Source organism: Acinonyx jubatus, chromosome B1, assembly GCF_027475565.1.
Source record: "Acinonyx jubatus isolate Ajub_Pintada_27869175 chromosome B1, VMU_Ajub_asm_v1.0, whole genome shotgun sequence".
NCBI lineage: Eukaryota > Metazoa > Chordata > Mammalia > Carnivora > Felidae > Acinonyx > Acinonyx jubatus.
In genome coordinates this window covers 52,804,676-52,876,764 of record NC_069382.1, presented here as the reverse complement: position 1 = coordinate 52,876,764, position 72,089 = coordinate 52,804,676, and the positions used below count along the sequence as shown (strand labels likewise).

General features: G+C 37.7%; 1 long non-coding RNA gene across 2 annotated transcripts; it reads left to right on the top strand.

Annotated features, from left to right (window-relative positions):
- Positions 1 to 46,930: 46,930 nt before the first annotated feature.
- Positions 46,931 to 61,187, top strand: LOC113602359 (uncharacterized). 2 transcript variants are annotated; one of them, XR_008296028.1, is made up of 3 exons: positions 46,931 to 47,882; positions 55,094 to 55,181; positions 60,694 to 61,187. It is a non-coding gene; the product is annotated as an uncharacterized LOC113602359 (long non-coding RNA). The 2 variants fall into 2 exon arrangements; XR_008296027.1 differs by lacking the exon at positions 46,931 to 47,882 and adding an exon at positions 50,347 to 50,420.
- Positions 61,188 to 72,089: the final 10,902 nt, after the last annotated feature.

The following is a 72,089-nucleotide window of genomic DNA, read 5'->3' as shown; positions in this document are numbered from 1 at the left end:
AACCATCACCTGTTTTTGTTAATAAAGTTTTATTGGAACACAGCTTCACTCATTTTTTTAATGTCTTGTCTGTGGCTGAGGCATAGTCTTGTGATAGACACTTTATGGACTGCAAAGCTGCAAATATTTATTATTTGGTCCCTTAGAGAAAAAGTTTACCAGTTTTTCAGTCTGGTGAGTGAGTTTAATTTAACAGTTCTTTCTTTCCATAGGTTTCTTGCTTTCATTCCACCTATGAAAATATGCTGAAGCAAAGAGTAAATGTAAAAGACTTAATTTGTAAATTTGTGTATATGGGACTAAAGGCTTAATTACCTCTCGGTCAGTCTTTGTTGATTTGAGTGGAAACTCATGGGAGGTCGTAGAAGAAAGGAAAGTGTATAGAAGTAAATAGTGACAGCAAAATTGCTAAGGAAACCTCAATTAGTGAAGTCAAATGCACTTGCAAAGAAAACATTTCCAATTTTAATATTTCAGTATCTTGTCAGATAACACAGAGTCCATTTTAAAATTTTTTTTTAACGTTTATTTATTTTTGAGACAGAGAGAGACACAGCATGAATGGGGGAGGGGCAGAGAGAAAGGGAGACACAGAATCGGAAGCAGGCTCCAGGCTCTGAGCCATCAGCCCAGAGCCCGACGCGGGGCTCCAACTCGAGGACCGCGAGATCGTGACCTGAGCTGAAGTCGGACGCTTAACCGACTGAGCCACCCAGGCGCCCCCAGAGTCCATTTTTAAAGGCCTTAAAAATAAAATAAGATGGGTTTCATTCTTCTATGTTCTCTTCTCCTCATAAAGTGTTCATTTCTTTATAAGGAAGGAAATAGAAGGCAGAGAAAGAAAATGTGGTATCTATTGAAGTGCCTTTTCTCTACTGGGTTGTGGTGAAATGAAATCTAAACTCTCCAAATAAACACTAGAATGCTCTTCTTATGATTTGCTCTGTTAAACTGGGGCTTCATTTCCACACTTCTCAAAAACTTTTTCTGTGGTAGGTTATCATAGAATTTTTTGGTAAGTGGAGTTTGAATAACTTCTATTACCTGTTCTTAGGCAAAAATAGATATCAAATTGCTTAAGAAATACATGCCCTCTGCCCAAGAAATTTATTTAATTCAAAATCATACTAAACACATTAAGACTGTAGCCAAATATTTATTATAGAATGTACAAGACAAAATTGTTTATAATAGATAAGCATAAAACATCTCTAAATGACCAATACTACAGGATTTGGTTAAACAGATTATGGTCTATACATTAAACGGTCTGCTTAGAGTCACTGAAGGATGCTGTAGGTAAATATTTCTTAATGAAAAATGTTCATGATCTCATCTACATGAAGGAAACAAGATACAATATGGTATGTGCATTTTGGTCTAGTTTTTATTTAAAGCTATGCCTTATACTTATATCCCGTTTCTTAATCTTAAAGTTTATGAGTTTTTATGTGGTTTAGTTTAGAAATACACACATTGAGATTTTAACTGTGATTATTTTAACAGTGGAATTATAGATATTTTAAACGTTAAAAATTATATATTCTCATTTTTTTCTAAACACATAAGTTTTCTTTTTATATCCCAGTATTATTTTGCATTTTATGAAAGGCTACTATCTAATAATTAAATGTAGAAATAAAGTTGCAGTATATTTCAACTTCAATTGAATAGTTTTTGTTCAGTATTTAAATTTTCCCCTGATGGGGCACCTGCGTGGCTCAGTTGGTTAAGTGTCCAACTCTTGATTTTGGCTCAGGTTGTGATCTCACGGGTTCGTAAGTTTGAAGCCCATGTGGGGCTACACACTGGCAGTGCAGAGCCTGCTTGGGATTCTCTCTCTCTCCCTCTCTCTGTCCCTCCCCTGCTCATACTCTCTCTCTCTCTCTCTTTCTCAAAATAAATACATAAAACTTAAAAAATTAAAAAAAATAATTATGGAGTTACTTTGAAAAGTTTCTGAAATGCAAATGACACTGTGTTTGAATTAGATTCACTTGGGTAAAAAGCTGAGAAAGATTTCTCTTGATCTTAACAGTCCTGACTGAGAAATGACCAAGGCTATTGAACTAGATGGACTTTGAAGTGGATTTCTAGTCTCATAATTTCTTAACATTGCCCAGAGATATGGACCTCAGGTCCTAATTTACTTCACATCAGAGACTCTGCATTTAGAAGTCTACAGGTGGTGGTAGGAGCTAACTTATGGTGGTTAAAAAATTCAATCTTAAGGGGCACCTGGGTGGCTCAGTTGGTTAAGCGTCAGACTTCGGCTCAGGTCATGATCTCACCATGGTTTGTGAGTTCGAGCCCCATTTTGGGCTCTGAGCTGTCAGCACAGCTGACAATCCAGAGCCTGCTTCGGATTCTGTGTCTCCCTCTGTTTCTGTCCCTCCCTTGCTTGCACTCCCTCTCATTCTCTCTCTCAAAAATAAATAAACATTAAAAAAATTCAATCTTCCAAATAAAGAGTCAAGTTTAGTGATGATCATTTTGCAAAAAAATGGTAAGATAAACTTAATAAAGGCTGTTGTCTGGTTCTTTAGTTCAGTGTGCTAGTAAAGTAGATGAACTTTCACGTCCTGCCATGGTTGGGGTCATGGTGATGAATCTAAGGCTTCCCTTGGAAAGGATCAAATCCATGTTTATGTAACTATGTGTTTTCTATTATAGGTGATCATTATTTGTTAGAATAACTAGCCAAGATTTCATTTCATTTCATTTCATTTTTTATATAATACAAATTTAATTGTATTTATTTTGAGAGAGAGAGAAATAGAGTGTGAGCAGGGGAGGGGCAGAGACAGAGGGAGACACAGAATCTGAAGTAGGCTCCAGGCTCTGGGCTGTCAGCACGGACCCCAAAACAGGGCTTGAACCCACAAAATATGAGATCATGACCTGAGCTGCAGTTGGATGCTTAACCAACTGAGCCACCCAGGTGCCCCTCCAAGATTTAAACTTTGATGTGCTTTTAATGAATAACTTGTAAAGCAACTTGAATTTGTTTTCTAATCAGATAGTCTGATTATGTAGTCCTTTTGATTGACTGAACATTGGATGATGTGAATGATGTGGTCTTCACTATTTTTGGTGCATGTTGGGGATATTGTACTTGTAAAATGTGAAGGGGAAAAAGATCTTCATCTCATCCTTTCCGTTGAAACCTACTTAAAAATGTTTTATTTTTCTTAAAACCACATACAGCAATTTTCTTTGGAAATTCTTGTAATGAAATATTTTAGTTATTCTGGGAATATAATTATTTTCAATGAGTATTTGCATTTTTAATTTCTTTTTTTTTAACATTTATTTATTTTTGAGACAGAGAGAGACACAGCATGAATGGGGGAGGGGCAGAGAGAGAGGGAGACACAGAATCGGAAGCAGGCTCCAGGCCCCGAGCCATCAGCCCAGAGCTCGATGCGGGGCTCGAACCCACGGACCGCGAGACCGTGACCCGAGCTGAAGTCGGACGCCCAACCAACCGAGCCACCCAGGCGTCCCTGCATTTTTAAATAAATTAGTATTTGCCAAAGATTAGTGGGTACTCTGAGCCACTGTCTGCGTCTTGTATGCCTTTCATGCTACTACTTCTGATAGAGCTGATCTGACTCATAATAAATTGTTGATAAAAAGAACATTGACCTATATGGGTTTAATTTTACATATTCTCATATATGAAAAGAACTTTATTATTTTAACAAAAGGCAAGTGAAGGGGCACCTGTGTGGCTCAGTCGGTTGGGCGTCCGACTTCGGCTTAGATCATGATCTCACGGCTCGTGAGTTTGAGCCCTGTGTGGGTCTCTGTGCTGACAGCTTGGAGCAGGGATCCTGCTTGGGATTCTGTGTCTCCCTCTCTCTCTGCCTCTTCCCCGCTTGTGCTCTGTCTTTCTCTGTCAAAAATGAAAAAATGTAAAAAAAAAAAAAAAATGTAAAAAAAATAAAAAAAAAAGGCAAGTGAAATGTCTGACTTGCTAGTTACATTTGAAAAACTTGGAAAGAAGAAATAAAAAAGTAAAATTGTAGAAGAAAGCATGAAGCACAAACGGATAGAACTGAAAAAAAATTAAAGAAATGCACAATTACAGTTTGAGACGTCAATATTTTTTCTCAGTAACTGATAGAGCAGGTAGATAGAAAATCAGTAAGGATATAGAAATCTTGAAAAACACAATCAACCAACATGACCTAATTTAGATTTATAGACTATTTGCCCACACACAGCAGAATATACCATCTTTGCAAATGAACAGGAGAGGATCACCAACATCCACCGTATTCTGGGCCATAATGTGAACCCTAACAAATTTAAAAAATTGAAATCATGTAAGCATATTCTCTGAGTAGAAAGAAAACAAAACAAAACAAAACAAAAACAAACCCAGAAGCTGTTGAGTAAACCCCAAACTTGAAAATGAGCAATTTGAAAATTGTCCATGGTTCAAATAGAAAGTCTCAAGGAAAATTAAAACTTTGAATGGGATGAAATGCGAACACATTAGGTGGAATGCCATTGTAGCAACATTTAAAGGGAATTTTTTTAAGATTGAACAGTGTCTTAGATAAGAGAAAATGTCTTAAATTAGTGATCTTTATTTTACCTTAAGAAAGTAGGTAAAGAAGAACTAATTAAATTTATGCCTAAAACGAATATAACATTGTGTGTTAATTACACTTGGATTAAAATTAAAAAATTAAAATTAAAACGCTTAAATAAATACTCTAAAAAACAAAAGAACTAATTAAACTCAAAGCAAACAGAAGAAAGTAAATAATAAAGACGAAAAAAGATAGAAGAAATTAAAATTACAAAAAAAAAAAAAACAAAAAGTGATATGTGAAACCCAAAACCAGTTCTTTGCAAAGATAAATGCAATTGAGAAATCTCTTAACAGACTGACTAAGGAAAAAGAGAGAAGTCAGCATTACTAATATCAGGAATGACACAAAGGACATCATGACAGATGCTGTATGTATTTTAAAAATGATAAAACAATGCTCACTCAAAAAGAAATAGATAACCTAAGTTGGTCCTTTTGCTACCAAAGAAATGGAATTTGAGATGAAAACATTGTAACAAAGCAAATTCAAGGCTCAGGTAGCTTCACTGGTAAATTCCACTTAACATTTAAGAAAGAAATAGTACTAATTCAATCCAAGCTTTTAGAGAAAACAGAAAAAGAAGACACTCTACAACTCATTTGATCAGGCTAGCATCTCCTTGATACCAAAACTAGACAAGAGCATTCCAAGAAAAGTGCATATCAAAATCTTATATGAACACAGACACTACTATGCTCCAACAAATATCAGCAGTTTGAGTCCATTAATATATGAAAAAAGAGGATATCATGACCAAGTGCAGTTTATTCTAGGAATACAAGTTTGGTTTAAAATTTGAAAACGAATTGATGCAGTTCATTATATTAAATGCTGAAAAAAATCATATGATTATCTCAATATGCAACAAAAATATTTGACAAAATTAAGTATGCATTCATGATATGAACTCTCAATAAGCTAAGAATAGGCAGGAACTTCCTCATTCCTTAATCCTTAATTAAGGGTATCTCTGAAAGACATTCAGTTACCATCATATTGAATGGTGAGAGGCTCTTCTTCTAAGATTAGAACCAAGGCAGGGGTGCCTGAGTGGCTGAGTCAGTTGTGCGGTTATGCATCCAACTCTTGATCTCAGCTCAGGTCTTAATCTCAGGGTCATGAGTTCAAGCCCTGCTTTGGGCTCCATGCTGGGCATGAAGCCTACCCCCCCCCCAAAAAAAAGGACCAAGGCAAAGATGTCTACTATCACCTCTGCTATCCATCATTGTTCTGCTCAGTGCAATAAGTAAAGAAATAAAATAAAAAGCATTCATGATCCGAAATGAACTGTCTTCATAGATTACACAATTATCTGTGTAGAAAATTCCAAAAAATCTATCCAAAACAAAGTGACCCAAAGTAAGTAAGTTTAGCAAGTTGGTAGGATATGAGGTTAACAGACAAAAAATCAACTGTATCTTTATACACCAGCAATGACCAATCAGAAATTGAAATAAATATGCGAGTAATCTGAATGTAAAAAACAAAATCATCACTGATGAAACATATCAAAGAAGACCTAACTAAATGGAGAAATATGTTGTGCTTATGTTAGAATATTCAATATTCAGATGTCAATTCTCCCTAAATGGGTTTATAGATTGTATGTGATCCCCCTAAAAATTTCAGCAGATTTATTTTAGTAGAAATTTACAAACAATTTAAAATTTATATGAATAGCCTTCTTAGCAGAGTGGGAAGCATGTCAGTCTCATAAAATACATATGAAAAGGCAAAAAAACCCTAGAATTGTCAAAATAATTTTGAAAAAGAACAAACTTAGAGAACTCATACTACCTGATCTCAGGACTTGCTATAAAGCCATGATAATCAAGTAAAAATAATTTTGGCCAAATGATAGACATATAGATCACTGGCATGGAATAGAATTTCCAAAAATATACCCAACTCTGTATTGCCAATTGATCTCTTATGGTCAATTATTTTTTGATAAAGATGCAAACCTAATTGAAGGAAGGAAGGCTATCATTTTATTAAACAATACTGGAAAAATGGCTAACCTTATGAAAAAGAACATTGGTTCATACCTTCACACCATACAGAAATGGTTCATTAACATCAATTTAAAATTAAAAACTAGTCAATTTGTTAAAAAAAAAAACAGAAAAAAAATCTTTGAGACCTTTGGGTAAACAAAGATTTCTTGGCTATCACAGCAAAATCATGGTGCATAAGAAAAATAAAAGACAAACTGGACTTTAGCAAAATGACAAACTTTTATTCCTCAAGATAAACTTTCAAAAAAATTAAAAGAAAAACATTTTCAAAACATATATATCATAAAGGATTTTCATTCAGAATATAGTAAGTACTCCTAAAACTCAGAAACAAGAAATCATCAGTCCTATTAAATTATGGGCAAAATATCTGAATAGATATTTCACTAAAGAAAATATGTGGATGGCAAACAAGCACATGAAAAGATATTCAACATTAGTTGTCATTGGTGAAATTTAAATTAAAGCTGCAATGAAATATCATTGTGTACCTATTAGAATGACTACATTTACAAAACATGAAACAAAAACCTGAGCACAGCAAGTGCTGTTGGGGATGTAGGGCAGGCAGCTGAAACTCTCACTCATTACTGGCGAAGTGCAGAATGGCGGAGATGTTTTGGAAAATAGTTTGACAGTTTCTTAAAAGTTTAAGCATGTGCTTACCATATGCCCCAGTAATCACACTCCTAGGGCTTCACCTAATTAAAATGAAAACCTATGCTCACAGACACATCTTTATGAGTTGGTTACAATGCTTGTATTTTGTGACAGGTAAAAACTGGAAACAACTCCGCTGGTGAATAGAGAGACTGAGGTAAATCCATGCAATGAAATATCAGTCAGCAGCAAAAAGGAACAGAACTACTGATGCATGCTACAGAATGGATGAATCTTGAATTAATACGCCAAGTGAAAGAAACCGATCACAAAAGGCTACATTATTGTATGACTTCATTTATAGGATATCCTGAAAAAATAACACTATAGGAGCAAAAAATAGATCATGGGTTGTTGCCAGTTTTTGTGGGATCAAGAGGGGTTAATTGCAGCGGCATGAAGGACTTTTTGGGGGTGATGGAACTGCTCCATCTACCCCTTGATTGTGGAGGTGGTTTACACAACTTTATGTGTTTGTCAAAACTCATAGACATTTACATCAAAAAACGTGAATATTATTGTATGCAAGCTTTGCCTCAGTTAAAAAAATACAGAAAAAACAAGAGGTGAGAAAATGTTTGAAGGAATGAAAAAATAGTTTCTTCAGAATAAAAGAAAGATATAAGACCTGAGATCAAAAGACTTCATGGATTGTAGCACAAACCAGATAAGAAAAAAGTAAAACTCAAAAACCCCTACACATTGACACATAATAGTGAAATTTAATAACTTCAAAGAAGAGAAGATTCTAAAGTCTTAAGGGAGAAAGAGATGATAATTTACAATGGAACAAGAATAAAACTGATATCATAGCAACACCAGGTAAAAGAATAAAAAGATAGTGATATTTCCCATGTTTTAGGTAAAGCACCTTCAAATCCAGTACCCTGTGGCTAAATAAATTAACAGTTACATGTGAGATTGTCACAAAGCTATTCCCCGGCATAATATTGGGTTTAAAAGAATCCTTTTAATGTTGTACAAAGAATTACTTCAGCGGGAAGAGAAACACATCTATTAGTAAATAAATGCACACACTTACATAAAATGGTGAATGAATAGCTTAGTGAAGTTCACTGTTTTTAAAAAAGAAAGAAGCAAAACCAATCTGTGATAATCAACCTAAAACACCAATAGGACACCAATAGGGCAAATGGGACAGGAGTGAGATGTGTGTAATGGCAGAATCAGAAGGGGGCAAAAGTCTGGTAATTTTTTCTAATTTTGGAGGTACATAAATAGTGAGAAATGTCAAACGTTATGTGTGGAAAAATTTTAAAAATGGGTATTAATAAATTAAAAGCAATAACTGGAGAATATACTTCCAAATGAGCAGAAAAAAGAGTTTGGTTTACGCAATATAAACATAGAAAGGGCAAAAAGGATTTTAAAAATGATAATATGGTAAGTAGAAAATATAAAATAAAAGACCATACATAAATCCCAAATGAATATACAAATGAATTAAGCCACTCAGTAAAATCAGATAAGGTAAAATTTGAGATAAAGCACATGTTGGGAGCAAAAGGGGATGCTATATAATAGTAGTAAGAATAGATCAAGAAGACCAAAAAAATCACAAATCTTATGAACTAATTTGCAGAGATTCCAAAAACAATAGGAAATATCTATCTATCTATCTATCTATCTATCATCTATCTATCTATCTATCTATCTATATTTAAATTCAAGTTAGTTAACATACAGTGTATATAGCCTTGGATCCAGGAGGGATTCATCACTTACATATAACATCCAGTGCTCATCCTGAAAAGTGCCTTCCTTAATGCCCATCACCCATTTACCCCATCCCTCACCCACTGCCCTTCCAGAAACCCTCAGTTTATTCTCTGTATTTAAGAGTCTCTTATGGCTTGCCTCCCTGTCTCTTTTTATCTTATTTTTCCTTCCATTCTCCTGTGTTCGTTCATCTGTTGAGTTTCTCAAATTCCACATATGAGTGAAAGCATATGATATCCGTCGTTCTCTGAGTGACTTATTTCACTTCGTATAATAGCCTCTAGTTCCATCCACATTGTTACAAATGGCAAGATTTCATTTTTTTTCATTTTGGAGTAGTATTTCATTATATATATTATATATATAATACAAATTTCATTATATATATATACATGTATATACACATATATACACATGTATATATACATATATATGTGTGTGTATATATATATGTATATATACAAACCACATCTTCTTTATCCTTTCATCACTCGATGCACATTAGGGCTGTTTTCATAATTTGGCTCTTGTCAATAGTGCTGCTATAAACATTGAGGTGCATGTGCCCCTTTGAGCATTTTTGTATCCTTCAGATACATTCCTAGTAGTATAATTGCTGGTTTGTAGGGTAGTTCTATTTTTAGTTTTTTGAGGAAACTCCATACTGTTTTCCAAAGTGGCTGTACCAGTTTGCATTCCCACCAGCAGTGCAGAAGGGATCCTCTTTCTCTGCCTCCTCGCCAACATCTATTGTTTCCTAAGTGGTTAATTATAGCCATTCTGACAGGTATGAGGTGGTAAGTGGTTTTGACTTGTATTTTCCCGATGATGAGTGATGTTGAGCATCTTTTCATGTGTCTGCTGGCCATCTGGATGTCTTCTTTGGAAAGGTGTCTGCTCATGTCTTCTGCCCATTTCCCCACTGGATTATTTGCTTTTTGGGTGTTGACCTTGGTAAGTTCTTTATAGATATTGGATATTAAACCTGTATCATTTGTCATTTGTAAATATCTTCACCCATTCCATCAGTTGCCTTTTACTTTTGTTGATTGTTTCTTTTGCTGTGCAGAAGCTTTTTATCTTGATGAGATCCCAATAGTTTATTTTTGCTTTTATTTCTCTTGCCTCTGGAGCCATGCCAAGTATAAAGTTACTGTGGCCGAGGTCAAAGTGGTTGCTGTCTGTTTTCTCCTGTAGGATTTTGATGGTTTCCTGTCTTGCATTTAGGTCTTTCATCTATTTTGAATTTATTTTTGTGTATAGTGTAAGAAAGTGGTCCAGTTTCATTCTTGTGCATGTTGCGTCCAGTTCTCCCAGCATCATTTGCTAAGAAGACTTTTTTTTTCCATTGAATACTTTTTCCTGCTTTGTCAAAGATAAGTTGGCCATATATTAGTGTGTCCATTTCTTGTCTTGTATTCTATGTGTCTATTCTATTGTCTTCTATTCTTGTCTTCTATTCATTGATCTATGTGTCTCTTTTTGTGCAATACCATGCTGCCTTGATGATTACAGCCTTGTAATACAGCTTGAAGTCTGGAATTGTGATGCCTCCAGCTTTGATCATCTTTTTCAACATTACTTTGTCTGTTTGAGGTCTTTTGTGGTTCCATACAAGTTTTAGGATTGTTTGCTCTAGCTTTGAGAAGAATGCTGACACAATTTTGATTGGGATTGCATTGAATGTGTACATTACTTAGAGCAGTATCAACATTTCAACGATATTTGTTCTTCCAACCCATGAGCATGGAATGTTTTTCCATTTCTTTGTGTCCTCTTTAATTTCTTTCCTAAGCTTTCTATAGTTTTCAGTGTACAGATCTTTTGCATCTTTGGTTATGTTTATTCCTAGGTATCCTATGGTTTTTTGTGCAATTGTAAATGGGATTGATTCCTTTATATCTCTTTCTGCTGTTTCATTATTGGTGTATAGAAATGCAACCGATTTCTGTACACTGATTTTATATCCTGAAGCTTTGCTGAATTCATGGATGAATTCATGTATAGTTTTTTGATGGAGTCTTTTGGGTTTTCCATGTAGAGTATTATGTTATTTGCAAAGAGTGAGAGTTTGACCTCTTTGCCAATTAGATGACTTTTATTTCTCTTTGTTGTCGGATTGCTAAGGCTAGGACTTCCAGTACTATGTTGAACAACAGTGCTGAGAGTGGACATCTTTGTCGTGTTCACAAAGCACGTGAGGGGGAAAGCTCTCAGTTTTTCCCTGTTCAGGATGATATTAGTTGTGGGTCTTTCAAATATGGTCTTCATATGTTAAGGTATGTTCCTTCTATCCCTACTTTGCTGAGGGTTCTTATCAAGAAAGGACACTGTATTTTATCAAATGTTTTTTCTGCACCTATTGAAAGGATCATATGATTCTTATTCTTTCTTTTATTAATGTGGTCTGTCATGTTGATTGATTTGCAAATACTGAACCAGCCCTGCAGCCCACGAATAAATCCTACTTGATCATGGCGAATAATTGTTTCACTGTAATGGTGAATTCAATTTGCTGGCAGCTTGTTGAGAATTTTTGTATCCAGGTTCATCAGGGAAATTGGTCTGTAATTCTCCTTTTTAGTGGGGGCTTTGCCTGGTTTTGGAACCAAGGTAATGCTGGCTTCATAGAATGAGTGTGGAAGCTTCCCTTCCATTTATATTTTTCAAAGATGTTTAATGATAATAGGTATTAACTCCTGTTTAAATGTCTGTTAGAATTCCCTGGGGGAGCCATCTATCTGGCCCAGGAATCCTATTTCCTGAGAGATTTCTGATAACTGATTCAATTTCTTTACTGGTTATGGGCCTATTCAAATTTTCTACTTCTTCCTGTTTGAGTTCTGATAGTATGTGAGTGTCTAGGAAAATGTCCATTTCTTCCAGATTGTCCAGTTTGTTGCCATAAATTTTTTCATAGTATTCTCTTATAATTTTTTTATTTCTGTAGTTTTGGTTGTGATTTTTCCTCTTTCATTTGTGATTTTATCTATTTGGGTTCTCTTTCTTTTCTTTTTGAGAAATGTAGCTAGGGGGTTATCAATTTTTTTAAAAAAGCAGCTCTTAATTGCATTGATCTGTTATGGTATTTTTTCTATATCATTTATTTCTGCTCTAATCTTTTTTCATTTTCTTTCTTCTGCTGATTTTGGGCCTTATTTGTTGCTCCTCTTCTAGCTCCTTTAGATGTAACGTTAGGTTCTATGTTTGGGACCTTTCTTGCTTCTTGAGATAGGGCTTAATTGCAATGTATTTTCCTCTTAGGACAACCTTTGCTGCATCCCTAAGGGTTTGAACTATTGTGTTCTCAATTTCATTTGCTTCTATGTATTTTTTTAAATTTCTTCTTTGATTTCCTAGTAAACCCATTCATTCTTTAGTAGGATGTTCTTTAACCTCCATGCATTTGAGGGCTTTCCAATTTTTTTCTTGTGGTTAATCTCAAGTTTCATAGCGCTACAATCTGAAAATATGCATGGTATGATCTCAATCTTTTTGTACATGTTAAGGGCTGATTTGTGACCCAATATGTAATACATTCTGGAGAATGTTCCGTGTGCACTCAAGAAGAATGTGTATTCTGCTTTTTTAGGCTGAAATGTTCTGAATATATCTGTGAAGTCCATCTGGTTCAATGTGTAATCAGAGGCATTGTTTCCTTCTTGTTTTTATGCTTAGATGATCTGTCCATTGCTGTAATTTTAATATTGAAGTCTCCTACAATTATGGCATTATTATCAATAAGTTTGCTTATGTTTGTGATTGATTGATTTACATATTTGGGTGTCATCAATTTGGGGGCATAAATATTTACAATTGTTAGCTCTTCTTGATGGACAGACCCCTTAATTATGATGTAATGCCATTTTTCAACTCTTATTACAGTCTTTGATTTACAACCAAGCTTGTCTGATATAAGCCTACTCCGGCTTTCTTTTGACATCCATGAACAGGATAAATGGTTCTCCATCCCCTCACTGTCAATCTGCAGGTGTCCTCAAGTCTAAAATGAGTCTTTTACAGGCAGTATATATATGGATCTTGTTGTTGTTGTTGTTGTTGTTGTTGTTTTGTCCTTTCTGATATCCTATGTCTTCTGATTGGGACATTTAGTCCATTTACATTCAAAGCGATTATTGAAAGATGTGAATTTAGTGCCATTGTGTTTTCTGTAGATTTTGTGTTGTGGTGATGTTTTCTGGTCCTTTGTAGTGTTTGCTGCTTTCCTCTCATACCACCCTCCTTAGGATTTTCTGCAGGGCTGGTTTGGTGGCACTAACTCCTTTAGTTTTTGTTTGTCTGGGAAAGGCTTTAACTCTCCTTCTGTTCTGAATGACAGCCTTACTGGATAAAGGATTCTTGGCTGCATATTTTTCCTATTCAGCATATTGAATATTTCCTGCCACTCCCTTCTTGCTTGCCAAGTTTCAGTGGACGGGTCTGCTACTAACCTTTTGTGTCTACCCTTGTAGGTCGAGGGCCTTTTGTCTCTAGCTGCTATCAGAATTCTCTCTTTATCTTTGTATTTTGCAAGTGTCACTATGATTTGTCATGGTGACCTGTTTTTGTTGATTTTGAGGGGAGTTCTCTGTGCCCCTGGGATTGGATGCCTGTTTCCTTCCCCAGATTAGGGGAGTTCTCAGCTATAATTTGTTGAAATAAACCTTCTTCCCTTTATTCTCATTTTTCTTCTTCTGGGACTCCTATGATACGAATATTTTTCATTTCATGGCATCACTTAGTTCTCTAATTCTCCCCTTCTTGTGATTTAGTAATTTCTTTCCCCTCTTTTTTATGCTTTATTATGTTCCATAATTTTATCTTCTATATCACTTATTCTCCCCTCTGCTTTTTCACTCTACCTAGTTTATTTTGCATCTCAGTTATAGCATTTTTTAATTCATTCTTACTCGTTCTTAGGCCTTTGATTTGTGAAACAAGGGTTTCTCTGGTGTCTTCTATGCTTTTTTCAAGCCCAGCTATTAGTGTTATTCTATTAGAACAGCTATTAGACTGTTATTCTAAACTCTTGTTAAGATATATTGTTATAACTGTTTTGAGCAGTTGCCTAGCTGTGATTTCTTCTTGACGTCTCTTTTGGGGAGAATTCCTCCATCTTGTTATGTGTCCTGCACCTGAGAGTTCTGCTATATTAAAAAGGGGTCATACACTGTCAAGGGCCTGGCACTCCAGAAAGTGTTTCTAGTGTATGTTGCATGCATTCTGTTGTTGCATTTTGGCTGCTTTATCCCAGAGGTCAGCCCTTTGCAGAGGTCCTCCTTTCTTTCTATGGCGGAGTGTTTGGATCTTTAACCAGGAGTGCTTTGATTTGTTTGTTTAAGAAACCCTGAAAAAAAGAGGGGGGAGCCTGATCCCATAAAGAGAGAAAAAGGAAAGGGGAGGAAAGAAAATGAAAACCAAACAGAGAATCAAAAAAACTATAAGGCTAATTCAGGAGAAAGAGAAAGGGGAAAAAACAAAAAAGAAAGAAAAGATGGAAAAAGAATAAAGTAAAAATGCTGGAGATATATATATAGATATAAAGAATTGACCAAAAAAAAAAAAAAAAAAATCAAACTAAGAGACTGATTCCAAAAGAAAAAAAGGAGGAAAGGGAAAAAAAAATTGTCTGTTGTTGCCTGGGGCTGGTGGCTGTGCTAGTCTGGAGGAGAGGCTGGCTACGTTGGATCGGTTAGTCTTACTTCAGTAAATAAGCAGTTGCCAGGCACAGAGGGGTGGGATACGTGTAAGCAGGTCCTGCCTCGACTGGGGGCTGCTGTGCTGCTCTCTGAAGTCCCACTGTTACTGGTGGAGGGGAGGCATTTCATCACCCCAATCTCTCACCCCTGGACTAGGGCTCTCAACCCACACTGTTCAGGCAGCCCTCACAGAATAGTGAGGGTGGTCAGCTTGCCCTGAGTCACAGTTCTTTTGAGCTTCTCCTTGTCTCTCAGCTGGAATTAAAAACCCAATGTAAATGACCCCACACTGTGCAGATCTTTTCCCCTGTTCCAGAGTAGAGCCTCTCCACCCTGCTGATGAAAGCCCTTTGGTGGCACCTGCAGGGTCTTTTGTCCTTGGGGAGGCAATAACCCCTCTTCCCAAAGTACTCCAGGAAGGGGACTGTTCTCTCCCAGTGCATTCTGGAGATCACTACACCATACTGTTCACTCCGGGGCCAGCTCCCTCCTCCCCAGGAGCACACAGCACAGCTCCCCTCCAGAGGAAGTTGCATACTTTCAAAACCTCTGAGTTTTAGCTCCAAAGGCTGTTTGCAAAAAAAGAACTAGCATTCTCCATACTTCTCATTCCCCAGTCCGAGTTCCAGAGAGGTTTTCCTCTTGTGGTAACTCAATGCCGCACTTTCACAACCCCTCTCTCTTTTGCTCCCTTTTGTCTCTCCACAGAAAAGGTTCTCTCCCCTCCATAGCTATGCCATTTTATCTCCACCAGTTCACGTACATACACCTCAATCCTGCCAAGATGTCTCCCTCCAACTGTGAAGATCCTCCTCCACTCCTGATGTATTTCCTGGGTGTTCCATGTAATCTGACCTCAATATAACTGTGTTTGAGGGATGAGGAAAATCCAGATCTCCTTACTTCTCCACCATCCTAACTTCTCTCCTGAATAGCAAATACTCTTTTTTTTAAGTCTTTTTTAAAAATTCTTATTTACTTGAGAGATAAAGAGAGAGAGAAAGGCAGGGAGCGAGCAAAAGCGGGAGGGGGGGGGTCAGGGGGGTAGGGGGTGGGGCGGGGTCATAGAGAGAGACACACAGAATCTGAAGCAGGCTCCAGGCTCTGAGTTGTCAGGGCAGAGCCCAATGCAGGGCTAGAATCCTTGAACTATGAGATCATGACCTGAGCTGAAGTCAGATGCTTAACCAACTGAGCCACCTATGTACCCCAGCAAATATTCTTAATGGAAGTTTCATTTTCAGATTAGGAAAAAAAACAAGGCTGCTTGTTATCACTACTCCTTTTTGGCATAATACTGAATATTTTGCCCGATGCAAAAAGACCAGAAAAAGAAATGTCTTATAAGCATAAGAAAAGAAGAGACAGACAATGGAGAAGACGTGATAACCACACAATAAATCTGTAAAATCAACTATAGGCAATCAAAGCTACATTGAAGATACATATTCTGTAATGGATTGTTGACAGAAAATACATTGAACATATACTTTAAATTAGACAAGTACAGATGTGACCTTTAATTTTATTATTGAAAATAGTTCTTTAAATAAAAATAAGAAGCAAAAACAAAGACTTGTACATATGAAGTGAAGAAAGGTAGCAAAAATTTAGAAAAACAAAGATTAGGAAAATATTTGACAAGAAACTATTAGGTTGTTATTAATTAAATCTTTTCCAATATATTGTAATGTTTAAATTACTGCATCTCTGACTAGTAAGATTTTGTGAATTTATTTCTCTTATTTTCATGCCATTTTCAAAGACATGAAAACAATCCACAAACTTTTGCCACTAGTGTTATTTTTCTTCCATTTAAGAGTTGCTGACTAATAACAAAATAAAATTTGATTTGTGTTTTCTGTATACTTCAAGCCATATTTGAGTAAGTGCACTCAAGCATGATAAAATATCATAAGAGAAGGTAGTAAGGAGTGTGTGGGTGGCTCAGTTAGCTAATCTGGCTCTTGATTTTGGCTCAAGTCATGATCTTACAGTTCATGAGATTAAGCCCTAACATAGAGCTCTGAGCTGGTAGCTCAGAGACTTCTTAGGATTCTTTCTCTCCCTCTCTCTTTTCCCCTCTCCCCAGTTCTCTGTCTGTCTGTCTGTCTTTCTCTCTCAAAATAAATAAATAAACATTAAAAAAGAAGGTAGCAAGACTGAGAAAAAGTTAAATTATATCATAAATCACAAACTATAAATTCTATAACCTATTAAGTAGAACTATCCTGATCTGAGAAAACAGAAGCTAAAGATTTGGGGTAAGAAAACTACCATATTGTCATTGCCCTGATGGGGATCATAGACTAATTCAAAAACATGTAAAAATCTCTATACCCATTGTTTTATCAGCCATGACCTTATCGTCAAAATCTGTGGATGCATTCAGTTAACCAAAACATTGTTTTTGGCTAAAGAAAACATCCAATTTCTGACATGGCATGTTTAAACCAAGCCTTTCTTTCTTGTCCATTTAAATGTAACAATGTCCAGGTATGTATTTCAAAATCTTACTTCTTCAAGAAACTGTACTCAGTTTACATACTGTAAACATCTGTCCTTTATAAGGTATTGTTCTCTGCCTTCTCTCTCTGATTCATTTCTCCTTTTTTCCACCCTTGACAGTGTTGCTCTTGGCATAGTGTACAGATTAAATATTATCCTTTTTTTTTCAGTCCATTTCCTTCTCTGAGGGAGAAAACTATATTAATAATTATACATTATGTTCTTATATTCATATAATATATTTGATATGTCAAGTTTATAAACAAGGTTTGCCTTACTTTATCACTTAGATTTATTGGGGAACCAAAATATCTTAATGATTACCAAAATTTTAAATATATGATTCAGCTCTCCCTCTTATTTTTTTAAATTTTTTTTTAAGATTTTGCATTTTTTTTTAAAGTAATCTCTGTAACCAGCATGGGGCTCACATTTACAACCCTGAGATCAAGAGTTGTATATTCCCCCCAACTGAGCCAGTCAGGTGCTCCTTACCTCTCCCTTTTGAGTTCCAAATCCACATTTCCTTATTTCTACTTACTTTTTTTAAGTTTATTTATTTATTTTTGAAAGAGAGAGAGATAGACAGAGAGAGAGAGAGAGCACAAGTGGAGGAGGGGCAGAGAGAGAGAGGGGGAGACACAGAATCTCCAGGCTCCAAGTTGTCAGTACAAAGCCTAAAGTGGAGCTGAAACTCATGAACCATGAGAACATGACCTGAGCCAAAGTCAGACGCTCAACCGACTGAGCCACCCAGGTGCCCCATTTCTAATTAATTTTGTTATTTTATGCCTCAGCAGCACTTGACCCTCAATGCATGGCTATTTATTATCTTTCTTTCTAGATATTGGCTCTTCATATTCTTTTTCTCAGTCTGGTTAATAAACTCATCACCAATGTTAAAATAATCAAAGAGAGCAATTTAGTTGATATAAACAAATTGTATGTCACACCTTATGAAGTGTGCAGTCTCTACTCTCAAGAGTCCAGAGAATTACAAAGCAAGGGGAAAGGGCTGCAAGCTTTATAGAAAAAAGGAAAGCTGGAAACAAGAGAGTCATACTCAGCTTAACTTGACTGGCTGGGGCTGCGTATCCGATCTTATTTAGAAAGATCAAGGAACACGAAAGCAAATGTAGTGCCCAAAGGTGTCTTGACTTTTGAGAATTGACCGGCTGGGTAGAGAGAATAGACCGACTGAGATCATGTTTCTGGTCGAGCAAAGCATTTATAGGAGTAGGAATTCTCTTAGTTTCAGTTTGCTGATGGGACACTCTGGGCAAGAACAGTTCCATCTTGGGCCTAGAAATTTATTCAATACCAAGATGTTCAAGTTAGGGAGGCATCATTTCAGAAGCTAGTGTAATACTGTGAGGCATGGGGGAAAGTGTAGTGTACTCAGGTGTGAAACAGCAATGGGTAGAATCCTTACAGTGTGACTTTCTAAATGTGTGCTTTAACCTGTTTTACAAACCTGGAAAATCAGAAGAATAAAACTCACTTTATGAGTCTGTTGTGAGATTTATATGAGCTAATGTGTGTAGGATGTTCTGTAAACAGCAGTAATTTTCAAGATCATTTTTCATCTTTCCTTTAGCAACAGCATATTCTTGGTTAAAGTACTTGTACTTTCTTACACTCTTTCAGATCTTTTTCTTTCTCCCTTCTTTCTAGCACTTCCTTGGCTCATCTCTCATCTAGATTACATCACGAATGACCCCGTCTCCCCGTCTATGTTCCACACCTGTGTACCTCCATCCATCCTCTACACTGAAAGAAGTGATCATAATCAAGTGCCATTCTGCTTTTATTGCCTGGCTCTTTAAAATCCTTCAACTGGTTCCAGAAATGAAAGAGAACACCCTGTGTTAGTAAGCATGCCAGCAAATGGCATCTCATGGTTAGTAATGGGAATGAAAATTGGTATTTTTCCAGAAAGCAATTTGTCTTATGTACCAAACACCTTTAAGCAGTACTTCCTGGCCCAGCAGTGCCACTTACGTTTTTTTTTTTTTCTGAACTAAAACAAGAAAACATGCTCTGGATTTCTGGCAAAGCTTCTTTTGTGGCCGAACTTTAAAAAAAAATTTTTTTTTCTAATTTATTTTTGAGAGAGAGATGGAGAGACAGAGCTCGAGCAGGGGAGGGAAAGAGAGAGGGAGACACAGAATGTAAAATAAAGCAGGTTCTAGGCTCTGAGTTGTCCACACAGAACCTGATGTGGGGCTCAAACTCATGAGCCATGAGATCATGACCTGAGCTGAAGTTGAACACTTACCCAACTGAGCCACCCAGGCACCCCTATGGCCAAACTTCTAAAACCCTTCTCAATGACTCAGCAATATGTTAGAAGAAAAACAAGACTAGGAAATATTAATAATGAAAAAGAAAACTACATTTATTAGTGCCAAGAGTACAAAATGGCAACAATATATCACAAAACCAAAGAAATGTGTGCAAGTCTAGAGAAAATTCAATCAGCTCGAAAGAGCCAAGACTGACGAAGAATTTATGGTTGTAGAAATGTGGAGAAAATTCTGGCGAGAAGTGGAATATATGGTTGATTTCAAGAGAAGTGGGGACACTATTTATCGCCCATTGCTCCAGGTTACTAACACTTCAAGCCTATTAAAAGCAGGACTGTGGTATAAGACCTGTGGTCAAGCCACATGATTACTTGCAGATAGAATTTAAAGCACATTTAATTTTCTTCTTTATGTTTTCCCCATTTAAAATTTTTCATTGATGGGGGCGCCTGGGTGGCGCAGTCGGTTAAGCGTCCGACTTCAGCCAGGTCACGATCTTGCGGTCCGTTAGTTGAGCCCCGCGTTGGGCTCTGGGCTGATGGCTCAGAGCCTGGAGCCTGTTTCCGATTGTGTGTCTCCCTCTCTCTCTGCCCCTCCACAGTTCATGCTCTGTCTCTCTCTGTCCCAAAAATAAATTAAAAAAAACGTTGAAAAAAAATTTTTTAATTTTTCATTGATGAATAGGAATTAATTTATGGAATGGAATAAAACAACAAAATAAACAAAAAAACAAAAAAAAAACAAAAAAAAAACAAAATTCAAGAGCCACCAAAATCAATAAAAATCAATAAATATATTTTGGTGGCTCTTGAATATCCTTCCTATAGAAAAAACAGTTATCTTCTCCCGGTTTTCTACTGTTGCTAGGCTGAAATATTTAGTTTTCCAGAAGATGATATTCTCTTTTTCTCTTCTATATCTTTGCAACTGCTTTCTCCTGCAATTGTCTAGGGAGCTTCTTGTAACCATTTGTTACTCAGCTAAAATTTACCTCCTTCATGAAATATTCTGTGACATGTTTAGGCGCAATGTATGTTTCCACTTTTGTATCCCATTGTGCTCTGTCAACATCTCAGTTGTGGTACTTACACACTGGTGTCTTCTTTGTGAACATTCTTCCTCCTGCACCATGAAAGCTATGGGACAGCAGGCATTGTGTCACTTTAAACTTTGTGTGAAATTTACTACATATTTTTTAAATCAACACAGGAAACGGGGCATTCATATTTCCCATTTTCCAGTCTCGTCATTGAGCTGAGGGGGCACATTTCTCGCAATATTGCCTAGAGGACATTTTGTTTTTTTTAAATGTATCATTGTATATTAAATTTCAAAATAGTAAGTATTTAACTGCTTTTTATCCATTCTACATTTATTTATATTCCATTTATTCTTCCAGAGCAAGGAGATCATGTTTCTTGTGTTTGACTTGCTTCACATGCACGATAAGTTGCAGGCACCTGGATTCACTTAAATTGTTTCGCAATACAATGACCTTATTTTCATTCCATCAAAAATAAAAGCTATTACAATTACGAAGTGTATTTATTTCCCTGATGTGGATGTAAAGGGCTTTACAGTACACTGTGCAGAGGTGGGCACCCTTACAAAGGCTCAGGAAAACAAACTGATTGCTTTTTTGGTTTTCTCTGTGCTCACCTGCCAAGAAACATTCTGAGCTGAAGGTTAGAGTTTAGGAGATTAGATTTATGGAAATTAGAAATATGTTCCCATGCAGAATGTTTTGTTAAAAGATTTTATGCTCATATTTAGTGAATCTTAAGCTTATTTAAAGTAAACCACTAAGTTCTTCCCAGAACCTCAACTAAACCCAATCTTTGGAGAAAAATGTAAGCCAAAAAAAAAAAAAAAAGTTTAATTTTTAAGAAAGAGGTGAATTTCAAACAAAAATGCTTAAAGATTTTGATTTTATTCTGGAAATTATTTTTTTTAACAAAACCATTAATTTGGTCCTTTTCATAATTTAGACAAACTACTTTTCACAGTCTGCCATCTTTTTGACAAATTAGAAGGGTCAAGATTTTTATGAAGTTATGGACCCTGTCAAAACACTTCTAGGTTTGCATTTTTTTTTCCAGCTAAGACTAACAATATCCACAAATCATACTTCAACTAAGATTCTTACCTGAAATTGCCTTGAAATAAGTGAAAATATGACAGAAGTTTTTCTCAAGGTATGCAACATGTTACTCTCCAAGTTTGGCTGAAATCTGAAATCAGTGTGAGCCTTGACAGAAATGAAAGAGGAGAAGGGTGAGGAAAGGGGAGAAGAAGAGGTGAAAGAGGAGGAAGAGGATGAAATCTTCCATTAAGTAGAGGTCAAAAGTACTTTGCCAAAATGTGAGTTTGCATTGTATTAAATCATATTTTATCAAAATCTGCGTTCTTAGTTTTCATTGTGATTCCCGGTGTTATCTGTGAATCACTGGAATAACCACATGAACACGTACCAAAGATTACGATACAAGTAACACAATTCCATTTCCAGCTTTCAGAATTACCGTGTTGGCAGTTTGACAGCTTTTTTAGGCCAAGAGTAAAGGGAAAACAAATTTCCACGGAACTATTGTTTCTTTCAAACACATGATCCAGACTTGCACAGAACCATCGTAATTGCCATTCACACTAAAGAAATGCAACTTTGTTAAAGGAAATTTGGCGGTGGTGTTAAAATGATTGGCGTGTAAAGAAATTATTTTTCCTTATGTGTTTCCTGAAGTAATGGGTTAAATACTATGATACGCTGTGGGCATGTCACAAGTTGACTCAGTGACTCACATGTTGGCAGTGGCCAAGTAAATAGAGCTACTGTGTCTGAAGGGAACAGGTAGCTAGCTACTTTCTCGACCGTTCAATATGGAAGGTAGCGTTAAAGAATTTCAAAACAAAGAATATTTGCAAAGACTTGATTTCTGGATCTTTGAATTTTGTTACAAGATTTTTCATTAAAACAGAATAAAAACCTAAACTTCAAAACCACGTTTTGCAACATGTGGGGTTTTTATTTGCCTTCCCCAGTCCATCCTTTTAATTTTTTGAGGTTAATCACTTTGACATATTTCTGGATTTCCTGTATTGTGGATTCCCCTAGGATATTAAAAGTATATTTTAAAATGATTTTTTTCGACAGAGGAATGTCCTATTTCCAGGATATATTCCAACATAAGATAGTAGAGCTGGATATTAAGCAGACTAGCCTCACTATTCAAGATCTCAGTCTGGGAAAATTTACTTAACAATTGTTAGTTATAAGTAATTTCTCTTGAGGAATTTGGAAAAATAAAACTCTTCAGAGTTGTTAATTGTACTAGAAATTTCATGTACTGCCTTGGGCTTACTAGAAAGCATACTGGCTTTTCTAAAGTCACACGATACAAAATCTATGTACAGAAATCTGTTACATTTCTACACACCAATAATGAAGCAGTATAAAGAGAAATCAAGGCATTGATCCCATTTACAATTACACCAAAGACCATAGGACAGCTAGTAAAGAACCTAACCAAAGAGGTGAAATATTTATGCTCTGAAAACGTAAAACACTTATGAAAGAAATTGAAGATGACACAAAAAACTGGGAAAACATTTCATGCTCATGGATTGGAGGAACAAATATTGTTAAAATGTCTATACCACCCAAAGCATTCTACGCATTTAATGCAACCCCTGTCAAAATACCAACAGCATTTTTCACAGAGCTAGAAAAAATAATCCTAAAATTTGTAGGGAACAATAAAAGACCTCAGAGAGCCAAAGCAATCAAAAGAGAAAAGCAAAGCTGGAAGCATCAACATTATGAACTTCAAGTTATATTACAAAACCGTAGTCATCAAGACAGTATGGTACTGGCACATAAATAGACACATATTCCGGAACAGAATAGAAAACCCAGAAATGAACCCACAGCCATATGATCAACTAATTTTCTACAAACCAGGAAAAAGAATATCCCATGGAAAAAATTCTCTTCAACAAATGGTGTTGGGTAAACTGGACAGAAACATGCAAAAGAATAAAACTGGACCACATTCTTACATCATACACAATAATAACTTCAAAATGGTTGAAAGACCTAAATGTGAAACAGGAAACCATCAAAATCCTACTGGAGAAAATAGTCAGTTACCTCTTGGACATTGGCCATAGTGTCTTCTTACTAGATATGTCTCTTGAGGCAAGGGAAACAAAAGCAAAATGAACCATTGGGACCTCATCAAGATAAAAAGCTTCTGCACAGCAAAAGGAAACAATAAAATTAAAAGGCAGCCTATGGAATGGGAGAAGATATTTGCAAATGACATATCTGATAAAAGGGTTAGTATGCAAAATCTATAAAGAACTTATCAAACTTAATACCCCCAAAATCAAATAATCCAGTTAAAAACTGGGCAGAAGACATGAGTAGACATATTTCCAAAGAAGATATACAGATGTCTAACAGACACATGAAAAGATGATTAATATCACTCATCATTAGGGAAATACAAATCAAAACTACAATGACCTATTACCTCACACCAATAAGAATGGCTAAAATTAACAACACAGGAAACAACGGGTGTTGGGAGGATGTGGAGAAAGGGGAACCCTCTTGCACTGTTGGTGGAAATGCAAATTCAAAGTATTTATTGAATCTTACTATCATTATTATCACGATTCTTTTTTTCGGTATTTCCACACATAAGGTAAACTTTCCTTTTCTGAGGGACATTTTATCTCAATCCTTTCTTACATCTTTTGCACATTTTTTAAGAACCTCTGTTCTCTGCAAATGATTACAAAAAGAGTTCAAAAGTTGGCTGTGCTGAAACTTTTTCTTATTTTTCTACTTAGAGATAACTTATCTGTCTTCTAGTTTTGCTGAAGGTATGAGTTTTGTATGGCTTTGTTCATTCTTTTAGCTGTTTGGAGGTTGTTTGGAGAGATTTGGATTAGGTAGCTGGCATTACCTCAACTGTTCAGTACTCTTAGGTGCAAAGACTTTTAAAAGCTGGCATTGAAGTTCCTTAAACCAAGAGGAATTGTCTTTATTTGTAAAATGATAAAGCTTAAGAAGCTACTTTTTGGTATAACAAGAAAACCCAATGGCATGGATATTAAGAAAATAAAAAGGAGGAAGAGCCAATATTTTCTGTAAGGGTGATGAACAGATGCTAGGAAAACAATGTGGAAAGAGTAGACGAAAGGAGGAAGCTGCAGAAAACTGACCACACAATATGGCAGACATCCACTGAGGAAATGGACCATAAGAAATTACTGAAGGCAGGTCAAAGAAATATAAAGATTGAGAATGTCAATATCAAAAGTAAAAAATTTTTGAAGCCATGTAAATAAACTTTTCTCTCATTCCAAATCATAAATTAACATATGACATGTGCAAATGCTGTGGGCATGCAGATTGTAGGGCTATTCAAATGAAAGATGTTATCTCTTGTGTCTTAGTTTGGTAGAAGGCAGGGGACATGAGAATAGATATAGGGGATCTGATGCCAATGGCATTAGCAGTCCAGGAGGGCAGGTAGGCAGAGCCACAGTAACCATGAAGATATGAACACTAGGAAATCTCAGAAATTGTGGGAAGGGTAGTCGATTTCCCATAGAAGTGGCATAAAGTGTTTGAATCAATATTGTCTTTCAGGGGCACCTGGGTGGCTCAGTTGGTTAAGCACCCAACTTTGGCTCAAGTCACGATCTCACGGTTTGTGGGTTCGAGCCCTGCGTTGGGCTCTGTGTTGACAGCTCAGCACCTGGAGCCTGCTTTGGATTCTGTGTGTCTCTCTCTCTCTCTGCCCCTCTCCCACTCACTCTCTGTCTCTGTCTCTCACTCTCTGTCTCTCAAAAATAAACATCAAAAATTTTTTTTAAAAATACTATCAGACTTTCAAATGTCAGGATGTGCTCAGTCAATATATTTATCACAATATATTTAATATATTAAGGTTCTCAGCCATTTGAACAGATAAACAAAATTCAGACTACTTAAGTTCCAGTTTATAAGCATATTTTGGTCTTATCATTCAACAAAGATATTTGTACTCATCCATGGGAATATTTCAGCGTATTAAATTTGTCTCCCTAATTAAGATAGTCCAATCGTGTGGTAAGTACTCAAATTCTGCTTCTATTATAAGATCTCAGAAAAAAAAAAAGAGAATTAGATAGAAGCTGTGAAGCAGGCTGAGTCAGCCACAGACATATTTGATGGACTGAAGTTATATTAGGAAGGGGACACAAGGACATGTATAAGTGTAGGTCACACTCTGGACCTGTTGTGCTTGATGTTATATTCATTCTTGATACAATGACCCCACTGATGATTATCCATCTCAGAACAGGGAAGGACAGGAACTGGCAAGGTGGTGCTCTGATCCAAGACTCATTTACTAGTAATCAGTAAATCATCTCCCACAGAGAGCATGCTTCAGGACAGTCATGAGAGAACAAATAAAAGGATAGGCGATGTGTTCTGTTCTGTATTTTCCATTATTTTCTGTCTATGGTACCCAAGAAATTGGTTCTCTTTTCCTTTGCTGGATATGAAGGATGGATAGAACACAGAGAGATTTTAATGAAAATACGTGTAAATTAGTCAGAAGATATTCTGCAATAGAACGAGGATATTTGTAAAGAAGCATATTCCAGGGGCCCCTGGGTGGCTCAGTGGGTTAAGCATCCAACTTCAACTTAGATCACGATCCTGCAGTTTGGGGGTCTGAGCCCCATGTCAACCTCTGTGCTGACAGCTCAGAGCCTGGAGACTGCTTTGGATTCTGTGTTTCCCTCTCTGCCCCTCCCCTGCTCATGCTCTTTCTTTCTCTCAAAAATAAACATTAAAAAAAGAAAGAAACATATTTCTATACTGTGGCAACGATTAAACCCATCTTGTTCATCAGAATTAGCCAAATACATAAACGACTTACGTGGTGTGGTGTTTGTAAAGGGTTATAACGTCCCTTAATGAGAGGTATGATAAGCCACTTTTGTTAACTCTCAGTGGATCCACTTTCACCTCTTACTGATCTTAGCTTAGTTTCATGGAAATAATGCAATTATGGTCCAGCCTTCCGTTAATTTTTGGTAACCTTGATCAAATTTTGCAGTTTCCACATCTATAAAATTAGGTGGAGAAAGTACATAATATCAATGATTACTTCCTGCCTCAGATCAGGGATTCTGGGTCTTTTCGCTCAATTAGATTACAGGAGCAAGCCATCACCTCTAAGAAGAACCATACTGCTATTCTTTAGGAGAGTCAGATAGAAAAAAAAAAATATATATATATATATCCCAGGTTTCTACTCATTAGCTTTGCAAACTCAGACAAATCACTTAACCTCTCAAAATCTTAGTTTCCTTATCTACAAAATTGTAAGAAAGCAAGTTATATCCTTAAGGGGTAGGTGACAGGATAAAATGAGGTCAACCCTGTAAAGGGCCTACATACAATATTGGATACTTAATAAGTTGTTATTAAATGATTATTTTCTTCTGCACTTCAAATATGCTGTCATGGTTCCAGATGGAGCTCTGATTATCAGGCCTGCAAACCAAGTAGTATGTCTGTGAGTACTTCACTCATTTTATTTTTACAAACTTCATAGTCATTTAACCAAACACTGCTACAGTCATCCCTTCTGATTACTTTCCTAACCCCGATTCCTCACATGGTAATTATGCACATGGTAATTATGTTATTTCTGCCAGTCAGGTTGCCACTAACTGGCCTCTGCCATTCTGAGATTATTCCGTCCCTATTGAAATAATGGCTTTAACTTCAACTGTAAGCCCTCCCGTCAACATCTCTGGCGTTTGTAAATTAGACACAGAAAGTCCTTTTCTTCAGAGATAGAGGTTCTCCACTCACCAGTGTTTGCCCAGAGCCCTTTGGTGAAGGGAGTGTTTTTTAAGCTTTCTTAGAAATCATAGTTGCGGGTTGGTAGATGGGTAATACACATCATAAACCTTCCCCGGAATTTCATTTTACCACATCTTTCACTATGTTTCTTTAATTTATATCAATGAATTTATAGTGTCACAACTTGACATATATGGGTTTAATTTTTCTAGTCAAACCAACCATGAGAACCACTTCTGTGTGCTACAAGTACCACATTGAATCCAGAATCTCTGTGAAGGGGCACTGATAGTGATGCATTTAAATCCACATTTATTTTTTAATCCTTATTCTTTTAATGTTTATTTTTGAGGGGGGGGGGCGCGGGGGGGAAGCAGAGCCTGAGTTGGAGAGCGGCAGAGAGAGAGGGAGACACAGAATCCGAAGCAGGCTCCAGGCTCTGAGCGGTCAGCACAGAGCCCAACACGGGGCTGGAACTCATGAGCCTCTAGATCATGACCTGAACTGAAGTTGGATTCTTAACAGACTGAGCCACATTCGGGTGCCCCTAAATCCACATTTAAATCCCTCCTTCCTTGATCAGCATTCTCAGAATCAACTGTTTCACCAGATTCCAATATTTATGAAAACTTCACAAAAGTCCTGTGATACTTTTGGTGTGTAAACATTCCCTTCCGGATTTATTCTGTAATTGGCACGCTGGAGTATCTCTTTATACATTCAATACGTATCTGTGAAATGTCAACCCCATGCCAGATGCTATTCTCAGAACTGGAAATATGATAAGGAGCAGACCAGAACACAAATCCCTGTCCTCATGGAACTCTCACTGTAGCATGGGAGAGATAAAAGAAAGTGATAAACAAGAAAAATAGATATCATGGTGTAATTGACGGCTCTAAGAGAGAAATGATGGATGGAAGGACCGTGTAAGGAATATATGCATGACATTTTAAATAGGATGGCTACCAGGAAAGCTCACGTTGACAGAATGTAGATTTTGAGTGAAGAAAAGGAAGTCATGAGATAGTTAGCTATGCATATATCTGAGAGGGAATGGCAAGTGCAAAAACCCTGGGGTGGGAGTACCCCTGATAAATTAGGGGAACATTAAATAGGCCCATAGGCTTTAAGCAGAAAGAGTGAGAGGAAAGTATTAAGACACGGAATCGGAAAGATAATGGGATCTAGGTCATGTAGGGCCCGTGGGCACTAGCAAGGGCTTTGGCTTATATTCTGCATGAGACGGGAAGCCGTAGGGTAGAATTTGAACAGAGGAGTGACACCTGATTTACCTGTACAGGATCGTTAAAGTTGCTCTTATGACACCAATGAGTGTTTTGGGGACGGGGATGCAGGGAGATAAAATTGATCAAGTGAAGGGTTATGGAGACCATTGGGAAATTATTGCAATAATTCAGAAGAGATTATGGTGGCCTGGACCAGGGTGGCAGCAGTGTGCGTGGTTAGGGGTGTCAGATTCTAGAAATACACTGAGGACAGAGTGAACAGGATTCACACGTGGGATGTAGTAGAAAGAGAGGAGTAAAGATGACTTCGGGAGTTTTGGCCGAGGAATCGAAAAATTGCTGAATTCCTTTACTGAAATAGGAGAGACGGTATGAGGATCTAGTTAGGTAGGGATTTTCAGGAACTCAGATTTGGACATGTTAGGTTTGCGACATTTTAAAGGAAACAGTAGGAAATTAGGTTTGCGTTTGGCCATTAGGCTTTGTGATTCAGCATGCAGAGGATATTTAAAGGCAGGGAACTGGATAGGATCACTTTGGCAATGAACGCAGTAGATAGTGTCCAGCGAGAAAAGAGGCAGACCTGAAATAAAACAGAAGCATTTATTGAAGGTCTCATAATTGCAATTTGGGGGGCACAGATTTGTGTAAGCAACCCACATCATGTCCCCCTGGGGAAAAGTCAGGGCTTTTTAAAGACAAAAGGGCATGCTTGTATACATTGTTCACAAAGAATTTTGAGTGGTGGTGGTGGCAGAAAACTAATCTTGGCTACGCATAATTGGTTGCTAAGGCTATCACTAAGCAAAAGTCAGTTATTGTAGCAAATTGCAGATGTTCATGCAGAGTCCTCGGAATATTTGCTGTTTGGCACAGTTAAAAACTTCATGGTTCCAGTGGGTGAGCATATGTCTAAATTCCACCTCTTTAATGGCCTCCCAGCTCCGTTTTAAAACCCCTTGACATAACTGACTCCGTTTTTTTTTTTTTAATGTTTATTTAGTTTTGAGAAAATGCCAGGGGGGGAGGGGCAGAGGGAGATAGAAAAAAGGATCCGAAGAGGGCTCTGCACTGACAGCAGTGAGCCTGATGTGGGGCTCGAAATCATGAACCGGGAGATCAGGACCGGAGCCAAAGTAGGATGTTCAACCTACTGAGCCACCCAGGTACGCCTAACTCCTTCTTATTTCACCTTTCACAACAGAAAAGGGAAAAGGACTAAAGAGTCCCGTGAGACACAATATTTAAAGGTTGAGGAGATGAGAGGGAACTAAAATTGTATCATGGTATGCTGAAAGTCAAGAGAAGTTTGTTTTGCCTGGCTTTAGTTGCACAATTTAGTGACGGACAAAGTGGGATCATCATGAGAACTGGCTTTTTCTTGCAGGATGACTCCTTCAGCTCAAAATGCAGCAATGTTCTCAAGCAAGGGAAGAACACCTCTATAACACAAAGGTCTAGAGAGCTTTATTGGGTGTTTGGAGTTTCAGGGCACTCCCAGAACTTGAAATCCTCCCAGATATTACCATTTCAGTTCTCTAGCACTCATTTAATTTTGACCAACGTGCTGTTTATTTCTCATGTACAGTTAAGAATATGGGTTGTGGAATCAGACAGATTGTTCTAACACTGGCAACACTACTATCAGCAATTTGACCTATCATGATTTACTTAAGGGTTAACCTCTCTGGGCCTTGGTTTCCTAATCTGTGGAATAGAAAAGACAAAAATACTTACTCAAAAGGATTCTTCTGCATATTGAATATAATACAATTCTATAATACAAATATAATACAAATACAAATATAATACAATACTTAGAACAGTGCCTGGAGCCTAGCATTTTCTAAGTGTTAGCTAGGACTATCATTAGGAGACTTGGTAAGGCTGAGAAGTCAACTGATATTACAATTTGATCACAGAATAAATCTCTGGCCGCATTCAGTCGTGCAGCTGCCTGAGTTAAGGAATCATTTTAAATGGTTTTACAAAGTCCCTGTGTCTCTAAATGTCTTTGAGGCGCACCAATAATTTGAGTTTTTAACTTTTTAATGAGTTAATTTTTCTGTTTCAACTCTATTTCATAATGAAATAAGGTCGTGATTTTTTTTTCATTATGGAAGTAATGTGGTTTATTGTAAAAAAAAAAAAAAATTACCACTACAGATACGTATAAGTTAGGAAGTTAAAATAAAAGGAAAGCTCTTTACCCTGAGGTAACATTAACATTTTGTTGCATATTCTTTCATGCATCTCCATATACATCCATGAAGTTCTATGAGCCCGCCTTTCTCCAGGAGCCCCAAGGACTCAATGCTACAGAACTCTCAACTTCAAGTCTCAAAGTTCCCTCTGGTACAAGAGGAATTAAGTCTTATGCTCATTTTATCCATCAATATCTTCAAAGAGCAGGGGTGCCTGGGTGGCTCAGGTCATGATCTCATGGTTTGTGAGTTCGAGCCCAGCTTTGGCCTCTGTGCTGACAGCTCAGAGACTGGAGTCTGCTTTGGATTCTGTGTCTCCCTCTCTCTCTGCCCCTCCCTGACTCATGCTCTGTCTCTCCTTCAAAACTAAACAAACATTAAAAAAATTAAAAAAAAAAACTTTAAATAGCAGAGGCCATTTTGTAAACTGTGACTCCTGAATCTGCTCTGATTAGAAAAAGTAAATGGTGGTTGGGTTGCATACCCACATTCATATCTCTCTCTTTCAGAATCCCAATCCTCTTTCATAAAGTTTCTAGTAACAATGGATTAACCATTCTCGCATCTCGTCTTTGTATATTTCATGTTTTCATGCATTCTATGGGATAGGCAATATGACTCCCCAGGGCCTTATCCTAGAAGGTATTTCATCCTAGGAGACCATGGGCAACACAATTTTCCTCCTTGTAATGTCTGTTTATTCATAACTTCTGGTCATAATATCTCTTGAAAAGTTTACCTTTTTGTGAATGAATTCTTTTTTAGTATAATAGTAACTATTTCCCCCTCAAATGTACTAAAGATAAATGCTATTAGAAGTGATATGTCTAGGGGCTCCTGGGTGGCTCAGTTGGTTAAGCGTCCAACTTCGGCTCAGGTCAGGATCTCACAGTCCGTGAGTTTGAGCCCCGCATCGGGCTCTGCGCTGACAGCTCAGAGCCTGAAGACTGTTTCAGATTCTGTGTCTCCCTCTTTCTCTCTCCTCCCCCGCTCATGCTCTCTCTTCTCAAAATTAAATAAACGTTAAAAAAATTAAAAGAAAAAAGAAGTGATATTTCTACATTATGTTTTCAGTCAAAGACGTACTCATCAATAGACTTGACACAACAGTTTATAGTCTGAGAATGTTATGTAGAACAATGGGTGAATTCAAAATTGTCCTTTGTGTACACATGTCAAGTGAAGGGGGTTGACTAGTCTGTTTTGTGCATGCGCCAATTTTGTATCTTAAAGTAATCTCACGTACAGTTTTTTTTTTTTGTTCTAAAAATGGTTTCTATGTTATAGCATTTTTTATTAGTTTTGCTTTATATTTTTAAAAACTTCATTTAAATCCAAGTTAGTTATCATATAGTGTAATAATGGTTTCAGGAAAAGAATTTAATGACTCATCGCTTACATATAACACCCAGTTCTCAACCCAACAAGTGCCCTCCTTAATGCCCGTCATGCATTTAGCCCATCCCCTTGCCCAGCACCTCTCCAGTAACCCTCTTTGTTCTCTGTATTTAAGAGTCTCTTATGGTTTACCTCCCTCTCTGTTTTTATCTGATTTTTCCTTCCCTTTCCCTATGTTCATCTGTTTTATTTCTTAAATTCCACATATGAGTGAAGTCATATGTTTACATTTCTCTGACTGACTTATTTTGCTTAGCATAATACCTTCTGGCTTCATTCACATTGTTGCAAATGACAAGATTTCATTCTTTTTGATTGCAGAGTAGTATTCCATGGTGTGTGTGTGTGTGTGTGTGTGTGTGTGTGTGTGTACCACATCTTTTTCATCCATTCATCAGTCGATGGACATTAGACTCTTTTCATAATTTGGCTTTTGTTGATAGTGCTGCCATAAACATTGGAGTGCATGTGCCCATTCAGATCAGGCTTTTTATGTCTTTTAGATAAACACCTAGTAGTGCAAATGCTATATCATAGGGGTAGCTCTATTTATAATTTTTTGACAAACCTCCATCCTGTTTTCCAGAGTGACTGCACCAGTTAGCATTCCTACCAGCAGTACAAAATGTCCCAGTTTCTCTGCATCCTCACCAGCATCTGTTGTTTCCCGAGTTGTTAAGTTTAGCCATTCTGACAGGTGTGGGGTGGTATCTCACTGTGGTTTTGATTTGTATTTCCCTGATGATGAGTGATGTGGAGCATTTTTTTCATGTGTCGGTGGGCCATCTGGATGTCTTCTTTGGAGAAATGTCTATTCATGTCTTTTGCCCATTTCTTCACTGGATTATTTGTTTTTTGGGTGTTGAGTGTGATCAGTTCTTTATAGATTTTGGATACTAACTCTTAATCTGATGTGTCTTTTGCAAATATCTTTTCCCATTCCATCAGTTGCCTTTTAGTTTTCCTGATTGTTTCCTTTGCTGTGCAGAGGATTTTTATCTTAATGAGGTCTCAATAGTTCATTTTTGCTTTTGTTTCCCTTGCCTCCAGAGACATGTCTAGTAAGAAGATGCTATGGCCGATGTCCAAGAGGTTACTGCCTGCTTTCTCTTGTAGGATTTTGATGGTTTCCTGTCTCACATTTAGGTCTTTCATCCATTTTGAGTGTATTTTCCTGTATGATGTAAGAAAGTGGTCCAGGTTCATTCTTCTGTATGTCACTGTCCAGTTTTCCCAACCCCGTTTGATGAAGAGACTTTTTTCCATTGGACATTCTTTCCTGCTTTGTTGAAGAATAGTTGGTCATGCATTTATGAGTCTATTTCTGGGTTCTCTATTCTGTTCCATTTATCTATGTGTCTATTTTTGTGCCAGTACAAAAATAGATGTATTGATGGTTACAATTTTGTAATATAGCTTGAAGTCCGGAATTGTGATGCCTCCAGTTTGGTTATCTATTTCAACATTAGATTGGCTATTCGGTGTCTTTAGTGGTTCCATCCCAATTTTATGATTGTTCTAGCTCTGTGAAGAGTGCTGGTGTTATATTTATAGGGATTGCATGGAATGTGTAGGTTACTTGGGGTAGTATCGACATTTTAACAATATTTTTATTCCAATCCATGAGCAAGAAATGTTTCCATTTCTTGATGTCTTCTTCAATTTCTTTCTTAAGTTTTCTATAGTTTTCAGCATATAGACATTTACCTCTTGGATTAGGTTTATTCCCAGGTATCTTGTGGTTTTGGTGCAATTATAAATGGGATCTATTTCTTGATATCTCTTTCTGTTGCTTCATTATCGGTGTATAGAAATGCAACCAATTTCTGTACCTTGAGTTATATCTTGCGACTTTGCTGAATGCAAGTATCAGTTCTAGCAGTTTTTTGGTGGAGTCTTTTGGGTTTTCCATGTAAAGTATCATGTTGTCTGTGAAGAGTGAAAGTCTGACTTCTACTTTGCCGATTTGTATGCCTTTTATTTCTTTTTGTTGTCTGACTTCTGAGGCTAGGACTTCCAGTACTTTGTTGAACAACAGTGAGAGTGGTGAGAGTGGACATCTCTGTTGTGTTCCTGACCTTAGGGGGAAAGCTCTGTTTTCCCCCATTGAGGATGATATTAGCTGTGGGTATTTCAAACATGGCCTATATGATCTTGAGGTATATTCCTTCTATCCCTACTTTCTTGAGGGTTTTTATCAAGAAAGGATGCTGTAATTTGCAAATGCTTTTTCTGCATCTATTGAGAGAATCACATGGTTCTTAGTCTTGCTTTTATTAATACGATGTATCACATTGATTGAACTGCAGGTATTTAACCACCCCTGCAGCCCAGGAATAAATCCCATTTGATTGTGGTGAATAATTCTCTTAATGTGTTGTTGGATTTGGTTTGCTAGTATCTTGCTGAGAATTTTTGCATCTACATTCATTAAGGAAATTGGTCTGTAATTCTCCTTTTTAGTGAGGTCTTTGTCTGGTTTTGGAATCAAGGTAATGATAGCCTCATAGAATGAATTGGGAAGTTTTCCTTTTATTTCTAGTTTTTTGAAACAGCTTCAAAAACTAGGTATTAACTCTTCTTTAAATGTTTGGTAGAATTCCTCTGGGAAGCCTTCCGGCCCTGGACTCTTATGTGTTGGGAGATTTTTGATTACTGATTCAATTTCTTTACTGGTTAAGGGTCTGTTCAAATTTTTTATTTCTTCCTGTTTCAACTTTAGTAGTTTATATGTTTTTAGGAATTTGTCCATTTCTTCCAGATTGCTCAGTTTGTTGGTATATGTAATTGTTCATAATCTTCTTTTATTATTGTCTGTATACCTGTGGTGTTGGTTGTGATCTCTCTTCTTTCATTTGTGATTTATTTATTTGGGTCCTTTTCTTTTACTTTTTAATAAATCTGGCTAAGGATTTAGCAATTTTTTAAATTTATTTCAAAGAACCAGCTCCTTGGTTTCATTGATATGTTCTACTGTTTTTTGTTTTTTTTCCCCCCCAATATCATTGATTTATCCTCTAACCTTTATTATTTCCCCTTGTCTGCTGGTTTTGGGCTTTGTTTTGTTGTTCTTTTTCCAGCTCCTTCGGGTGTAATGTTAGGTTGTGTATTTGAGACCTTTCTTCCTTCTTTATTAAGGGCTGGATTGCTATATACTTCCCTCTCATGACCACCTTTCCTGCATCTCAGAGGTTTTGGACTGTCCTGTTACCATTTTTATTGGCTTCCATGTACTTTTTAATTTCCTCTTTAATTTCTTCGTTGACCCATTCATTCTTTAGTGAATATTCTTTAATCTCAAAATATTCCTGGTCTTCCCAAATTTTTTCTTGTGGTTGATTTCTGTTGCAGAATATGAGTCTGGAGTTCTCTCTTGTCTTGCAAGAGTGTGGATGCAGAATTGAATAGAAGAGAGGCTACTGTCTGGGAGGAAGCAAGACCCCAAACAGGGCTTTTGTCTCTGTATTTACTGAGCTCACAAGATATTACCCATGTGGTGAAGGTGAAGAAAGCAAGATCTTACACACATGAATGTGGAGAAAACAATCAGACAGTAGTCATTAACTTGTATGTGTAAGAAGAAAAGGGTCTGGTGGCAAGTGGAGTTTGGGATTAAAGCACAGTAGTATATTGGCACCAGACGGAAAGTAGTTTCCTGCAGGTGATATAACAAGTTTGTCATGATCCCATTACAATATCTTGTTAGCTTACCTCAGGCACTTTTGCCCCATGGTGCTGGCTTTCCTCCCAACCTTTATTCTAACCCATTTATGTAAGAAGAACCTATTTCCCCACAGATTTCAAGTTTCATAGCATTATGGTCTGAAAATATGCATGGTATGCTATCGACATTTTTGTACTTGTTGAGGGCTTATTTGTGACCCTGTATGTGATCTATTCTGAAGAATGTCTCATGTGCACTCAAGAAGAATGTATATTTTGCTGCTTAGGATCAAATGTTCTGAATATATCTGTTGAGTCCATCTGGTCCAATGTGTCATGCAAAGCCATTGTTCTCTTGTTGGTTTTCTGCTTAGATGATCTGCCCATTGCTATAAGTGGGGTGTTGAAGTCCCCTACTATTATGGTATTATTATCAATGACTTTCTAACATTATTTTTTAAATGTAGTTTGAGGTTGAAAATTGGTGAATAAAATGGTACCAAAAAAAAAAAAGAGTACATTCCAAGGAATGACTGCCTTGCACTTGTCCTACAGTAACTGCCACCTGCATTTCAGTCTCCTCTCCTTCTTTGGTGAGGACATAAACCCTCACTGCACTAAATGTTAATAAATTATTTATTTTCAGTTGTTATTAATTATACAAACTAGTTTTCATTGTTCAATTGATATCTTTTTCATTATTCAATTGGGCATCTTGGTTTGGAATGAAATAAGTCGTAATTTGTTGCATCAAAATTGATGGAATTAATAAATATTATAATGGATTTTCATCTATGTCAAGGTTTTCCAAGGATGATTTAAAATTACCAAGAAAGCTAGAGGAGTATTTATTTTATCATTTCACCACTGTTGCCCATGGGCTACCAGATTCCCTTCATGAATATTGAGACTGTCTATCTATAGTCTCCTCCAAACTAGATAATAAATCCTAGATTCCCCCTATTTTTTGTTTCTTGCAAACCATTTCCTATTATTTTCTGTATTAGTCAGGAATTTTGCTCATAAAAAGGGAAAACAAATCTTGCGGTCGTAGCAAAATTGTGATTGTTTTTTGGACTAATAGAAGAGGTTTGGAGAATTAAATAGAACCCAGAAGCAGGAAGCAAAGCTGCAGGGTCAATCTACCTGGACAGACAGCCCAAAGTTGCTGCACACTATTGCTACCACTCGCTCATTGACAGCAAAACTGGGTCTGACTTTTGCACCATTAATCCTAATCATCTCTTAGTCGTCTCATTTGGTCCACGTTAAAAGCAGTAAGACAGTGTAAGGGGTTGAACTGAGATCTTGTGCCTGTGTCCTGACTACCATGTTTGAAGAGAAGTGTTTCCTCCCTGTAGAGTTCATAGTGGGAGATTGGGCGCTGCGTTTCTCCAGTATTGTACCCACGGGGGTTCTCCTGAAAGAGAAAGGGAGAATTCATGTTGGAAACTCAAAAGGAAATACGGAGACTCTATAGTTGCCTTATCTTAGAAGTCATGATAAGCCTAGTCATATGGACGTAAATCTCAGGGAAGATCATTTGCAGTGGAAGAAGAGAAGTATAAAAGTTGCACCATATAGTACATGAAAAGAGGCAGCTTCATGAGAGATATTTTGTGTAGGGATATCTGGTAAGCTTCTTTAGCAGGGATCCTACTGCATAAAAAGTCATTTTAATTGTCAAAGACTGGTAGGAAAACGAAGAGATGTGATATTCAAATAGTGCAGTCATTATGCCATGTGAAAGCCAAGTAACGTGATGATTCCCTGAGTGAGCAAAGTTTGAAATATCAGTATAATGTTCATATTGTCTGGGTGATTTTACTTCAGGCAAATGTCATTTGCCATTTTAAATCAATTAATTAAATTATTAAATTATTGTTAATACAATTTTAGTTACTTTTGATGTTGTTAATACAACTTCCAATTAATATTAATGTTGTTGATGCAATTTTTTGTTTTTGTCTATAAGATACTTTTGGTTTCATGGTTATATGAGAGGCGTAAGAATATAGGTTTTATATCTGTTTTTATGTTTGTGCATATCTAAGTGGAAGGGGCAATACATTAACCATTTTAGAGAAACACTATTCTTTACTAGTTTTGATTAATATACATACATACTTATCTTTATTCCAAATGCCATTAATTGACACTCTGGAATAGTTTTCCAACATCCTCTTATCCTTATTATTATGAAAATACAAAAAAAATACCCCAAAACTATCATTTTTGTATTGCTACTTTTGAGAAACTCTCATAGGGGAGGCAGTTCAGCTAAATGGTTAAGAATTCACGTTTTCAGGAAGCCTAGGTGGCTCAGTTGATTAAGTGTCCGACTTTGGCTCAGGTCACGATCTCACAGTTTGTGAGTTCGAGCCCTGCATCAGGCTCTGTGCCTGGAGCCTGCTTTGAATTCAGTGTCTCCCTCTCTCTCTCTGACCCTCCCTTGCTCGTGCTCTGTCTCTCTCTGTCTCTCAAAAACTAAATGTTAAAAGAAAAAAAAGAATTCAAGTTTCGGATGCCAACAACTTTATGATCTTAGGGAAGGAACTGGGCCCTCGGTTTCAGAGGGTATGAATATGGAGCTAATAAATAATACTTATATCACTGGGTTGCATAGCAACCCAACAAATCAAACCTATTATATAATAGGTATTTGATCAACAGTAGATATTACAGTTAACTTGGGAATTATATATCAAGAAAGCTTCGGTATTGTTTGTGGAGATATTTTCTGGGATGCTTGTATTTGTTTAATATTTATTAGGAGAAAATAGTGTTTAAATTCTCAGAAATTAGAATAGCCATTCAAAGAAAGCAGTTGATCATTCAGGGAGGATTATTAAAGGAAAGGACATGAAAGTGACAAACTTCCATGTTCTGTCACAATCACTTTAGAGTCACCTAATGATCTATAGCCAAGGAAATCTGGTTCATGAGTATTTATTCTCTGCACCAGCTTGTTTCTCTTCCATTTCTGTCTTATTTTCTCTCTCTCTCTCTCTGTCACTCTCTCTTAAACACCACAAGCACTGTTAGCAGACCAAAGTGGGTCTGCTTCTTGGTGAGTTACAGAGACTGAATCAAAGGGAGTTGCCTTATAAGGTCATCTTTATCTGTACAAACAAGGAGAGCACTGGGAATAATTTCCAAATGTGTGTCTCTCCAAACCAGAGAAAGCAGGTTTTTTCTATTAGTTAGGGCTCAGGATGAATATTCAGAGGGGGGTTTTAACATCATAATGAGGCTCAGGCACTTTTTCTTTTTTAAGTTTTCTTTCTTTCTTTTTTAAAATTTACATCCAAGTTAGTCAGCATATAGTGCAACAATGATTTCAGGAGTAGATTCCTTAATACTCTTTACCCATGTAGCCCATCCCCCTTCCCACACCCGTTCCAGTAACCCTCCGTTTGTTCTCCATATTTATGAGTCTCTTATGCTTTGCCCCCCTCCCTGTTTTTATATTATTTTTGTTTCCCTTTCCTTATGTTTATCTGTTTTGTACCTTAAAGTCCTCATATGAGTGAAGTCATATGATCTTTGTCTTTCTCTGACGGACTAATTTTGCTTAGCATAATACCCTCTAGTTCCATCTACGTAGTTGCAAATGGCAAGATTTCATTCTTTTTGATTGCCGAGTAATACTCCATTGAATATATATATCACATCTTCTTTATCCATTCATCCATCAATGGACATTTGGGTTCTTTCCATACTTTGGCTATTGTTGATAGTGCTGCTATAAACATGGGGGTGCATGTGCCCCTTCGAAACAGCATACCTGCATCCATTGGATAAATACCTAGTAGTGCACTTGCTGGGTCGTAGGGCAATTCAATTTTTAGTTTTTTGAGGAATCTCCATACTGCTTTCCAGAGTGGCTGCACCAGTTCTGCATTCCTAGAGGCTCAGGTACTTTTTGATTCATCTGTGCATGTGTCCTCCTCAAATGTTTCTTGTTCTGTTCCAGCAGTTTGCTAGTTAGTTTCTAAAAGGTCAGATTGACAGGTAGACAGAAGCTGTTGGGGTTTCCTGAGTTCCGGAGGTCAGTCCTGAGTTCAGGAGGTCAGGTGGGTGACAGCACCCCTCTACACATGCTTTTGTTTCTTCTGTTTCCTTCTCAAATTTGGTATCACTGTTTTCAATAACAAATTTAGATCTGTAAAATAACAATTTTGGTCATTTCTGCTCTCTGTTCACCAAGGGTTACTAACAAAAATTTAAAATTATCTTGCCAAAAGTCTTTGCCATTTGCCCTTACTGCCCACACACATATCTGACACATTTTGCTTTGGCTGCTGCTACACGTGCAAGAAGAAATCAGAGGCCTTTAAGCAAGTGGATTCACAGCTCAAGTTCACAGCTCAGCCCTCTACTAGGGAACGTGGCGTCCACATACCTAGAACTCCGTAATGGGAGCACACTGGGTCAGCCATCAAAATCCTATTGAACGTAAGTATATGACTTGAGCTGCACATTAGAATAAGCTGAGCATTAAAAAAAGAGAAGAAAAGAAAAGAAAAGAAAAGAGAAGATAAGAGAAAAAGAAAAGAAGAGAAAAGAAAAGAAAAGAAAAGAGAAGAAGAGAAAAGAAAAGAAAAGAGAAGAAAAGAAAAGAAAAGAAAAGAAAAGAAAAGAAAAGAAAAGAAAAAAGAAAAACTAATACCTGACTTTCAAGTCACTGAAATTCTGGTTTAATTTGTTTGGAGTGAGACTGGGCTTCTATCTTTTAAAAGTTCACCCAGGTGTTTTTAAAGTTCAGCATTGGAAACCTCTACCTCATTGTTATCTATTGCCGTCTACACTACGTAATTAAAACATCGTGGAACGTGTCTTTCTCCAGAGAGAAATATCACTTATTTCATCTTAGACATACAGCCCACAGAATGCACATTTCCAGTAAACAGCAAGTACAAGTAAACTAGTAAAGTGATGATGACATACCTAACGCAATACCTCAGGAATTGCCGAGAAAAAGGAAAATATCGCTACCAGATAGGTATGTGATACAGAGGATTCCTCTAGTAGGGTGCTGTGTTCTGAAGGAGGCCTTTGATGGTTACAGTCTCTTCAGTTCCGTGATCCTGTGACTCTTAAGTGTCCGAGGTCTAAAAGAACGGCAATGGGGTTAAGGAAAAGACTCGAACCCCAAAGAGAGAAAGTTTTGAACGTAGAAGCAGGGATTCTTATTTCTGTCTTGTATTTCACTGGGGGACTTTGGCAGATGTCTCAATCCATTTCTCTTGCAATTCTCTCTTTCCTTTCCTGGCCGACGAACTCTTGGTGAAAATCTCTAAATGGACTTTCCCCATTCTCTTTACCTTACTAGTGTTCCTACTAAGACTCTACCCTACCAGCAGATCTCAGTGGGTTCAACTTTTCCACAATACTATTTGCTACAGTACAGGTGCAGAATCGACATCTATTTACTTGTCTCTGTTCATCGTAGAGAAAAGTGAGAGAGAGAAGCTAGTAGCTTCTACCTATGACAAATCAGTAGAGAGGTTCAGCCCCCTTTCGACCTAAATATCTCCTCTGACTTGTACCATTTGGAAATTTGCTTAAATTCCAATTCATATTAACAGTTGCAACTTTTGTTGTTGTTTTTTTGTTTTTGTTTTTGTTTTGTTTTTGGCAACTTCTAACTGCCCATCTCCATCTGGAAGTCCCACAGTAGAAATCTTGCCTGTTTGCATTTTCTCCACTTTCCTAGGGGCTAAGGCCAGACAGCTATGTGGGGTCTATGCTTCCCCCCCCCCCCCAAACCATTGACATCTAATCTATCACCACTACACTTCCTAAGTATCCTGGGATCTGTACACTTCTCATTTCTCTCTACCTCTGTGTAGAGGCCTTTAAATATGCCACCACGGTTTCCCTTCTGAATCACCGTGACAGCTTCCTTACCGATCTCCTTGCCCTTAGCTTGGCTCTCTGTAGTTTTCATGGAGACATTTTGCAGGCTGCGCTCAGAATTTTAAAAATGCAAACCTGATAATACCATTTACTCTAGTACTAACCCTTCAATATTTCCCCGTTTGCCTGGATAAAATGAAACTTCTTCACCGAGGACCTTGACACCCTTCTTAATCTGTCCCCTGATAATCCTTTGCAGCTTCGTTTCTAGTCACTATCCTTTCTCACACTCTGCATTTCAGCCAGACTGAACTGATTTTACTTCTCCAACCATCCAGTCTCAATTCCAGGTCTTTGTAAACACACTAATCTCTCTATTTTAAACATCCTCTTACTTGGCCTGACGTCTATCATCTTTCCGTCTTTGTTGGTATTTTCTCCTGTCAGGCACCAGTCCTAGCGTTTAGCATCAGGCAATTAATTGCCTCTTTGTCAGCATTTCCTATGTGACTGCAAATTGCCCGAAAGTGTGGTTTGTATTTTGCTTGTCCCGCGCCGCATTCTCTGTAGACAGCAGTTTGTAACACACAATACTGCTTGCTGTTTGTCCCCTGAATGACTAACATTTTTAATAGAGGCACCCTGTTGGCTCAGTCAGTAGAACATGCAATTCTTGATCTTGGGGTTGTGAGTTTGAGCCCCACCTTGGGTTTAGAGTTTACCTAAAGAAAGAAAGAAAGAAAGAAAGAAAGAAAGAAAGAAAGAAAAGGACTCTAATAAGTTCACATTCTTTCTTTCTCTGGATTAAATGTATTTACCTCAATGATGACACTTGAAAGTAAACCTTAAGTGTGCGTATTATATTTAAATCCTTTTGCAAATGACTTTCCCCTTATCGTTCTTCAGCTCAAACACTGATATTCATTTGAAATATCTACGGTTATTTTCCAGTTTAACAGCTCTTGATCCAAAAGATCAAATATTACTGTATTTACTAGCATAAACAGTAAACAGCAAGTACAAGTAATCTTACAATTTCAGTAACCTTACAATTTCAGTAATTCTATGTATTCAACAAACTTTCTCCATTACCTTTATCAGAAGCTGAAATTTGGGGCGCCTGGGTGGCTCAGTTGATTAAGTGTCCCACTTCAGCTCAGGTCATGATCTCATGGCTTGTGGGTTCGAGCTCCGCATCGGGCTCTGTGCTGACAGCTCAGAGCCTGGAGCCTGCTTTGGAGTCTGGGTCTCCCTCTCTCTCTGCCCCTCCCCCGCTCGTGCTCTGTCTCTCTCTGTCTCAAAAATAAATGTTAAAAAAATATTAAATATATATATTCTAAAAGGAAACCGAAATTTAAGAGATGAAAAACTATTTTTGCAAGCTGATACATGTAATTATCATTTTGGATAAACCTGTTTTGAAATCTGTGATACTGTTGGGTTTATTTCATCAGTATGACCAAGAGTCAGTGTGTTTATTGGCAACACAGTCAAGGGATTATGCTAACACACTGAAATAATAAGAATACTGCAAATTTGCAAATCTTCATTGTGCGTTTCCATCAGCATTTCTTTGGTAGCAAGTATGTACCAGCCCCCAGAAACAGAAAAATCTCTGTGGGACATTAGGAATGCAGAGTAGCATTGCTCTGAGACGAATACAGCGGAGCCTGGTCTGTTTTTTTAACGAGGCAAATCTAGAGCGGGGTAACATGACCCTGGGCCACCTTGTTGTAGATCGGTAAAAATCATGAAAATAATACTCTTACGGGCAGCTACACCAGCATGGGACTTTGGTGGCCACTTCTGTGGGAAGACGGTGTGAATGTAAAGCAGAGCCACCACCAAAAGCAGTGGTAAAGCATTTGGCAGCCTTCAGAGACTCCTCCATAAGAGGCTGGAGCCAAAGGAGGAGGAGGAGAATGGTAGACATCCGCCAGCAGCCAAGACGGCTTTCCTATGAGGACGTAGGGGGCGCAGATTGAGACTTTAAATAATAGCCAGTGTAATGGCCCACTCATTTTTTCCAGTGAACGTTAGAATCCGACCGAACATTTTTGTGCCAAAATTGTTATTTCACAGTTATTTCTAGATCGTCATTCTCTGGAAAACACAAGTTATTATTATTATTGTGTCTGTCTTTTTGAGATTTTTTCCCCCTTATAGCTTTTGATGTTATATGCTGTAGATATTATCTCACTTATTATAGTCGTAAGTGGTTGGAATTGGCCAGAAATACTTGTTTTTACATTGAAGATAGAGAGATTGATGCAAAGTCTTTGTGTCCAGTCATATGATGCTCTGAACCAGTCATCAATCAGTGATAAAGCTAGATTTCTCCAACTTCTTTTTATTATTATTATTATTAATTAATTTATTTATTTGGGAGAGTGCAAGCAGGGGAGGGGCAGAGAAAGAGGGGGTAGAAGATCCAAAGTGGGTTCTGCACCGACAGCAGTGAGCTCAATGTAGTACTTGAACTTATGAACTGTGAGATCATGACCTGAGCTGAAGTCTGATGCTCATTTGACTGAGCCACGCAGGTGCTCCCAGACTTCTCCAGCTTCTGACCATACTATCTATTGACTATGACCATGCAGTCTGCAGAGGGGGGTGGTGGACAGATATCCAAAATCTTGATTGTTTGCGGTTATTTATTTATTTTGTCTTTTATTTTTATTTTTTGATTGATTTTAAGTTTATTTATTTTAGAAAGAGAGAGTGGGGGAGGGGCACAGAGAGAGAGACAGAGACAGAGACAGAGACAGAGAAAGAATCCCATGAAAGCTCTACCCCATCAGCACGGAGCCCAATGCAGGGCTCCAACCATGATATCACAACCTGAGCCGAAGTCAAGAGTTGGAGGCTCAACCAACTGAGCCACTCAGGTGGCCCTTACTTATTTTTTTTGAAAGTAGACTCCGCACCCAATGTGGTGCTCCATCTCATGACCCCAAGATCAAGACTCACACGCTCCATCAACTGAGCCAGCCAGGCACCCCTGTTTGTGGTTATTTAAGTTTCCAATGGCTAGTAGACAGCATACAGGACCACGAGTTAGCAAGAAAGTTCAATTTCCTCTGGTGGCCCTGATCCTTTGTTATGTGACCTTTGTCCCTCAGCCACTCTGGGTTCCATTTCTTCCTTTGTGGAGAAGGTGCTTGGGCCAAATCAGAGACAGTTGACCTGAGGTCTGTGGTTCCCTGCCCTTCCCACCCCAACAGTCACATCACCCATGAATAGATTCCCGGGAATTGGCCAGTCTAAACTTTTATACGATAAGCTAAACACGTACAGTTTTCTAAGCAGAAATTCAGAGATAATATCAGATTTTCAAAAAGTCTGTGATCAAAGATCACTGACAACAAATTCACACAACTAGAATACATAATTTCAAAGGCCCTAATTTATTTAAATACCTATGATTCCATGTATTTTAGGGTTGAATGTGATATGTACTTTCCCAGTGTAACTTCTAGGTACTAATCGTTATAGGATTTCAAAACAAATAGCCCAAAGCCAATCGTCAGAGAGATGGGAATAAATATGAGAGAGCAGTCCGTGACATTATTGCATCTGAATGTGTCTGGGATTCTAGCACTTTTAAATCTTTTCCTTTGCTCTATTTCAGGTTGTATGTCTACATTTCCTTCATGAGAACGCCTGAGGAATTGTTGAATCAACTGCTTTGCAGATATGTGGCTACTCTAACTTCTTCCAATATGTTAATGTGTTTTTTTTTTAAATTTTTTTAATGTTTATTTATTATTGAGAGACAGAGAAACAGAGCATGAGCAGGGGAGGGGCAGAGAGAGGGGCAGACACAGAATCTGAAGCAGGTTCCAGGCTCTGAGCTGTCAGCACAGAGCCTGACGCGGGGCCTGAACTCACAAACCAGGAGATCGTGACCTGAGCCAAGTCAGACGCTTAACAGACTGAGCCACCCAGGCGCCCTTATGTTAATGGTTTGAATTAAAAAAATGTTCCTAAGAAGACAAATTTGGTTGAGATCCCAATATTTAAAGTTCATGTTTTTGGTTGCAAACTCAATAATGTGCATCATGTTGAAATCATGAAATTATTCCAGAAGCTGTATATGGCTTTGGGGGGAAAAAAAAAACTTTTGGCAGCAAATAAGGGAGTTTCCTCAACATTTCTGAATGCTTATATTATTATCAGTGGGAGATTGCTAACAGGGCACTTGGAACTCGCCCATCTTTGGAAAGCTAGGGAATTCTTACCAGTATGCACATGGGAAAATATAACGTTTTGTTATTGGGAGGAGACCGTGAAACAAATGCTAGTCTATCTGGTGGTCAGGGACAGCTTGAATGATTCCCAGTTAATTTTTTTTTTTTTCTTGTTAGCCCCAGAATGTCTCCCATGCACATTCCAGGGCGGACGGCTTGCCTTCAAACCTCTTTCTAGGCAACAACAATACCAGTGATTGTACCAGTGCCAAGACTAAAGCCATCGCTCTAAAGGCCTGACATTTTCGGCTGCCCATGGCAGCTCCTTCTGCTTTCTTACTATTCTTTCTTTCTGCCTCATCACCCCTTCAACTCATTCTTCGATCAGATATTTTCGGGACTTCTCCCTTTCTTTTCATTTCCATAATCACAATCGAGTCTCAATTCTGCTCCAGCTCTCGTATGGTTTCTTCTCTAAATGCCCTAACGTTTCTTTCCATAATCTCTTCTCTGGGCAGTTAACTTAGGCTGAACAGTGAGGATTCTCTTTCTCATCCGTTCTTGACCTTAATATACATATTAACATCACAATGTATTTTATGTATATATTTATTTATTTATTTCAGGATCCTTTAGTACTTACTTGCAAGCAAATACAATCTATAAAACTTCGCTTTTTTCTCTTTCCCTACATGTGTCTTCTTTCTCTCCCGGTAGATTTGTCCAACGTATAGATTCTACAAAGTGCCTGACACTAAAAAGAGAATGATGATGGAAAAGAGCGGCGGGGCACCTGGGTGGCTCAGTCCATTAAGCGTCTGACTTTGGCTCAGATCATGATCTCATGGTTGGTGAGTTCAAGGCCTGCATCGGGCTCTCTACTGTCAGTGCAGAGCCCGCTTTGGATCCTCTGTCTCTTCTTCTCTCTGCCCCTCCCCTACTCTCTCTCTCTCTGTCTCTCTCTCAAAAATAAATAAACATTTAAAAAGAAAAAGTCCTTTGACATTGAAGGGAATCACAGTTTTGTAGATTAAGCAAATGTATGGATAATTACACTTTTCGTCTTAGCGCTTGTCAAAATGATAATTAATTGACTTATTGTTTATCTCCCTCACCAGGGAATAGACCAGGGCTACCAGTTCAATATTATTCCCAACACCTAATCCAATACTTGGCACATAAGAGGGGAAGAATGCATATTTGTTGAATCAATTACTGAATTATAGCTATAGAATAATATTCTAATAGTGACACATCTGAACTTCAGTGGAGGCGACTACGATCTATTTAACTCTGAGCAGAAGAATCAGAGGTTTCATAAAAAAGACCACGTCCAAGCTGAGACTTTTAAGAATCAGTAGGAGATGGAGTGCCTGGGTGGCTTAAGTCGGTTAAGCATCCGACTTCAGCTCAGGTCATGATTTCATGGTTTGTGGGTTTGAGCCCCACATCGGGCTCCACGCTGTCAGCCCAGAGCCTGTAGTCTGCGTCAGCTTTCTGTGTCTCCCTCTCTCTCTGCCCCTCCCGCTCGCACTCTCTCTCTCTCTCTCAAACATAAATAAACATTACAAGAAACTTTAAGGATCAGTAGGAGTTGAAGAAAACAGGTTAAGTTGGATGCTGCTGCAGTGAAGTAAATAGAGGAGGTGTCAGGAGATAGAGCTGGGAAGAGCTTTTTTCTGTAAGCCGGCATTTCCAACAGTGTCTTCTGAGGATGCTGGTCTCGCCTGTTATTCAGAGAAAACCATTTTCCGTGTGCTGGTAAATGTTTAACAATTGGATCGCCTGAAAATATAAAAAGTCCTGATTTGTAACGCTGGCCAGGAATAGATGCAGAGCAGCACGCTACTTTGTAGAATTTCTACCATCCAGATGCAGGAGATACACGTGACTCCGAGAACGTAAGTAGGAGTAGCCTGTAGTGATTCTTTGGGAGGAAAGATAATTTTTCCCTCTACCTGCTGAGTAATAAAACAGCAATAATAATAGAATTTACTATTTTCTATTACTTTTCTTTTTTCTTTAAAAAAAAATTTTTTTAACGTTTATTTATTATTGACAGAGAGAGACAGAGCATGAGCAGGGGAGGGGGAGACACAGAATCCGAAGCAGGCTCCAGGCTCCGAGTGTCAGCACAGAGCCCGACGCGGGGATGGAACTCACGAACTGCGAGATCATGACCTGAGCCAAAGTCGGAGGCTTAACCGACTGAGCCACCCAGGCGCCCCTCCTTTTTTCTTAATTCCTTACAAAAGCAGAGTATCTCCTGTGGAATGCCTGCTCCAAATCATACTGTATCTTTACAGATTTCTGCTTGAGTCACACTTTTTTCAAGAAGTTTATTATTTTTTTAAAAAAGATTTCATATCTTCTTCTTTTTTTTAGTGTTTATTTATTTTTGAGAGAGAGAGAGCAAGCAGGGGAGGGACAGGGAGGGGTACAGAGGATCCGAAGCAGGCTCGGCACTGAGAGCAGAGAGCCTGATGTGGGCCTTGAACTCACCAACCATGAGATCATGACCTGAGCCAAAGACAGACGCTTAATGGACTGAGCCACCCAGGCACCGCTCAGGAAGTTTTTTTGTGTGTTTGTTTATTTTCAGAAAATTGTCTGCTGGTTGTACTTATGCCTATTACCCTGATTTTCTATTTCAGTCTTTCCTGTTTCTTATCCTATAATTTCTACTTGCTCAACAATTCATTTTTTTTTCTCCCTGTTGTACCATTTCTGTTGGAAAACTGTATCTGTAAACGCAAAATGCAGTCACAGCATAAATTTGTGTCACCTCTGCTCTAGATTGCAGTCTCATTGCAGACTCTGTGCCTTCCGTGTTTTTATATTCTGCTAATGCCTGTACAGAATTCCATAAAGAGGTTTGCCCACAAAAATCCTGTATGCCTAACCTAAGAAACTGGTCATTACAGAGAGGAGGCAGGCCACACCTTTGGAATGCTCAGGTGTCATTTCCAGCTTGCACAAGTTTGTTCACCAGAGCCAGAAGCCAACATAACGGAAGATTTTGACAATTCCTCGGAAAATAGTTCTGAAGCTATATAAAGGTTAGCTAGAGCAGAGGGCTGGCTGTTGCCCTCTCATTTATTATCTGAACCTGGGACTCGCTGAAAGTGTGCCAAAAGAACAAATAAAAGAAGCTTTGCTTTCCTGTTTACTGTTTAATGTCCTGCTCCCCTTCCCTATCTTTTCTCTTCTCCCTTCCTTTTCACTCGTCCTCTCCTTCCTACCTCTGCTCCTGTTACCCCCGCTTTCTTTTCGCTAATTTCGATATGGCACTAAATAATTTTGTAATTCCAATCATACTCTAGGGATGATAGAAATAGAACCATCAACTTTAAAAATGCAAAGTGGAAAGGATTACAAAATAAGGCCAAATTATTATACTGTTTGCCGTGACGACTACATTTCTTACTGTTCGATTTCTTGATTTATTTCCTTAGAAACTTGAGAAACATGCCAAGCAGCTCTACAGCTCTTATTCTTACCTAAACTTTTAGAAGTGTAGACAATCTTCTACAATGCTACCGTGCTTTGTAATAGAGAAACAATACAGCCTGTTCATGTCCATATGCTTTCATGTTGAATGTCTACTATGTATAGAATAGCTTTAAGAACTTTTCCTCCCAACATGGTAGTATAAAATTAGAGTATTTATTTTACTATTGAGTAAATTTATATATTAGCTCTAGAAGAAATTAGAGAAACCATATTGTTTAACTGCATCTACAATGTTTTTAATTTATTTATTTTTTTTAATTTACATCCAAATTAGTTAGCATATAGTGCAACAATGATCTCAGGAGTATATTCCTTAGTGCCCCTTACCCATTTAGCCCATCCCCCCCCCACACCCACTCCAGTAACCCTTTGTTTGTTCTCCATATTTATGAGTCTCTTCTGTTTTGTCCCCCTCCCTGTTTTTGTGTTATTTTTGTTTCCCTTCCTTTATGTTCATCTGTTTTGTCTCTTAAAGTCCTCATATGAGTGAAGTCATATGATCTTTGTCTTTCTCTGACTGACTAATTTCACTTAGCGTAATACCCTCCAATTCCATCCACGTAGTTGCAAATGGCAAGATTTCATTCTTTTTGATTGCCGAGTAATACTCCATTGTATGTAGATACCACATCTTCTTTATCCATTCATCCATTGATGGACATTTGGGCTCTTTACATACTTTGGCTATTGTTGATAGTGCTGCTATAAACACTGGGGTGCATGTGTCCCTTAGAAACAGCACACCTCTATCCCTTGGATAAATACCGAGTAGTGCAATTGCTAGGTCGTAGGGCAGTTCTATTTTTGGTTTTTTGAGGAACCTCCATACTGTTTTCCAGAGTGGCTGCACCACTTGCATTCCCATAACTGCATCTACAATATTACAAAGAAGAAAAACTTAAATGCACATAAATGGCTTGCTGAAGGTAAGAAGTAGAAAGCAGTTACATTCTCTCATTAGAACTATGATATTGTTGGGGAATATAATTTAGTGCTTTTAAGGAATATTCCTTCTGTATTCCCTAAGAGATTCTTGTGATTTCTTCCCTTGACTTTAGGAGCTTTATTTCTTCACTTCACCCTTTTCTTTTTAAAAAAAATATTCCCCAAAAGAGGGGTGTCTGAGTGGCTCAGTTGGTTAAGTGTCTGACTCATGATTTTGGCTCAGGGCATAATCTCATGGTTCGTGAGATAGAGCCTGGTGTCAGTCTCTGTTGTGACAGTGTGGAGCCTGCTTGGAATTCTCTCCCTCCCTCTCTCTGCCACTCCTCAGGTCACACTCTCTCTCTTTCAAAATAAACAAACATTAAAAAAAAAATTTCTCCAAAAGAGAAGAAAACCCTTCCTGGCCTTGCATGGCTTACTGGAGGATAAGAGTTTGAGGTGACCTCAGGGGTGACTGGGGAAGGACAGAAAAGCTGGCATGTTCCAGGAGAGAGAATGAACTGCTGAGGAAATCACTTTAGAGTGACATGTCTTCTCAGTCCTCACCTCCCTTTTCTGTCATCTTTTCCTTCCTGCCTGTGGTCTTATCGCCATTTGGCAGCCTCTTGCATGAGAAAGGGTTAAAGAATGTATTGCCATTCCTAGAGAATTTGCCATTTTAAAAGGTGGCACCTTGGGGCACCTGGGTGGCTCAGTCAGTTAAGCATTCGATCTCTCAGGTCACGATCTCACAGTTTGTAAGTTCCAGTCCCGCGTCGGGCTCAGTGCTGACCGCTGGGAGCCTGGAGCCTGCTTCGGAGTCTGTGTCTCCCTCTCTCTCTGCCCCTCCCCCACTCATGCTCTTTCTTTCTCAAAAATAAAATTAAAAATAAAATAAAATTAAATAAAAAGTGGCACCTTACTATTCCATTCCATCAGTGTTATGTAAGAGCGGAAGACTGGTCAAAAATAAGCACTTAAATTGACATCACTCTTTCAAAATCCAAGATATTTCATTGAATGCACGATGGCTAGGAAAGAATGTGGAGTCCCATACAAAATGCTTTTCTTTCTTTCTTTCTTTCTTTCTTTCTTTCTTTCTTTCTTTCTCTTTCTTTCTTTCTTTTTCTTTCTTTCTCTTTCTTTCTTTCTTTCTTTCTTTCTTTCTTTCTTTTTCTTTCTTATTTAGACAATCTGTTAATAAAGAGGTCCAGAGAACAATTATAGCTAGATGCTAGATTCTGACAGCAGAGGAAATGAACATGCCAGCAAAGCTGGGCCAGAAGGCCACAGGTGACAGAATGAGTGCATGAGTGCATCCAAAAGACACCCCAAGTTAAAGGAATTCTGTTTGCCCTGATTGTGTGATTGGCCTTGATTTTGTCCTCCAGCTGGCAAAATATGTTAAACAACTATTTATACACATTGGAAAAATGCAGGACAGGGCACTGATCTTTGAGAAAGAGAGCAAAAGAGGTGAGCCCTGCAATTGTCTTTATCTTTTTTGCCTTTCTGGATTGCTCCACTGGAAGAGGCATCCAAGCAGAGGCAGTGGTTTCACAGATTCCACTGAGGAGACAGATTCAGAATTCATACAGGTTGAGAGGCTTCAATTCCTCCGGCAGAGCACTCATGAAGAAGCAGAAGAAGACCTGTAGAGTCTTGTACACCAGTTCCTTTGAGTCTGCTGGGGATCCTAAGCTGGGCATAAATAGGGCGAAACTCCATGAGGCCAGGCAAAGAACTACCAGGGAGCTGATAAATTTCTACAACTCACAGGACTGAGAGGCTTTCAAATTCCAAATAACTCGAGTAGAAAGCCTTCATTAAGGAGGACAATAAAGAAGAGAGAAGACACAAATTGCTAGTATCAGGAATAAAACAGAAGTTATCACTCTAAATCCTATTAACAGGTGAAGAGCATTAAGAGAATATGAACAATGTGATGCCGATATATTTGGTAACTTTAAGTGAATGGACAAACTCTTTGAACAAACTACCATCAACCAAGAAAGGAAATAAAGCTGAAAAAGAGCAAAGACTTCTATTTGTGGTCTCAGAATTACAATTCAGGGAGCATAAGTCCTAGCAGAAACCAGAAAAGTATTCTGCCTGCGGGGTGAAAGCAAGGGGTTTTTATGAGAAAGAGGAAGGAGGGCAGTTATATGACTTGGATAAAAAAGAAAAAAAATTGCCAGTTGGTACTAAGAGGCTGAACTGCTTTTGGTTACACATTGATTGACTCTTCTCTTGGTCAATCAAATGAAACTATTCTGGTATGCATTAGTTAACTACTCTGTCTTCAGAACGTCCACAACCAACTGTCTTATGATCAGGATGCCTGCTGTCCTATAGACAAATGTCCTATAGACAAATGCTTATAAAACAACTGCCTCTTTTGGCCCAGCCAAGGATCTTTTTGCCCAGTTCGAGTTCATTAGCCATTTGCTTTAGAAAGGAAAGTGGAGCTTTTCTTAAAATAGAGTCTCTCACGTCCAGAAGTTTTACACAATTCCACGTGACCAAACTGACACTAGATGAAGTAGAAAATCTGAATAGCTGTGAAGCTACCTCATCTTGAGATGGCACTTTAGGCTTTCCATTCTTCCTGGTTCAGGATGTTACTTCTTTTTATTATTATTATTATTATTATTATTTTTAAGTTTATTTATTTTGAGAGAGAGCAAACATGAGAGGGGGAGGGGCAGAGAGAGGGAGAGAGAAAATCAGAAGCAGAGCTCGATGTGGGGCTCAATCTCATGAATCGTGAGATCATGACCTGAGCTGAAATCAAGAGTCTGCTGCTTGATCGACTGAGCCACTCAGGTTTCCCCCTGGTTCAAGATGTTTTGACTAAGGTAGCAGGGTGGCTTTCCTTAGCAAAAGTCAATGTAATGACCAAAGCAATTTATGCAAAAATATATAAAACAGAGTCTCTAGACATGAAGACACCAAGGTAGAGAATGTGGAGAGATAATAATGCAAACAAAATCCTCTCAGAAATCCTTCAGTGAAGAGTCGAAATGATAAAAGCTTGTGGGGGAGACTGAGGAATAACATTCAGAGAGAATAAAACTAGGAGAGTGTGGTAGCTTGGAATCAAGTTAATGGAGGATACACTTGACGTTCAAGAGATGTTTCATTAAATAAGGATGGAGAAGAATCTGGTGAAAATGAGGTTCTGAGGACAAGTAAAGGGTTACTTTTGAAAATAGAAGCAGGGTATTTTTTTTGTGACAACATTGAAGTGGATAGGAGGAAATAAGGTAAATTTTTCAGATAAGAGAAGAAGGAAGTCGATAAAATTTACTGCTAATAGCTTGAATCTTTTCAGTGAAATAGCCTCTGGGTTTGAGTGTGGGATGTAGGATTCCACTTGAAGAATGTGGGAATTATTTAAGCTAGCTTCTAGGGTAAATAGAAGAAAAAGGTTGCTTGTTAGTTCAAACCTAGTTGGGTTTACTCAGCATGCCCTTTGAATGAGTATAATCAGCAGTAGGGGGTATGAGAATAATGGAAACCATGGAATTAACCAAAGATAGGGGATTTTCCTGGCCTATGCAACAAAATGTTAGTGGAACAAAGGATTCTAAATTGATTTATGGACATCACTGAAACGACTTACCATAAAGTCTAGGCTAGGACAATAAATATGGCACTGAAATACAAAGGGGGCACATAAGAGCTTAGAGAGGAAGTTCTCTGAGATGTAATACCTTGTTTCTGTGAGGCAAGATGTTCTGGTTTATTTTCTTGCTGTCATTTAATGTATGCCCCAACCGTATAATCTTGTTCTTTTAACCAAGAATTAGTATTCTTTACTTTAGAATATTCTGTTCCCACACTAAAATATTTAGTCATGCTTAATACCTTTAATAAAGGTAGCCAATTAAAATAAATAGCATCCCTCACTCTCAGATACTCCTTATTGTAAAGGTAAATTGTAAAGACACTTTATCTTAAAGGCTGAGCTTGATTTTTTCTTTAATGTTCTTAGTGGACAGTTTGTATAGAAAAGATCAACATTTCTCCTTAATGCATCTAGGACTTACTGTGATAGATATTAGAGAAACGTGTTATATGATAAAAGGGTCTACCAGCTGTTCAATCACTATTCAGATTTCTCTTTACCAAGATTGATGATGTGGCTATAGCCATGCAATGTTTTTTATATCCCCTAGCAATCTGTGAAGTTGAATCATGTGAAACTGCTATTTTTATAGGTCATAATGGTTGTATTCACAGTTTCATATGCTTCAACCTAATCTTTCAAATTTTATTTCTCTGACTTTGAAAATACTAGAATTAGAGGTAGAGTCTGGATATTAGTGAGTGAAGAATTACAGTTTGAATATGCCACAAACCATTTTCGGCATTAAACTTTTAATGATAGTACAATACTAGCGTTACTGACTTTAAGAGGAAGTAGCACAACTAATTTCTTATAATTATAAATACATGGTTTTGTAGACTATAAAAAACCCTCAGATTCTTGTAGTCACGCTCAGTCATAGGCTTCTCCTTGTCTTTTATTTCTAATATGTTTTTTCCTCCTTGGGTCTCATATGCAATCTTATTTCACTTCATTTCTTCCCTACCAACTTCAATTTAATACTTGAAGCACTGAGTCAGCTTGCAAACTTAATGCAAATGTGTCATTTTATTATACATCCAGAAGAAAAAAATGGAGAGCCTCAGAGGTAGGCCCCCGTCTCTCATTGCTTCCTCTGAACTCGACATGACAAGGACTCTCTTCTGCCCAGGTTTGTGAATTGACAGGATGTGTAAACGAACGGTTAAGTCCCCTGGTCGATAAGAGAATAGGATCAGACTTCAACCAGCACAGTTCTTGAAGTCAACAGTCCGGCATGGCACTACCAAGCTCTCTTCTGAGAGTATCACAGAATTGACATCAAGGTGTATGCTGGGCTGGGTTGTCATCTGGAGGTTCTGGGGGAAAAAAATCTGCCTTCTAAGTTCCTTCTAAGTTCATTTTTGGTGTTGGCATGATTCAATTCCTTGCGGTTATAGGACTGAGGTCCCTGACTCTTGCCAGGTGTTGGTCAAGGACTTCTCCGTGTCTTCAGAAACTGCCTGCATTTTTTGACACACAGTTCCTGTATCTTCGAGTCAGAAATAGAACATTGGAATCCTTGTGCTTCTTAAGTTTTGTTTTTTTTTTTTTTTTTTCCATTTTGAGAGAGAAAGGCGGGGGCAAGGGGCAGTGACAGAGGGAGAGAGAATCCTGAGGAGGCCCCTCATTGTCAGCAGAGAACCCAATGCGGGGCTTAAACCCATGAACAGTGCAATCATGACCTGAGCCAAAATCAAGAGTTGGACACTTAACTGACTGAGGCACTCAAGTACCCCTCCTTTTTGTGCTTCTAATCTTTGACTTATTCCACTGACAACCTTTTTTTGCATATATAAAGTTTAATGGTGAAAGCTGAAAGCCCTATCACACATTCCAAAGCCCAGAGTAAGTCATTTGAGATTATGTGTGGCTTCGATTGCTCTATTACTGTGGCGATTTGCAGTTTAAGTGTCGCTATTCCAATGTAATGATGCTGATGAATATATGAAAAACTCATCTAAATTGATATCTTCTAAAAAAAATTGATGATATATGTTCTGATGTTTGCGTATAAACTTTTAGATGATTAAGATCAAATCCTTTGAAAAATGAATATTTTCTTCCTTTTTATCATATAACATGTTTTCCAATATCTTTCACAGTAAGTCCTAGATTCATTACAGAAGAAATATTGTCCTTTTCTATACAAACGATCTCATCTATTTTGACTTTGTTCTTATAACTAACTCATGCTTTCAGGAATCATTTATGCCAATGAAGTCAAAGACCATTTAAATTTCTTTTGGCGTATTTCCTATCAAATGTTGCCTTATGAATATGCAATTATATTTCCCTATTTCTGTTGTTAGTTTTCTTACTTTTTTTTTTTAGGGCAAAATTTTTTCATGTTGAATAAAAATGTCAGGTTAAATTCAGCTAGTTTTACTGATAACCTTATGAGTGCTTAGTAACATATATTATCCCTTTCTATAGTAAAGATGTTAGTTGAAAACATCAATTTTGAAATTAATAAGGTTTACCAATTTAATATTTTATTATTTTATTTTTAAGAGAGAGAGAGAGAGTGCAGGCAAGGGAGAGGGGAAGAAAGAGAGAGAGAGGGAGAAAATCTTAAACAGGCTCTGCACTCAGCATGGAGCCCAATGTAGGGCTCAATCCCATGACTTTGGGATCATGACCTGAACCAAAATCAAGAGTCAATCACCCAACCGACTGAGCCACCCAAGCACCTGAACGTCTTATATTACTTGCTTCCGCATAGATAGACAAAAAAGAAAAGATGTTAATTTCCCACTTTTATTTTAGAAAAGGGATGAGTTTCTATGAGCACCTGGGTAGCTCAGTTGGTTAAGTTTCAGCTCAGGTCATGGTCTCATGGCTCATGAGTTCGAGCCCTGCATCAGGTTCTGTGTTGACAGTGCTGAGCCTACTTGAAATTCTCTCTTTCTCCCTCTCTTTCTGCTCCTTCCCCACTCATGCTTGCTCTCTCTCAAACTAAATAAATAAACAAACAAACAAACAAAAAATAGAAAAAGGATGGGATAATGTCCCATCATTAGTTACCTTTACGAATTTGATTTGTACAACTGATATTTGTCACTTTGATTTGCCATGTATATAATTCAATCATCTGGATATTGTGCAAGCATCTCCAAAACCTGGCAAGAGAGCATGACTTTCCATTTCCAATATGTTAGCCAAGTCCCTGAATTAGTTTTGTTTAGAGAGATCTGTCTTTCTGAGACAACTCTGACTAAAATGAAACACTTTCTGGTGAGCAGTTTTCCAAGCTTTAAGGCATCTGTGCACCCTGTTCGGTTCATCACAAACAGTGACTCCAAGGATTTGGCATTAGGGTAATGATTCTAAATCATGTACTAAAACATTTTTCCCCCCAAGCAGCCACAGAAATGGCAGTAGCTCTGCAAATGAACATTTAGCTTTTCCCACCTGCCAAATGTATCAATGTTTACCTCTTTGAAAATGTAAGAATGTGTAGGTTAAGTAAATTTAAAATATTCTTTGTCTTGTAATGTCATTCACACGGCATTATGGAGGGTATTCTCTTCCAGGTGAAAGATGTTCTTGGGTTGTCGCTCACTATTTTCATGGCTACATGAAAAATCTCTCTCTGGTATTTACTGGATTTTCATCCTCCTGTGCCGCTACCTGGATATTTGTTTCGTGTCTCAGTCTGAGGGATGTGGGATGAGTGTATGTGTGTGTTGGGAGGGGAGGGGCAGGTAAAAATTCTAGAAGCAATCTTGTTTTGTGAATTGTATGCAATTATCAAGTGTATTAGGCTAAGTATCTCTGAAATGTATGACAAGCTACAGTTTAAGTAGTAAATTGATTTTATTCCACTAATTTTCCTATGGAGCAGTTAAATGTCTATTTCTCAAGTTTTATATCATCATGCCATGGGAAATTGTGCTTCAATTTTCTGGCTGAAAACCAAGAAATACTCCATTCCACTTAATTAAGTCAGGTAATAATTGGAGAAGTGGAGATGTCCACCCCCAGTAAGGAATGGGGTGACCAAAAGTTGAGCAGATAGAGAACTAAAATGACTTTCCAGCTTTTCTGAGTCAGGTCTCTATGGACTGCTGTTATTACTTTGTCTGAAATGCAAATTCTCAGAATACCAGACACACCCATATTTCAATGAAAGTACAAAAACAAAATTGAAAGCCAACCACAGTTGAGTTTTTCATTGTCTGTCACGTTGAGTGGTCTTGTCCCTTCCCCCTTCCTTTCCATCCCACCTAACCTGAATAATCAAAAGCTGTCTCTGTTTAAGGGGAAAAATGTACTAAATGTACTAAAAGGGTAATTCACAAAAGGGGCTTTCTTATGTAAATAAATACTCAGTTGACCATAAGCCCCCTCTTCTTGCTGATGGCTCTGAATATTACCAGATATTACTGATGTGTTGTTTCTTGGTGGTACAGATGACCTTTACTGGGGAAAGTAATGCAGAGAAGGACTTTCATATCCAACCTGTATTGCTGTTGGGCCTGTTTTCTCTTCTCACACAAGATTAAGGGGTAGGCTTACTTGAGAGTCTATGTTCTGGCAAGCCTTGCTGCTGAACTTGGCAGGAGCATTAAAATATCTTTATTAGAAACCATGAATCAAGTTCCATCACAGAACTCATAACCTTCTAGATCTGGCTGTCTTCTTTTGTCAAACCTCACAGAAAGGTGTGGTTTAAAATAAAGTTTATTTTAAGGTGCAAAGATCCAATGATGATGGTAAATTTTCTTCTATAGCATATACAGGAAGTCTTCATTTAAAGTAAAACACATCAACTTGTGATTTAAAAATATGCCACAGAATTTCCAAATATAATCCAGAGAATTTTGCCAGTGAAGAGCTGGGTTGTAAAGAAACTGGGACGGACTTTGAAGAGCACCAGCATTTTCTTTGAGCCTGATGAAAATCCATTGGCTTTGGTTCTTTAAAGGTACATGTTAGAATAGTTATAATAGGAAATTCTGTTAGTACTTTCTTAGAACAAAGATTTGAAATTGCTCTCTCAAAATTGCTTTCAAGTTCTAGAAGTCTAGCTTGAAGTAGTCTAAACTCTCAGAAACCTACAAGACTTAAGCTGCCAGTCAGGCAGAGGCCCAGTTATCAAGGAAAGCTATAGACAATGAGAAGAGTTGTAAAATATTAGTAAAAGAATTTTTAGCATGTGTGTAGTCTCTCATCAACCCAAATCTTATTTTTCCAGCATGAACTGCAGGCCTAGATACCCATCACCAGTGACAGGTGACAAATGGGCCACACAGAATCTGTAGAACAGAATCTGTAGAATGGAATAGAATCTCTAGAATGGGCCACAGAGAATCCTAAGCACATCTTCAATCCTATAAATGGTAGTGAGGGGAAGAGGGCAGAAGAAGCCAGTCTCTCAATCAAGGTGAAAGGTGGGACAAGTTAGAACAGCAGACTGTAGAGATTAATAAAGGTAATGAGGCAACTTCAAGAATTGTTTTGGTATGTGCCATCATTCTGTACGAGTGACAGGGATAGACTACAATAAAAATTCTCAGTCAACTCTGTGAATCATAGAATTATCCAGACAAACAAGGCTTATTGGTGGTTTTAGGACTGTAAGTAGCCAAATCATTATGTATATATGCTACAGGTGTGGAAGTGAATGCTTCATAGACCTAGTGCTTTGTATAAAGTAAAATTATTTTGTTTTATTGTTTATGAAAACACTGGCGAATTAGACGCATTAGCTTTATATAAAAAATGCTATTTTTAATATTGTATGTGATTATTTCATAGAGAATAATCCTATGTGAGAATAGAGAAGGAAAGGCACTTGCTATTTCAGCTCCTATTATTAATTCTTTGATACTTTGATAACTGAGCCATGGATTTAGTGGGCTAAACAATTAATGTATATGTATCATGTCCCTTTAAGTCTCAGATTACCCGAGAATGAATTGTTTTCAGCTGACTGAAAACACTGAACTGGGTTAGATCCTCTGACCTTCCCAGCGTCTACCTATTACTCTTAATTGTTCAGAGGCACTATACCGGGATGGAACTCTGTTATTTTGGGAGGGTAAATTAGGAAATGGAACACCTTAGTTCTATCTGAGGGTACTCTACATGCTACCTGGCACATCTTACAGCCACAGGATGCTGTAAACACTCCTTGTTTATAAAGCCTTACAATACAAACTTGACTGAATGGCTGAGGAAAGAACATGCCAGTGTTTTCCCCCTCAGTTGCCATCTGTAAAGAACATTTGGCTTGGAAGGTTATCCTTCACTTCCTATGTGTCTGAAGGCTCTGTTGAAAATAAAATGGAGTCTAAGCAAATTTTCAAAGATCTGGGAGGTGTTTGATGAAACTCTGAGTGTTTTTTGTTTGTTTGTTTGTTTGTTTGTTTGTTTGTTTGTTTTGAGGTAATTGCTAAGCCCTTCATCTCTGGTGCAGACTGCCCTTCACAGAAATCCCCATAAATTAAGTTTCTTTCCATGAGGTGGAGAGACGAGGAAAGAAAGCCTCTGTTTTAGTTTCCTCCATAGAATAACGCATATTTGCCTTATATCATGAGAGGCTGACAGGTTTAGACTCTGCTTCCAGATGTCCATATGGTTTAATGAAAAAAAAAAAAGAATAATAGTACATGACATATTTTCTTTTTCTGCTCCAGAAAGAAACAGCTTCATGTCAAGGCAACTTGGAAGTTGGAAGTTGAAGGAAACTGTTATGTAAATAAAGAAGACTGATAAAACAGAAGAAAATGGGGCAAGTAAAGACACCTTGTTCAGGAAAAAAAAAACCAAGAAGGCATACAATAAAAATTACTTCTTTAAACAAAGACTGAAATGTTTCTATGATTTATCACAGGTTGAATTATATGTAGCTCTGGCTCCTGAGGTAATCTCAAATCCAATATATTTGCAAACAACCATGTCCTAGAGTCTTTGCTATACAATACAACATGCTTAAAGCTAAAACTGAAATCAAAAAGAAACAGTATGAATAAGGAAGTTAAGATGATGAAGGCTTACCTAGGGGAGACATTCATCAACATCCAGACATGTGACTATTTGGTGCAAACTTGATTTATAGATGTATAAAACTCCACAACCCCTAAAAATTAAAACTTTTATTTCCTACATGAAGTTTAGTATGTTTAAGGCCTCTTGACTTTATCTTAAAAAAATAGTAATTTTTATTTATTTTTTAGAGAGGAACACACACAGACAGAAAAGTGAGACAGAGAATCCGAAGCAGGCTCCGCGATGTCAGCGTAGAGCCTGACATGGGGCTAGAACTCACCAACCATGAGATCATGACCTGAGCTGAAGTTGGGTGCTCAACAGACTGAGCCACCCAGGCACCCCTTGACTTTATCTTTTAACAAAAGCATGTATAGTAGTTGATAGACTTTCTTGTTTGTTTTACAATATTTATCAAGGTTTGTAAATTTGTAAATATTTATATTTACTTTAAAAACAAAGAAAATTGAAAGAGTTCCCAGTTAAAGATTTTGCAATTCCAGGAGCACCTGGGTGACTCAGTTGGTTGAGTGTCCAACTCTTGGTTTGGGTTCTGGTCATGATCTCACAGTTTGTGAATTTGAGCCCTACATCAGGTTCCCTGCTGATAGTGCGGAGCCTGCTTGGGACTCTCTCTCCCTCTCTCTCTTCCTCTCCCTCGCTCACTCTCTCTGTCTCTCTCTCAAAAATAAATAATAAACTTAAAAAAAAAGATTTTGCAATTTCATCATGTCTGTATAAACAATTTTAAAATAACAAACCAGTCTTTTGAGAGAAAATAATGGAATGGAAAATGTTAAAGATATGGATTGTAGAAGAATCCATAAACTAAAAAGTTTAGTATCATAAGCTGTCCCTGTATGTGAAGCTGTATACTTAAAACTGAAATACTTAAAGGAAATCCATTTAACTTTTGGAAAAATGTCTCTTTCCTTTTATGATCATCTTCTGCATTCAGTAATTTAAACATATTCTTTACATTATTACTGAACATTCTTGAAACTTGACAATTTAATACATGAAGATTTATTTCGTATCTTTCATTGAATATGTATACATATGTATTATATTCACCTCATTTATACATATATAATACATATTTATATACATATATATGAATATATACATATATATCCACATAATTTTTAAACATCAAGGCATATTCTGAAGATTCAATTGACAAATTCATGAATGAGTTTTACAAAGTTTATATGTATTTAGATTAAGGAATGACCAGGCTCTTCAAATATTTTCAGCTTTGAGTAGATGTGCTAAGATGATCAAAGTAGTTCTGCTAAATTTTCCTAATCATTTTTTTGGAAGGGATGGAATGGAGGTGAAACTAAAGGCCAATACAGACTGGCCTAGGGACCTGTAAGGTGCTCACAGCAGGTTGATATTTCTGAGCTCAATGCTGGATCTGTTGGGGTAATTGCTAATCGAGTACAGATAAAAATAAAATGCTACAAACCAAAAAATAAGAATAAAATAAAATTGCTTGAGTACTTACTAACCTCTTACCGTGCTCTATAAATAACATTGCAATATAGTTATGTGTAATATATCATGTATATAAAATATATTATATATAATATATTACACACACGTAACAAGTTCTCTTTAAAACTCACAGAAATCCTGTGAGATGGTTGCTATTTTATTATCTCAATCTTTTTTATATTAAAAAATGAGGTAGAAAGAAGTACATTACTTATTGTAAATGGAAATCCATGTATTCATTGCTATCCAGATCTGGCTTCCTGATTGAGATTTTGAGAACATTCTTCCATGTGGCAGGCTCAAGGCCATGTAGGCAAATGACTGGACCAAAAGTTAAACCCAAAGGCAGCAGCTCAGACAGTTCCTTCCTCAGGTAACAATTGTGCTGGAAAAAGTAAGGAGCTGATTTTAAACATCAAAATTAGCTCTATCACAAAGCAAAAGAGCTCACACCCAGAGGGAAAGTAACCTTAATTACTGTGACTTTCAACTGTTATTCAGAGGCTTTGGACTATTGAGGTGGGTACTTTATGAATTGGCCAATATATAACCTAGTGGAATGAAGTTTAGACATACAAGTGGGAGGCTTAGCTGCTAGTCTTAGCTCTACGAATGAGTCAAGTGGTTTTAAGTATGTCATGGGAACATTGGGTAATCTATTAACAATAAAAACAAAAACAATATGCTCAGATGCTTTAAAAGAAAGACATGTTAAATTCAAGATATTATCATCATTTTTACTATAATAAGAAAATAAAACCCATTGCTATAGTCCTAAGATTTTTCCTCTAGTGCTCAATTTTTCCAATGTTCAATGAATGTTTTGGTCCATTTCCTTGAAAGTGTGTGGGAGAGGCAGAGGAGAAACAGAAAGAAGTAAGTCCATGGGTCATCGAAGAACCGCCCCGATAAAAAGGAGGAAAATGAAAGATCATGTGTCTACTTCATTTATCTTATCCTTTATATTCAAAAATCTAAATTTTGCAGTCATACTACCTATATTATTCATAAAAGTTATTTATTTTAGAAGTTGTCTACTGGTATCTGGGGAGCAAGAAAGACACAAATGAAAAACTATGATGGATCCTTTAATGTTGAAAATCTTGATATTAAAAAAATATATTCAGTATTTTTTAAATATAGATTCTTGTGGCTTCTGTAATTCCATTTTGTTTTGTTTTGCCTCTTGGAATATGCCAGGATACTGAAGGTTAGGAATCATATTGAGGAATTTAAGGCTTTAGGAAGCATCATATACTAAGACTGTCATTTAGATAATCATAGCTTCTGTCTTTGAGGTAGAGATTTTCAGAGGGAGATGAGAAAAAAGTTCTGACAACTATTTCACATATTTTCTAGAAGCTGGGTTCAAATTCTTTGGTTATAAAAGTGAAGTATAATTATCAATTGGCCACAGGGGCCATCATGAGGGTGGTGTGCTAATAAACCTTCTCAACTTTAATTTTTTGGCTTCATACTTACACATGGTTCATTAGTGATGTGTAAACAAATTTAAATCAATCTTTCTTCAGAGCCTAGGATTCTCGGCTCTACTCTATTCGATTTAGTTAACTCCAACATTTCTTCCTGGATCACATTACTACTTTCTAGGGTGGGGCTGGGTGTGTGGGAGGCGGAGTAATGAGGAAAATTAAGACTTTGTAGATCCTGTGGCTTGATAAACTTTGATATTCTACCAGGCTGGTCTGCTTCTGCCAGCACCCCTATGGAGGAGGACAGGCTACTGGCAAATGAGCTGATGTGAAACCTAGAAGCCTAAACAGTGTAATTTTAAATATTTCCTGATTAAACAAAATAAAAATAAAAGGTCAGAATCTCCAAAATAGCAGCACTTGACATTAATCTACTGGTAAATGGGTACGGTACCAGGATTTAAATGAGGCTTGGATGGTATTCTTTTTTCCTGAAAGAAAACCATAAACCAGACATATACAGCAAGATTTTTTTCACTTCGAAAAAGTGTACATAGCATTGGTTTTTCTCACCATTTGAATTTTATACACCAAAGAGTTTCCTTTATAATTTGTAATAAAATATTAGCTGGAAACCAAATGGTCAAGTGGTAGTTTTATACCTTAATACCTCCCTCCCTCCTCCTCCTCCTCCTCCCCTCCTCCTCCCCCTCCTCCTCCTCCTTCTTCTTCTTCTTCTTCTTCTTCTTCTTCTTCTTCTTCTTCTTCTTCTTCTCTCTCTCTCTCTCTCTCTCTCTCTCTTTCAGTTAGGAAGAATCAAAACACATTTTAAGGTCTTTTTTTCCTGCAGGAAGAACAAAATATTTTTTCTGAAGTGATTTTATAAAGACTTTCTTTCAAGCTACTCCTTAAATACTTGGAAAGCTCCCTCAAATCAAGCGATCTTATATTTAATGTGTTAGGGAAAAGGCAGTTAATGTAGTAGATAGAATGGAAGGAAGAAGGACCACCGTTCTTTTGGAAAAGCAGAGTGTGTGAAATAAGAGCTGAACCAACTTCAGTTATGTGTGGATGCAGTTCTAGTAGTTAATCATTGCCTTTTTTTTCTGTTGAGACAAGTAGAAGTTTTTCCAAAACTGGTTCCTTTCCAGGATGGAAAGTCGAGTGGAGAAGCCATGCAAATATCTTCTAAGCACAGATTGCCAAGAAAGTCATTGACTGGCAGGATCAGGGAGAGTGGAGGGGCTAGGGAACAGAGTAGAAGGGCAAATTGTCAAGTCTGAAATGTGGCGTCCATTCAGTTTGTTTATTGTAGGTTTCTGGCTTGAACCCACTTCTAGTTCTAGGACGTGTTCTTAAAACTTTGCCAATTGTTGGTGTCAGGGTTCATACTCATATAAATAAGTAGTCCAAACATTAAGATATAATTTATCAGCGTTCTTTACATAGACTGGCTCTGGAGGAAATTGAAGTAAGTGAGGTTAGTTTTTAGAATAATTTTTGTCACTTTACTACTCTTTCCTCACCCGCACCTGTCCTTCTTCTGTAGACAGAACTCTTTTCTTTCTTCCTTCCCTTTCTTTTAAGTTTATCTATTTATTTTTGAGAGGGAGAAAGAGAGACAGAGAGAGAGAGACACACACACAGAGAGAGAGAGAGAGAGAGAGAGAGAGAGAGAGAACATGAGCTGTGAAGGGGCAGAGAGAGAGGGAGAGAGAATCCCAAGCAGTCTCTATGCTGTCAGCACAGAGTCCAATGCGGGGCTCGAACTCACTAACTGTGAGATTATGACCTGAGCCGAAATCACGAGTCAGATGCTTAACTGACTGAGCCACCTAGGTGCCACTGCAACTCTTTTCATTCATGTCTTTGCTCCATCTAATAAAATGTGTATTCCATTTCCTGAGGGTTCTTATTTCTGCTGGAGCTAATCTGATAAACTAATGCCTGGTGAGTTGTTTAATAATAAATGATTGCTCCTATCTGGCCCAACTAAAATTATAATTTTGCATATTAAGATCTTTCAAAGCCTCTCTTGTAAGAATGACCAATTGGGAGTATTTTTTGTAATTAGTAGAGAAAAATTTATTTGGTAGAGAAAAATTTTATACAAAGCAAACTTCAAACGGCTAACTCACCTTTTGGGGCATATTTTTCTAACAAGACTGAATCAACTACTACATATATACATTATTAAAAGAGTGTTTGGTCCTGATTAACTTTTAATTTTTTCTGTCTGATATTCATGAATCCACGAAATGCTTCAGTGAACAGGAATACATAGTCATTCATTTAAATTTTACTATATCCTAGCATTCATTTTCTAGATAAGTCTACTTTCCTAGATGCTTTATATATTAGTTGAGATGTTTTTGGTTGTAACAGAACTCCAACTCAAATTAGCATAAATGATAAACCAGATTTATTGGCTCTCATATCTGAAAAGTCCAGACATGTTTTGATTAAGGCAGTCTCTCAGTTTTCTGCGACTCTCTTGGCTGTGTCCTTCTCTGTATTCTGGCTACATACTCAGATTGGCTTCCATCATAGCCACAAAATGGCTGCCAATAGCAACCAGGGCAACATGTTATTTGATTCATATCCAAGGTGAGAGAGACTATCACTATAAACATTTAACAAAAGTCTGGAGATTTACTCTGATTGAGCCAATCACTGTGCCCAGGAAGAAATCAAATGCTGGTCAGTCGGGGCTTCCCTGCTGAAACAATCTTTGTTTTAATTCAGACAAACTAATATAGCTTGGAGCTGGGATAGTGTTAATCCATCCAAAGTTCATGGCTATAGCAAAATGAGGGCAGGCCATTTCGAAAGAAAAATCTGAGTGCAGTTAATAAGGTGGAATAAATTCTAAGTACGCAACTAAATGTTATTCACCAAGTTCCTTTTAAGTGAAGTATATTCTTTCAACCTTTGAAAAATGTACAGAAAAACAGAGGCAGAGACCTCATTGCCAAACAGAAAAATTGTATATGACTCATAACTAGTTTGGCGGTTTCTTTTTACTCTATAGTAAGCAAAACTATACTCGTTTCTTAGAACTGGATATACACAGTTAGCCATGTGAGAGATTCTAAGTACCAAATCATTAAATAGCACGTCCAGCCCCCAGCCATGTAAGGAAGTTCTGAGATACCACAGACAACTGATTTAAGAGGAAAAGGACCAAGACGATACCTAGCCAAAGTTACACATTCCATGTGGTTTGGTGTAAGGGTTATAGGGCTTAACCTGAGACTGAAGAGAGGTGTGTATAAATATCCAAATTAATTTTTTTTAACGTTTATTTATTTTTGAGACAGAGAGAGACAGAGCATGAACGGGGGAGGGGCAGAGAGAGAGGGAGACACAGAATCGGAAGCAGGCTCCAGGCTCTGAGCCATCAGCCCAGAGCCCGACGCGGGGCTCGAACTCACAGACCGCGAGATCGTGACCTGAGTTGAAGTCGGACGCTTAACCGACTGAGCCACCCAGGCGCCCCTAAATATCCAAATTAAAAAAAAAAACCCACAGAATTCTGAGGAAAGAACCAACTTGGTGCTTGAAGAGTTATCCAGGGTTCAGTTTCCTTTGTTTTCATCTCTATTCTTGGTTCTATTGCTACCATGTTTTCTAATAAGCAATAATTAAGAATTTTAATCTGATGTTCTTTTATAGCTCCTGCTTCAGTACAGTGGTTTTCTTTAGGCATTTTCAATGTTTCACTTTCAGCTCATTATGTTTAAATATTTAGGGACAACCCAAGTGGCAGAAAGCAGAGAATAACTAGTTTTTTGCTTGGTATTGACATACGGGACTGTAGCAGGCCTGCTTCAACCTCCACTGCTCTCAGAGTCTCTATATGCAAAAATATCTCTTTACCTGCGTCTGATGCCTAGAATTCTTCCCTATAGAATCATGCCTTATTTGCTTTTAGACATTGTCCCAGAAGGTTGCTTTTTGGAATGCTTAAAATGGCTTGCGTATAAGAACGCGCTGCTAATATGCAGATCGAACCTTTGTGTGAAGTTGAAATGTGAGATAGTTGGCCCTTGCCTTTCTGGCCCTGGTTGTGTGGGGTTTTTTTTCACCTACACGCTGCAGAATTCCAGTTTTGAAAGAGGAGAATAGATGTGAAGCTCTTCTTGCTGCCTCCAAAGGACAGGCATGGCTGAGACATTGTGGGTGAAATGGGGATATGAAGATCCAAGACTGGCCCTTGAGTAGAAGTCCAGCAGGTAAGGAACTGGGAAGAGTGTTGCTACGAAATCTTTCATGTTTAGAGCTGAGCATGCAAATATTTTTTGTTCACCAACTTAAATTAAGGCAATATAAACTTAATACCATGAGTTTTCATGCCTATGCATTACAAAATCTGGGGGATTGTCTGTCCAGCATCCCTTATTCTCATGAGTGCTATAGGACCTTCTCTATAATCCCTCCCTTGTATCACTGCTCTATCTAGAGACAGACACCGTATCTGAACTGGATCAACTGGAATCCTTACAGGGATTTTAGATATGGAAACTAAGAAATGGAAATCAATATCTTTTAGTACTCGAGGAATGTAGGTATAAAGGTGGAAGTGTGGAAGCAATTAGTAGCCATGTTTTCTATTCTGTGGGTAGGTGAAGTCAGGGTGCACTCACTAGTGTGATATGTGAGTCAAACAAAGTTATGAAAAATATGCACGCTCCAATAGATGTTATGTAAGTCTAAAAGGAAACATAAAAAAAGAGTGCAAAATCTAATTAAGTGGTTAAAAAACAAGTTAGCTAGAGTCTCAGGCGGCAGAATTCCATTTATTCAACTCAGGTGGAAATATTCAATAAAAGAATGTCTTGAACCCTGTTGTCAGCGGCAGGATTGATGTCAGTCTGTATGTCTACCTGTCCCAGGTCTTTCATTCTAGCCCCAAGGCAAGCCCCAAGGTCATTAGCAATTTTAACACACGGAAATGGCAATACCAATTCTTCTTTGAATAATAAAATCGTCCTCTCGTTCAAGTTTAAAATGAAAAATAGAGAATGTTCAGTATGTCAAGTTAACACTTAGGTATTAGGATAAGAATGATATATTCATATTTGGTATGAAATATTTATAATGTTATATATATTTATTTATGATCTATTGACACTATGGCGGTTGATTTGTGTCAACTTGGCTAGGCTATGGTGACCAGTTGTTTGGCCAAATACAGTCCAGATGTTGCTGTGAAGGTAATTTTTAGATGTGATTAGTATTTACCAGTAGATTTACCTTCTGTAAAGTTCATAGGCCTTATCCAAGCAGGTGAAGACCTTAAGAAAAAACATAGAGGTCCCTCAAAGACAAACGAGTTCTGCCACCATACCACCACTGGCCCAGAATGCCTTTGGACTCAGGGTTGTAGCATCAACTCTTGCTGAAATTGACAGCCTTCCAGCTTGCTCAGCAGATTTTGGACTCGCCAGTTCCCATGCTCTCTCCTTCTGTACACACCCTGCCCCCCCGCCCCCAACACACACACATACAGACATTGGTTTATTTTTCTGGAGAATCCTGTCTAATACATATTTCTGACAATTGACTCCAAAATTTAGTGACTTCAGGCAACAAAAATATTGTGCTTTGCTGAATGCTTGTGCCTTAATGTCTCTTCAAGGCTGTAATCAAGGTATTTGTTGGAACTGTAGTCTCCTCTCAAGGCCCAACCTGCTTCTAAATTCATTCACCTGATTATTGGCAAGATCCAGTTCCACAAGGTTTGTTGAACTGAATGCCCCATTTCTTCACTGGCTGTTACCTGAGGGCCTCCCTTGGTTCCTTGCTACATGGGTCCTCCATAGGGGCAGCTCACGACATGGAAGCTGGCTACATTAGAGCAAACAATCAAGGGAGGAAGAGAGGTCACCAAAGACGAAAGTCATTTGCTGTTGTTGTTGTTGTTGTTGTTGTTGTTATTTATAACCAGATCTTGGAAATAAAATAGTGTCATTTCTTTGGAAATTCACCATAAGTCACTACATACACACCAACCCTCCAAGGGGAAGGTGTTATATAAGAGAGTGACTATGAAGAGGTTCAGAATCACCGGGGCTTTCTTGGAGGTTGTCTACTCTATTCAGCTTATTGGAAAATCTGACAGTTGAGGATTTTTATTTCAAAGTATAGTTGAATAACTGATTGACCTGTAATTTAGTTGAAGATCAGGAGACAATTTTTTTTCTAAGATCGTAAACACTGCTGAGATGCTTGAGAGAACTTCAGATTGACCATGTTTATGAATTTATTAGGTTTACTAGAGCTGTTTAAATATCTAAGAAAGTACCTGAGAAAATTTCACTTGTGGGGTCAGGTCAGATCAGGCAACAAATGTGTTAATTTTAAATGTTGTCTAAAATTTTAAAGGCAATTAGATTAACTAATTTGTAAGAGGCCTGGTTGTTTAGTGATTTGTGCATCATGAGTTACTCAAATAGCAAAGACCAACCTGAAAGTGATTGTTAAGTTTTACTAACTCTGTAAATAGAATTCTGTGATATACACAAAAGAAAATTAAAAGTTTAAGGGAACCTAAATTTTTGAATTCCTTTACTTTAATAAATTGAATATTAATTTTTAAAAGTCCCAGTAGCTGAGATTTGTCCTTTGTAGGCAAAATGAAAACAAAACAAAACACAATGAAACAAACAAAACAAAACAAAAAAAGACCCTCATCCAAAAATAAAATCTTACATTGGCAAAAGCCAGTCTGTGGGAAGAGAAAGAGAAAATTCAAATAGTAGGAAGAAAAGGACAGTACTGATACCTTGGAGATCTTCCCTTCTAGCTGCTTCTGCCACCAGCTGAATCCCTGTCCTTGAGTTCCGAAAGACTCCCTCGTGTGCTTAGAATTTTTTTCACTTGAAACTAAGAGCCTGAACTCAAAGATGTTGTTTCCTAGAATCTCTTCTGCAGAAATGTAATTTGTGAAATACAAACTAGAGATAGTACCTTCTCTAATCATAGTAACTCTATGAGGTCCAGAAAAGCCCTCCAGCATGGGGACGATGAGATCCAGAGTTTCTCTCTTGAGCTGCCATTGTTTTTTTCAGACCAATTTCCCATTTATTTTCCTCAATGTTTATTTTTGAGAGAGAGCAATGTTTATTTTGAGAGAGCGAGCGAGCCTGAGTCAGGGAGGGTCAGAGTGAGAGGGGGACAGAGGATCTGAAGCAGGCTCTGCGCTGACAGCACAGAGCCCAATGTGAGACTTGAACTCACCAACCGTGAGATCCTGACCTGAGCTGAAGTCCGACACTTAACCCGCTGTGTCACCCAGGCACCTCTCCCATTTATTAAAACAAAGTGAATTTAATATCTGACCCCTGCCTCCTGAGGATATGGAGAAAATAAATAATAAACTTCAACATGTATTGAAAAGAATATTCAAGGTTACTGATATTCCAGTTTACATTTCAATGCCCCCCCCCCAAGGGTAGTTTAAACTGCATTTATTTTGTAGCATTGGGATAATAATGGTTATCTGTCTTAGAAGATTGTTAACAAGATTTGAAGCAAAGTGCTTGACAAGGCATTTGGCACAGAGTAAGCCCTAGATAAATGTCATTGAGGATGCTGATCTGTTTTTAATCTTTGCACGTGGCACAGAGAAAACCTGACAGTTGTCCCAGGGCTCTCCGTCCTTTTCACTGATCATTTCCCAAGTAGCACTGCTGATTCTGATCCTATCGTGCTTCGTCTGTGCTTACCTCTTTACCTCCCTCCATTAATTGCACATATTAAGGCCTCTATCATATCATGCAATATTTTCCCACTTAGTTATCTGGGCTTTCAGGACAGCTTTTATCGGTTCCGTTCTGAACACACGCCAAGATTATCTTCTCAAACACAACCCTTTTCATAACACCCACAAAAGATTTCCTACCGCCAACACAAAGTGCAAACCTCTTAGGATGGCACACAGGATGCTTTACAGCAGCTTCCAAGTCTAAATGTGATGCTAAACTTATAGAAACCTGATTCTCATTTGCTAAACTAATTATGCGGTTCGCCTCTACCTGGAACATCTTTCTCCCAAAGTCTTAAAAATCTTTCAGGCTGGGGCACCTGGGTGGCTCAGGGGGTGAAGC